Below are 72,089 nucleotides of genomic sequence, written 5' to 3'. Positions count from 1 at the left end.
CCAATCCAGCCTTCCTCGGAGGGTGCTGATCTGGGGAAAACAATATTCTGCAAAATGTGTTAGGATGCTCTGGGAATGAGTGGGGAGGGAGCAGAGCAGAGAACAGGGAAATTATATCTCTAATAAATGCACACACGCATAAACACTCTGCATGTCTTGACACCATATACGTCCAGTCCACCAGCCCCTGCAACTTTCCCCGCGCACCCTCCTCCTGCCGGCAGTGGTGGGAGTCTGAAGCAGACAAGACAGAATGATGTCATCCCTAGGACACTGTCCTTCCCCTCGCTGCCTCTCCTCGAGAGTTTTGTATAAACACAGCTGTTTGCGAGGAATGCTGGCTTGGGAAAACATAAAGCATCGGTATTAACGACCTTTCCTCCTCACCACACACCCCTTCCTACTGAACGTGGGAGACTGGAATGCTTTCAGCCCGGCAGCCCCATGGTCCTCATGTATGCAATACCAGGGCTTCCGGCTTTCTGGCTGGGGCCTGGGGTGCCTGGGCTCAGGGACCAATCATGCCTAGCCCTGCAGGCCAGACAGGAGCTCCAGTGGCAGGTGACACCTGAGATGACCTGTGGAAGACTCTGGAAGGGCGCAGAGAGAGGAGGGGGGTGGCATTCTTAGGTTGGGGGGTGCAGGGTGGAGGCTGGTGGGGAGGAAGGAATCTGTGTAGATGTAGGCTCTCATGGATCTGTGTGCTTTGCCCACACAACTGCCAGCCTCTGGGGAACTGAGAACAAAAAATAGTGATGATGGACTTTTACCCCTGGCTTCACGGCCAAACTATTGAGGAGGGGTAGCTCCATGCTCCTGACCGCAACACATCCCCGTTCCAGTGCATTCACAGTCCCAGTTTGGGACTGAAAGCCTTTTATCCTGTTAGGGAGTAGAGGAGGGAGCCGCTAAAGGGAGAAATGAAGCCTGAATTCTTGTAGTCTAGCTTCTGTTGAAATCCAGTGGTGCAGCAGTCCACTGGTGGTGATTTTCCATTTCCAGATGGCGACCTCTGGGCCTTAGGGGCTTTTCTTTTGGCTACTGAACTTGGCATCTTGATTGAGAACATGCTGGCTTCCGGGCCCTCTGCCCCATTCCAGTCTACCCTCTCAGAGCCCCCTTCTCCTGTGTGGTTTTGTGGTCACAACTGCCAAGGCAGGAGGAGAAGTATGGAGTGCTCCCTGAGACTCCCTGTCCAAGGGCTAGCTCCCCTAGAACACTATCCAGAACAGATGTCATTGTGGAATAATGGGATTCAGTGCTAGAGAGTGATCAGCCAGTGGTGAGTGGCTCAGCCAGTGGTCTTAGTTGAGTCCTTTCTTGGGTTTCCGTGGGGAGGGAAGACAAGCCTTTACCTACTTTTCAGTGTTAAGTAGAAATCTCAAAGACCGCACTCTTGGAGACACTGCGGCAACCTTCGGCGTCTCTGTTGCCTGCAACTTGCCAAGGCAAATATTGATCCACACCCTTACATTTCCTGGGTCCCCGCTATGTGTCAGGTGGGGTGCTAGATTCTTTGCATCTGTTCCAGTTTTATCCTTGCAAAACCACAATGTTATTAAACAGTGTTATTTTATAATTAGCAATAAAGAAACTGAGATAAAAGTAATTAAAGTAGCAGTATCCAATGATAGTGATGGAGCCAGGGTTCACATCCTTCAAATTTCAATGTCCATGCATTCCAGGAATTCAGAAGGAGATAGAAGGGGTAGGAATAACCAGAACCAATCTGGTCATTAGTTGAGATGGCAATTGCCCATGTGAAGTGATTTGAGGAATAAAATTATCACCCCTTACCTCCCTAAATATTCCCCTTACAGCCTGAAACTGCATTATAAAGCCATTCCTTTGAGCCAAGCAAAACTGTTTTTGAATGGAAATATTTCTGGGAGGAGAAGTCATTTAGCCATTAAAATGCTCTATTAAAGAAAAAAAAAAAAAACAAGACTCTCATTTTCTTTTGAAATGTTTTACTTTAAATTGATTGTGTTCCCTTGTAAAGTAATCCTTAGCAGAAAGTAGTTTCTATCAGAATAAATGTCTGGGAGGACACCTCTTAAGGGAATTGAAAAGCGTTAATCTTTGACATTTACTATTATAAGCACATTTTAAGTAATTCCTAGAAACTGATAAAATCTGTTTGAAGAAAAGGATTTCTCTCTCTTTTTTTAAGTAGTAGAATATTTCACCATTTTGATCTGAAAAAAAGATAGACACGGGTGTTAGCTTTCTGAGATACACCTACGGAACTGACATCTCTTGGGAGTCTGTTCAAAGAAGGAAAAAGAAGGAATGAGAAAGATAGTTTGAAAGCTTCAAATATTATAAAGTGAGAATGCATTTGTTAAAGCACTTGGAGAAACCCTAGAGTTAGATGAATAGAAGCTATTATTATTCCTCCTAGAAATTGCATACCACAAAGGAGCGAGAGGAATAATATCCCAAGGCAGTATTTCCCAAGACTTTTCAGCAGATGACTACACCTTATGTCATCACTTTAGTGCTACATGAATGCAGAGTTTTCTGATTAAATGCATTTGGAAAAACACCAGGTTAGACAAAGTTAAACATGTTTCTTGTACTGTACAACATAGAAGGTTTCTTAAACTCATTTGACCAATACATATTTTTTTTGGGTGCTGGTGGTGAAGGGGGTAACATTTAATAAGACCAGCATTCCGTGGAACACAGTTTGAGCAACACAGCTTAAAACAATAGTCAATACACAATATGCTCTGGCAGTTCAGATGATCTGAATGTAAATCCTAGTTTCACCTCTTGAAAGAGATGCAATCTTGGGCCAGTTACTTAACTTCCCTACCCTCAGTTTCTTCCATCTGTAAAATGGGAGGAGTAACATTACCTGTTTAGTCTGCCATGAGAATTAAATTGAATATCTGCTGTATAATAAGAGCTCAGTGAATGTTAGCTACTGTTGGTATTGAGCTTCCCAAGTGGCTTTAGTGGTAAAGAACCTGCCTGCCAATGCAGGAGACATAAAAGATGTGGGTTTGATCCCTGGATCACCAAGATCCCCTGGAGGGCATGGCAGCCCCCTCCAGTACTCTTGCCTGGAGAATCCCATGGATAGAGGAGTCTGGCAGGCTGCAGTTCATAGGGTCACGAAGTCAGACACTACTGAAGTGACTTAGTATGCATGCATGCTCTATTGGTATTATTACTGATATTCTGTCTAGATCTCTGTGCTTACACTGAGCTCCAGATAAAAAGGAAAATGTCAGCATGTGTTTCTCTATCTATGTTCATGTCTTTTCCTCCACTTAGAATGCCTTGACCACACCCAGCTACATCTGCACAAACAACAGTAAGGTATATCTCAGTGCTACTTGCGCCATGAGAACTTTCTGACTTCTCGCAGGTTTCCCTTCTCTAAATTCCCAGGTTTTCTCCTGTAGATTTCTTAGACTTATAACAGTTAGCTTTGTTTTTTGTGTAATTTAACCTTGGAAAGATGTCTTACTTACCTTTGATTTCCTGATACCTGGTAGGGTACCTTCATTGCTGGGATCTCCCTTAGAGGTTGGCTGAATTGTTTAATTTCAGAGTCCACTACTCAGATACAAACACCCTCTAGTGAGATCATCCCTTAAGGCCTTACCTGTATATGAATCACCAAACTTTTTATTTTTTGGCAAGTGCTGCTGAAAATGGGCCTTTGGCTAGGCCAGGTGTAGGAGTAGGGGGAGAATCCAGGAAGAAAGAAAAGAATTAGGTGTGTACTATGATTGTATATCTTAGTATTTTTGTTCCTCAGGAACATTCCAATGAGAAATGGTCTTTCTTATTCTCCCTACCTATGTTCACCATGTGTCTGGATTTTTACTTCTTTGGTTTTCTCACATAGATGGAAGTGAGAGTTGGACCATAAAGAAGGCTGAATGCCAAAGAATTGATGATTTGAACTGTGGTGCTAGAGAAGACTCTTGAGAATCCCTTGCACTGCAAAGGAGATTAAACCAGTCAATCCTAGAGGAAATCAACCCTGTATATTCATTGGAAGGACTGAAATGCTGAGATTGAAGCTCCAATACTTTGGCTGATGAGAAGAATCAACTCATTGGCAAAGACCTTGCTGCTGGAAAAGATTGAGTGCAGGAAGAGAAGGTGACAGAGGATGAGATGGTTGGATGGTATCATTGAGTTTGAGCAAGCTCAGAGATAGTGAAGGACAGGGAAGACTGGCATGCTGCAGTCCATGGGGTAACAAAGGGGTAACAAAGAATGGGACATGATGGAGCGACTGAAAAACAAATTGTATGGTTAGAAGAAAATCAGAGACAACTGCCTACTTTTTATGCTAGCAATTTTAGAAACATGGCTGCAGGTTTCTGTTGCCTCTGAGATGTATCGTAGCTGCTGTCAGCTCTCAGAGCTCTCAGCCCTTTGCACCTACCATGTACCACTGTTAGCAGTTTTGTCACCTTGGATAAGTCTGTCCCCTCGCTCTGGGCTTTGTGGAACCCATCCTGGTATCCCCTGACCCTTGACCCAGAGCCTGGAATGTAGCAGGTACTCAGCATGTAGTAACTGGGGAAGTGAGAAGGATGCTTTTAAACAGAGGCTCAGAAATAGTCTCCAACTTCTCTATGTCTCAAATGTGAACCCCCTTTCCCTGACCCTGACTTGAACTTTAGTCTGCTGAGCTGAACAGAGGCAAAAGTGTAGAATGGGAAGAGGTGCAGACTTTTTTAGCCTCATGGACCATCGTCCCCTTCTGGCCCATGCATTCCAAGGCCGATCAGGAGCCAGGTGGAAGCTGGCTGGTGTTCACCCTAATCCCTGACAGGGAGCATAAAGGCCTGCTGGAGAGTCTACACAGCCCACAGCGTGTGTGTGGGGCCTGCCGTGAACTCCAGCTGAACTGCCAAGGTCCTTTCTTAATACCTGCACAGATGCTCCAGGGGTGGGAGGCCTGGGGGAGGAGTGCCTGTGTGAAAGGCCAGACCCAGAGTGCTGGCAGAAGCTGCTCTTTGCAGGAGGAATACTTCTGGAGGACTGGGTTGTGTTTCCCAGCTGGGGAGACTTGTGGAAAGAGTTTCTGAAGTCCCTGAGAATGCTGAGACTGGAAAGAAAACATGGCGGGATGACCAGGGTGGGAAGTTAGCCACTTTGTATGCTCCCTGGAGGTAGAGAGGGGGAGCGAGAGAGAGAGAGAGAGAGACAGAGACACACACCCATACAGAAACATCAGGAAACATTTCCATAGTATTCAAATATGAAAACGAGTCAGAAATGACTATACTTCATTTTTCCCATTTGCTCATCTCTTCTGATTCTGGGTAGGCCCTGGGCAACAGGTAGAGCTCCACAGGTAGAGCCGAGGACACTGAAGCCAGAAGGAAGTTCCTTGGCTCACATCTTAAATTCCAGGAGTCTCATGAATTCCTTCTCATGAATTCCTTTCTATGAGATGTTATAACCAAGAATATGTAGTCTGAAGTGACTTCGATGATTTTCTTTTTCAACCTCCTTGTTTTTCAGATAAAGTCTCTCAATGCTGTCATATCTTGTCCTAAGGGAATGGAAAAATATTTGGGGATGGAATCCTTGCCTGGAGGGTGAGGTTGTTCAAAGAAAAGAGATTGCTTCACTCATCCTTGGTGAAGGAGGAGGTTTGTATAAGCCGTTCAGTCTCCATCATGCCATTTGTCAGCTATCTCCTTACAAGGTTGTCTTTTGTGTTCACTTAGCCCAAAGGCCCGGCTGAGATGCTTAGAGATGGGGGAGGGGGAAGCAGGAGTTGCATCAGTGCAATCTGATGTGCTCCTCCCACTTAGGGGGATCCTATTCTCAGAATCTGGCCTGGTCTGTACCTGGCAGAAGTTCTCAGGGACGTATTAGAAGTGACTTGCTGAGTTCCAGCACCATCTTGGGATGGAATGTATGGAGTTCCAAAGGCCAAAAGGACTGACAGAGGGCATGCACTAAGGATTGGAGCCCAAGGCCATTCTGCAAGGTGTCCCCAGGGAGTGGGCTGAGGCAGAAGGGTGATAGGTGATGGTTCTGGCACTACAATTTTCCATCCAAAACATATGATTCCCTCCACATATGATCTTACTCTTGGTTGAGATGATCAGGGGAACAAAGAGAGGGTGAGTAGAAGAGAAATGTTTGAAGTTTTGGAAATGGCCCATGAAGTATCAGGTGAACTCTAAAGGTCAATTTGATGAGTATCTTTGACCCTGTTTTACAGGTGGAAACTGAGGGGTACAGACTGTAATAAGTGATGCACTAGGTCAAATTTCAGCTTCTGGGGTTTGTTTCAGAGATACAAAGGAATGTGGGGTTACATGGAGAATGGTCTCTGCGGCAGCATGGTGCATGGGGCCCTGTGCTCCCATGACCATGAAGAATGGTACTGGAGCACCTCTTAACCTCATTTAGGACATACCATGATTTCCAAGGACTGCCTTCTTCTATACGCATTTTCTCTTCCCTGATAGCTCAGTTGGTAAAGAATCTGCCTGCAATTCAGGAAACCCCGGTTCAATTCCTGGGTCAGGAAGATTTGCTGGAGAAGGAATAGGCTACCCACTCCAGTATTCTTGGGCTTCCCTGGTGGCTCAGCTGGTAAAGAATCCACCTGCAATGTGGGAGATCTGGTTTCAATCCATGGGTTGGGAAGATCCCCTGGAGAAAGGAAAGGCTACACACTCTAGTATTCTGGCCTGGAGAATTCCATGGACTGAATAGTTCAAGGGGTCACAAAGAGTCAGACATCACTGAGCAACTTTCACATGTGAGTTTTAATTGCCTGCATCTATTGGTTAGAATGTTTTTAACTGCAAGGAACAGAAAGTCTCATACTTGTTTAAGAGGTAAAGACATTTAAAATTTTACAGAAAGAAAGTCTAGAGGTAGAAGGGACTATAGATAAAATATACTCATTTTGATCCATTTCTATGTGATTTGCTCAGATCCTTTCCCTTCTAAGTGTTGGTCTTGACGCAGGCCATCTTCCTTCACGGTTTCAAGATGGCTGCCAGGGTGACACGTTTTCTTATTGCACATACAATCAGACAGGGAAAGCATGGAACAAAATCCTTCTTCAGAATGCAATAAAAGCTTTTCCCTTCTATTTGATTGGTCAACTTAATTCATGTGCCCATTTCTGAATAAATCATAATTGTTAGGGTGATGCTATGTGCTGACTGGCTTAAATTGACTTGAGTTCTTGAATCAACTGTGATTGCCATGATTGGGTTGGTGTACTCAGAACCCACATCTGAAAGCAGGTAGGACAAGTGAGGGAGGATGGATGCTTCAGCAAAACTGGAGTCTCCTAGGAAGGGGAAAGGAGTGAGAGATGCTGGACGGGTGTCTAGAAGAGTTCACTATGCCTAAGAGAGCTTCCAATACCTGGGTGCTTACTGGGTAGATTCACACTGTTCCACCTCTGAGATCATTCCTACACTGAGCTTATATGTGGTTGCCTTTAACTGTTCCCCTCTTTCTGGCCAGAAGAAGTGGTAGAGTTGATTTTGATCTACACTTGAAGCATAAGCTATAGCAATTTTTGCAGGAAATGAGTGCATGAAACCATTTTCCTTCAAAGGGAGTCATATGATTGGTTGGCTTCTAAAAAGCTTTTCAATGGACCTGGATTGAAAAGGTTAAGTCCCTTGACCAAGGTCATACACTGCTGAGGGTCAGAGCCTGCGTTAGCAACAGATCTTGTGGCTAATACTCCAGTGCTCTTCACATAATACTGGGGAGATGTCATTGTGATAGAAGTGACATTAACCCTTTGGTAGCAAGGGTATGTGAAGAATGCAAATTTTGACCTTCAGCAAGTTCCTTAACTTCTCTAGGCCTCAGTTTTTTCACTGTATAATAAAGGGACCTTATTAGATGATATTGAAAGTACCTTCCAATTCTAAGAATCTGTGAATAGCTTTAGGTCATGGTTCTCTTCCAAAAACCTGACAACACTTGTTCTATTAGATCATTTAACTGTAGATTATTTGTTTAAATAGTTTCCCAGTTGAGACCCAGAACATCCTGCATAATAAGCCAGTTGTTAAATCATAAACAATATGGACAGGATTCATCATCATTACACTTCCCAACTGAACATCCCTGGGGTCTCCTAGTTACTTGGACATTCTGGCTAATGGAGTGTTGTCAGGGATTCCCTATGTGGGTGACAGTTTTTCCAAGCATTAGAAAGCAACAGACTGTAACAAATACTAGAATTCTCTTGGAAAAATGTGCTTTTTTTTGTTGTTGAAATAGAACTGTGAAAAATCAAAGAGCTTTGTGTTCTTTCAGTTTCCTTCTTATCTTGGTGCTCATGCTTACTACTTTACACTCTGTTACCATCAGCCTCTCGGCATGGACCGCTAATCCTTAACTAGATGAGGTTTAGAGTGTTATGTTTCCTGGAATATTTGTAGGAAATCTTAAAGCCTCCAGACCTAAAGGAATATATAGCTAATGGGAGAATTTGTGGTCCTATGCTAGTCCAGAATAAGAGATATTACAAGGACAAGAAAGTCTTCTTAGAGAATCTTAAAGCATAGATCCTATTTTGTATCCCAACAGTGATTACAGAATCTCAAAGTTTCAGGCTTCCTTCAGAATATTAGTTGGTGCTATAAGGAAGGTGTGCAGGAGAGGAAGAGGAAACATTACTTGAATTCCAGAGAATTTACATTCAGTGCTCTCTGTTAATTCCCTTCACAACAACTCTATGATATCCTGATGAAGAGAAGAGAAATGACTTGCATATCAAAGGTATAGTTTCTCCAGTAGTCATGTAAGGATGTCAGAGTTGTACCATAAAGAAGACCGAGCAATGCAGAACTGATGCTTTCCAATTGTGGTTCTGGAAAAGACTCTTGGGAGTCCCTTGGATTGCAAGGAGATCAAACCAGTCAATCCTAAAGGAAATCAACCCTGAATATTCATTGGAAGGACTGATGCTGAAGCTGAAGCTCTAGTACTTTGGCCACCTGATGTGAAGAGCCAACTCATTGGAAAAGACTGATGCTGGGAAAGATTGAAGGCAAAAGGAGAAGGGGGCAGCAGAGAGGGAGACGGTTAACTAGCATCACTGACTCAATGGACATGAATTTGAGGAAACTCTGGGAGATAGTGAAGGACCGGGGAGCCTGCAGTCCATGGGGTTGCAAATAGTCAGACAAGGTTTAGCGACTGAACAACAACAAAAGAAAAAAAAAGCAAAACAATAGCTAGAGTATGATTTTATTTGTATCAGGCTAGTCCAGGGCCATTCTTCAGTAACAGGTAAACATCGAATCTGAGATTTAGCATTACCAAGTTTTATTTCTTGCTCATGTCACAGCCCAGTGTGGGTCAGTTGACTCTCCGGTATGGCTCTCTTCTAAGCAGGGACCTGGCACCCATGCTGCCTCCATTCTATAATCCCATAAGATTTAGCCATGGAGATGAAAACAGGCAACAAGAAGAAACCAATCCCAATCATAACTGCCTTGGACCAGAAGTGACACGTGACTTCTGCTCACATTCCCACTGGCTGTAATTCAATCATATTCCTAACCGATTTGCAAGGGAAACTGGAAACTGTTTTATCACTGTATGGCTCAGGATTAAGTAAAGATGTGGTAAATACATATTATGATACAATTTCTGCTACACTATTTGTATAAGAAAAAATATTAATAAAACTATGTATGTGTATGTGCATGCATTTATATAAATACAAAGAAAAAAGTCTGGAAGGACAGTTACCTTCAGAGAACGAAATGGGGTTGAGATAATAAGATGACATATGACTAAAGGGGTTTTAGAGATGTATTCTTTTTTTTGTATTAAGTTAAAATTTGTATAATGATGTATTTATGAATTACCTGTATTATTAATATTAAACTAAAGCTCTCCTCCCCATGCATATAACTTGGTTTCACAGCAAAAGAAAATCGCCAAACTCCAAAATTCGTGCTGTTTCATTCTTTAAGTCCATTCACTATGTCCTCCCACAGTTTCTGTGTTTTAGGAGGATTTTTCTCTAGCTTTCTGGGGGCTAGTTTTGGTGACTCAGATAATTTCGTGATTGCCTTTGGGAAGGAAGAGGGAAGGGCTCACTTTTTTCGCACAGGGAAGCTGGAAAGGATCTTGGGAACAGTATCAGCCCTCTTTGCTTCCAGCCCAGAGATGGAAAGCTCAGAGGAAAAACCACTTAAGCTCTGGCTGGATCCAGACACTCAAATGATGACACTGAGAATCTGCCTCTCTCTGTCATTTTGCTCTCTTTTCGCACTGGCTTCATCTTCTGGGAGTTTCCTCTCTATGGTGACGGAGTGGATGAAGTTCTTAGCTTGGGTAATGGCAGCTGAGCACCCCAGTCTTTTTGCAAGTTTCACCCAGAAGCTGTTGCCCTGAGTCCCTTTGGCCTGTTTTGGGTCATGTGCTATCACCAAGGCTTTGATTGGCTAGGTCAGAGTCATGGAGGTAAGGAGGACAGCAGAGTTGGGCAAAGGTCCCAAACACAGGACTAAGCGTGTAGGGAGGGATGGTTCATCAAGTGGCCTTTACAGATTGAAAAAGTGAAAGAGTTATTCGCTCGGTCGTGTCTCTTTGCGACCCCATGGACTGTAGCCCCCCCCGCAGGCTCCTCTGTCCATGGGATTTCCCAGGCAAGAATACTGGAGTGGGTTGCCATTCCCTCCTCCAGGGGATATTCCCGACCCAAGGATCGAACCCATGTTTCCTGTACTGCAGGCAGATTCTTTATCATCTGAGCCACAAGGTAAGCCCTTACAAATTGAGAGAGGATTTTTTGTCCCACTGTGACAGCCAGTGAGGAGGACAATTCCTACCAGGAAGGCCTTTCAGAACCTGTGGCATAATCCTAGGTCTCATGTGAGACCAGCTTGCTGGTCCCCTTTCTAAGGAGGGGCCCCAGAAAAGGTGAAGGTCCCTCAGTGTACATGGCAAGGTAGGTTAGGAGTGGCTGGAAGGCTGGGGGAGTTCTGCTAGGATGGTGATATCTGTGTTGAGTTGAGTTTAGGCTGCTTAGATGAAAACTCTGGCTCAGTCTGAGTCATTTTTGCACTTCCATCTCAGGAAGGTGGAGGAGGGCCCAGCAGGAGCCGGGATCTGTAAATAAAGCTGCCATCCGGTGAAACTTGCCCTCGCGGCATTTTGATGTTAGAGCATGGTGCCATGGGCATGCTGGCCTCCGGGTCACCATGGGGCTCCGGATTTGCCAATCCCTGCTGTCTGCTTTACCATAGCATATGTTGATCCACGCAGGCTGATAATGCACCCCAGCGGGTCTCCAAGAATCCTATAGAGGCTGTCCTTCTTCTGAGCACTCCTGGTAGCTGGCTGCCTGTTCCTGCCCTCTTTTCCCAGTGCAGGGACCCTGGGATATCACCTAAGATCCAGCTTTTCTCTGAGGACACACAGAGACCTTCTTAGAGAGGTCAAAGACCACCCTGGCCCTCAGGCCTCTTCTAGATGGGATGGTGAAAATCAGACAGTCCTTAATTTCCAGGGAGAAACTCTGTGACTCTTACCTCCTCCCAGTGAGAAGGTAAGAAGATCTATCGAACACTGGGATCCTGAGTCAACACCCATGGGTGGTCACTGGGCATGAGTCACAGTACCAAGGGGGGCGTTCACTTTATGAAGGTCACATGGTTACTGAGTTCATTTGTTATTTTTGGCTGATGGAGGTGACAAGAACTCAGAACTTTGTTCTGTCTTGGTGGTTATTTCCATCTGTGACTCCATCTCCTTGATGATTTTCCCTGAATGAAGTGACAGGACAAAAACCAGACAAGGGAAGGAGGGAAGAAGAGCATGGGGCTCTTGAAGAACATGGGCATGAGGCTGTGCCCATGTTTTAGGCTAACTGTGTTCATCTCTTTGTGCTTCTTTACTGTCATAGTGTTAGAATGCCAGATGCCCGGGGCACCTTAGGGTTCCCCTTGCCTTCATAGCTTGTTGCATTTTCTCCAGCAGAGCTGCTGAGTGGAGTCACAGAGAAGGGGTGTCCCAGGTCACAAGTCATGGCCCTGCCATGGAGCTGAAGGGGGATGGATGTCGTGCTCATGCACACATTTCATTCTATAAAACTCCAGAGGGCACTTCTCAGGCTCCTTGGAGGCCGTTTTGGTTCAGTCCATGGAGGGATGTTTAGTATCCAGATGAAGCAATCTGTGTTGTGAACACCCTGCCAATGGAGGTTGTCGAGCAGACGGGACATCATGGAGGAGGTGGCTCCTGGGTGGAAGCGAGCTTTAAAGGCTCATGGAATTCCATGAGTCTGTGACTCAGCAGAATGAGATTCCCTCAGGCTCATGGCGGCTCCCTTGCTATCCTTTCTCTGGGTCTGCTCGGGCTCAAATGCCTGGGCTAGCGTCCAGGAAGTGCAGGCAGCAGGCCAGGCCAGGCGGTGCCTTGTGGAGTGCGTGAACCTGTGGGGACTTCCTCCCGGGTCCTCAGCAACAACTGCCTGGATTAGTCTCCAGGATGGGGAGCACACCAGCGCCCTCCTCCTCTGGACCCATTTGTGCCACTGCCCGCACTGCTGGCCTCCCCAGATCCACAGAGCTATTTATTTTATTTTTGTGCTCAAAGAAGACAATGGTGAAGAGGAGGCTTTGACAGTCTGATGAGGGTCCTGAAGAGGGCATGCTTTCAAGTGGTAAAGCGGAGAAGAGCATTTTCCATCTATTTTCTCTCCTCTGCCCCATTGGAGTGAACACTGGGCAGGGAGAACATGAGAGTGGGTGGCGAGGGGCAGGCAGGTTCTCGGCTTGTCTTGTGCCTGCCTATCTCACCCCCAGTTGAGAGTAGAGGCGAGAAAGGACACGGAGACAAGGCCACTAGACAAGAGAGACTGCATGCAACTGAACTCCTTGGGGCTGTACCTGGGCTGTGCTGACCCCACACTCCAGGAGGAGCTGGTGCCATTGGATGCTCGATGGTTGGGGCCAGCAGTGTACTTGGAGAGGCATGACCCTCATGATCTGGTTGGTTACAGATGAGCACTGAGGTCTGGAGAGACCCGTCCAGCTGCTGGCAGTGCCCAGGCAGGCCTCCAAGTTTCTGCCATCTTGTGCTTCTTCTGCCATGACAAGCTGGCAAGACACCCTGGCTCTCACCTGGAGGGGGTGAACTGGATCTGACATGTCTGAGCCGCAAGAGACACCCCAAATCATCTGTTCCTCCCCCTATTGTCCAGATGAGGAAACTGAGACATGGAGAAATCAAATGCTTATAAGATGCTCAGGAAGTGACTCACTAACACACTACAGCGTCAAAGGCAGGCTGGGGTCACCTGGCCTACCCCTGGGTTGTCTCCCTCATACAAGCTTAGAAGAGCCAATTCAAAGAATGCTGCAACAGCTAACCTTGCCCAGTTCCTTTTCATTTAAGTGTTTTTCACAACCTTGATCTCATTCCATTCTCCCCTCAGCTCTCCCAGTGAATGAAGACTTCCAACAGCAGGGAGTAAGGGCTTCTGTTCTTAAAGGACCCCTGCACCCAGAGTACAGGCACTGGGTGTGTTGGTTCACCTGGTGAACAGGGCTAGCGCCTCCTCATAGCCTGGGTGGCAACGTGCCGGATGTACTGGTGCCTCATTTTTGCCTCCTTTTGGAGAGAATGTGGTCATTTTTTCATCTTCTGTGTCACTCGGCAAGTTACTGGAAGAGTTTTCTACCCATCTCCCTGACTATCAGCTTCCCAGCCATGGGGTAGACAGGAGACCCTGAGGGACACAGACCAATTTACCATTGGTCTGTTCCTCTCCCTATTGTCCAGATGAGACCAATGGCAAATTCCTGGGGCTTCTGATGAAGCCCAGAAAGATCATTTTCTGCTGAGTCAGGAGGTTTCTGCTGCCAGGTGTCTGTTGGCCCCTTAGGATGTGTGCTGTGACCTTTGACAGGCATCAGGTGGGGATGAAGTGCACAGGGTGACACTGCTGTCATACTTTGTATTTCGTCACTGTGACTGCATGCTCAGTTGCTCAGTCTATGAGACCCTGTGCGCTGCAGCCCGCCAGCCTCCTCTGTCCATGGAATTTTCCAAGCAAGAATACAGGAGTGCATTGCCATTTTCCACTCCAGGGGATTTTCCTGACCCAAGGATCGAATCTGTGTCTCTTGAGTCTCCTGCATTGGCAGGTGGGTTCTTTACCACTGAGCCACCTGGGAAGCCACAATGGGATTGTAGAAGGACAATCGGGACACCAGTCTCCACAGGAGATGTCCCTCCTGAGGGCTCGGGGCTGGGAAGTGTTCAGGGCTCTGGGCAGGAGTGTTGTCAATTCCTCTCTTGCCCATGGCCCTGGCATGGTGTCTGGCACAGCTGGGCTCTCACAGTGCCCTGTGTTGATGCCTAACCACCTCTTGCAGGTGACTGGGGCCCACTGTCCCTCTCTCCTGGGCACCATCCATTGTCTGCCATCCTCACGAGCCTAATGCACCCTCTGCCCAGGTGTGCACTCAAGACCTTGCGTAAATCACCCCGACATATGGAAACTGATCCCACCCTCCAGGAAGGCGACTCCCCGGTCCTCCCTGGGCACCTGTTCCCTCTCCTCTCCCACCTCACTGTCCGGAAATTCTTTGCTGCGGCTCACATCCCACAGGCTGAAGAGATTTCCTCTCTCTAACCCCTCAGTTGGGCAGCAGCACTGAGGGGGAAAGGAGAGTGGGAGAGATCCCAGGCCTGGCAGTGTGCCTCCTGTCACCCGGCTCTATTTGGCCTCCCTGCAGGACGCTCACATTTGTTTCCACTTCAAGAGCTTCTCCACCCACTGTTGCATTTGGTCTTTACTGCTGTGATGAACGCTGAGCAGGAATTCCTAAGGTTGAGATGACAATTCGGTGAAAGAACTGATGTTCCCAGAGGTTAAGGGACAAAAATGAGAGAGCCAAGCCACAAAGCCAGTGAGTAGCAGGGTCGGGTCCTAGACTCTTAACTCCCCTTTGATGACACTTGCTGCTGAGTCTTTCTTTTCTCACTTTCCTGTGCAGCCTTTCAACTTTTCCTCAGGCCTGTACCTTTGTGGTGTTTTCCAGTATTCCGCCATGTTCCAACTCCCTCCCCTCCCTGAATTTCATGTCGCTGAGTAATACTGATGCATCAGTCCATCTCAGCTATAGTGTAGACACACACTGTCACACACACACCACATACCCTCACACACACACACTACGGCCCTCTCCCCCACACCCACACCCACCCACGCCAACACTCTCATTGGAGAGCTAATCAACACAAGGAAGAGATGGACAAAGGGAAAGACTCATAAGCAGAGAAACAAAGAGAAATAGAGGATAAAAGCGAGGCAGGTGAGAGGAAAGGAAAAGAAGACAGGGGACCATGAAGGAAGAGCAAAGAAAGATTACAGCTTTGGAGTTAGAAGCCCAGAATTCCAGCTTCATCACTTCCTGGCTGAGCCACTTGGGAAAGTCACTTAACTTCTTGGAGCCTCATTTTCTTACTATAAAATGGTCATTGTTTACTTAATTCATATTAACTACATGTCACCTTCTAGGTGCCTCAGATACATCAAAAAACAGAAGAATTTAAAAAAGCCTGCCTGCTTGTGAGTGGAGATGGAAAATAAAATAAATAGAGGATTTGACTTATTAGTAGATCAGTGTTTATAGGGTGTTAGTCTGTGTCTTCTAAAAGCAAACACCAAAGTCAGAACTGAACCTGCGAGGAGTGTTTTAGAGGCAATGCCTGGGTAAGGGGAAGTAGGGAGGCTGCCAGAGAAAGCTTGGCAGAACCACAGGACCACTGTGCCAGTGTAGGGGCCAGGGGTGAAGCCTCCTGGTTTGACCAGGTTTGACCAGGTTTGACTCAAGCCAAAGCCGGACATCAGGAGTCCTGCTGCCTCCCTGACACACTTGGTCATTGGCTGGGGACCACCTGTAGAAGGTGTGGTCTTAGCACTAGTGCAACGATGGACTTTGAGTCAGACACCTGAGGCCCTTGGCCAGCTGCTCCCCTAGAACTGGATATCTTCAGGGGGCGTTCTCATAGCTGCTGCACAGGAGAAAACAAAATGTGAAAAAATGGAAGCTGAAGGAAGAAGAGGAGTGCTAAGGATCATAGTGTTCACAGGGTGGTCAGGACAGGCTTCACCGAGAAGGTGCTGTTTGAGCAAACACTAGGGGCGTATGTGGGGGAGTCATTCAGATGCCATTGCCAACCTCATGTTGATATCATCCAGCCACTGGTCATGTGTGGGAAAGCACTTTGTAAACAGTGTAGACTTGGCCAACAGCAAGCAAACAACCAACCTGACCATTTGTCTTCACATGTCAGACTGACGTGTCCCCTAGAGAGGAGATGCTGGCCTCTGTCCCAGACCGTGCTGGACTCCTCTATTGGGAAGGAGCAGGTTGGAGGACCCTGCTCCCACTGGGAAAGCAGGGTAAGCAGGGTATTCAGTTTGCAGGACATGCCACTCCCAGGAGTCCAGAACTCTCTGAAGACACAAAACAAATAGCCCAAAGATCCCCAGAGAATGGAGTCTTATTTTAAGCCTAACAATGGGAAATAAAACAAAATCCTCTTTTCTCAGACAACTCGATGAATATGTTATTATCCCTGACAACTGCAGTTAAGGATAACTCCTGATAAGATTACACTTATGTCTCTGTGGCATCCTGGCAGACAGAGTATCATTAGCAATTTCAGGGCAAGAAGGAAAGAGCTGAGGTCACTGAAGTTCTGCTCTGTGCCAGGCTCTGTGCTGGAAAGTCATTTATTTGCTTTTCATGAGTCTTCAAGTATTCAGTTCACATTACAAAACCAGGAAACTGAGGCCCACAGGAATCCACAGTCGGTAAGTAGTGGACTGGGGATTAAAACCTAAGCCTATGTATTCCCAAAGGCCGTGCTTTTTCCCCCCTGCTATACTGCTTTCCCTAATGGTCCATCCTATTTAACCATTTCTCCTTGTGTGTGCTAGTTAGGTCTCAGTCGTGTCTGGCTCTTTGTGACCCCAGGCTCCTCTGTCCATGGGGATTCTTCAGGCAAGAACACTGGAGTGTGTTGCTGTTTTCTAGTACAGGGGATCTTCCTGACCCAAGGATTGAACCTGCATCTCTTGTGTCTCCAGAATTGGCTGGCAGGTTCTTTACTACTGTGCCACCTGGGAAGCTACTATTAAATTGTATTTTATTTACTTGTCTGAGGGCCTGTCTTCCCTCCTCTCTCATTTCTTATCCACACACTGCATGCCCCTGAGAAAAGAGTGGGCCATATTGGTTTCTGCTCGGCCCATGCGTGTATAACGGGCCATCCATTGATGGCCAAGTTCCACTCAACCAACTGTCTCTGTCTTTCCATTGAGAGAGGGATGACCATATACTTTAGTATTCTTTGGAGGGAGTTTCTTAAATAGGAGTCTTTATCAGAATTATCTAAGAGAAGTTGTTAAAAATACAGATTTCCAGGTCTTTCCATTGAACATTCTGATTTGGTAAGTTCAAAGTAGGCCTAAGAATCTACACTTAAAAAAAGATTTATTTATTTATTTATTTTTGGCTGTTACTGGGTCTCCGTTGCTATGTGTGGGATTTCTCTAGTTGTGACAAGCTGGGGCTACTCTTCATCACAGTGTGCGGGCTCCCCGTTGCGGTGGCTTCTCTTGTTGTGAAGCACAGGCTCTAGGTGTGCAGGCTTCAATAGTTGTAGCACATGGGCTCAGCTGCTCCGCAGCAGGTGGGTTCTTTCTAGACCAGAGATTGAACCCATGCCCCTGCATTGGCAGGTGGATTCTTAACTACTAGACCACCGAGGGAGCCCAAGAATATGCATTTTAATAAGCACTAGTACTGTGCAAGAACATGCAGCGATTGTAGGTCACCATTAGGTTGGGTAAAGTTCCATTTGGTGGCATTCCCAGGGGAATGCATGCTATTTGTCCTCTTGTTCTCTGGAAAAAGGTCAACAAGCAGGTGACTCTGCTGACCCCTAGAAAATGCCCAGTGACCTCTCCCTAGCTCCAATCATAGGGCAAGGACCTGGATCAAATCAGAAGGAAATCTGGAGATCTGTGGGGGGCTCATGCAGTTCCTTTCTTTGGTCAAGTTTCTGCAGCCTGTTCAGAAATGCCCCTGTAATCCCTCAGACAAAGGTAAGCAAACTTGGTGAGAAATTGGCCCTGTCCCAGACATGTACTGTGTTAGCCAGTAGAAACCAGAGAGATTTTTCATCCCATTCTCCTGACTGGCAAGTGGACAGCTGGTGCTAGAGAGTGGAACTGATGGCTTGTGGTCACATGACTAGTATTTCTGGAACCAGTATCCTGATTCCCAGGTCAGTCCTCACTCCCCGCTTCTCTTGAAGCCCATTGATGAGTGTTGCCTGCCTGTCCGGTGTCCAGCAGCCCAAGTCTTTCTGAAAATGTGCAGGGAAGATGGTGGGCTTGAATACTGAAGAACTGTGTGAGCTGACACCCCCAATTCCCAAATCCTAAGTGTGCAGCCAGAGTAATGTCCCTGTACTCCCCCTCACTCTCCATGTTTGCTTCTGTTAATGGATTAAAACTCACCCTAAGTTTATTGTTTTCAGAAGTTTTGTGGTATATGAGGTGATTTTGGATGGCAGCATATATTTTAATAGTTAACAGGTATTGCTCAGTATATGACAGGCTCTAGGGGCTCTGGATGCATTAACTTTTTAAATTTTCACAACTACATCCTGAGGTAAGTACTCCCAGTGTCTGTATTTATGATGAGAAAACCAATGCCCAGAGAGGTTAAAACTTTCCCAAGGCTATGGAGCAGGTGTGTGATGGAGGCAGGTTTCCAGTCCAGGCTCTCTGAGTCCAGGGCCTGCATACTTATCTGCTGTTCACTGCTCCAGTTCTATTTTTATTTCATTATGTCTTAGAAAATAATAAATACAATTTGATTGCTAGTTGGGAACTACAGCCCCAACTTACTGTTGGAATTCACATAAGACAAGGATATGTTTTAAAAGAAGAAGAACTTGAAAAAACTTTAAAGAGCTGGTCTTGTACTCTCCAGATGAGGAAACTGAGGCTGCAAGAGCCAAAATCACAGCCCCATATGCTGTTGTGGTGAGTTAGTGGCTGACCTGGAGCTGGGATCCATCCTCCCAATGCCAGTTCCATGTCAATTCCATTTCCCCTGAATGCTTATTTATGTAGATTTGATGGAAGTCAAGTCTTTTAAAATTTAAGGTTTTTAAACTTTATACCAATAGTTTAAGTGTGGAGCCAGGTGCACACCATGGCTTGTTTTTATGAGAAATTTCCAAAGCTGTTTGGCTAATAACACAGTTTAACATCTGATGGGACTCTGCTTAAACCATCATGAAAATGTTTCAGCCCCATCACAGCTGATTTCTTAAGCATGGTGTTGTTAAGTGTTACCAGCCTTTTATTCTCCTGCCCATCATCTCTCCTTTCTAAGGCTCTTTTTTCCAAAGAGGCTGCTCCCATTTGCCTTTGTCCTCTCCTCCCTCCCCAGTTCAAGGACACTCACACTCTGAAGCACACTCTGCCAGGCTGCCACTTATAGATCTTTTTATTCTGAAGTCATCCCCTATTCCTTAAGACCGCCCATCTCAAATTCTTATCAGAACCTCCAATAATCTCACTTCCTCATCCTCCACCCTAAATGGCAGAGCTAGGATTAATAATACCTTAGTTACTTTTGGGGGGTTCTTTATGCTCTGGAATTGCCATGATTTCCTTTCCTTTTGTTGCGCTTCAATTTCTTCATCTGTAAAATGATAATTGTATTTGATGGCCAAATTGACCAGATAGCCTATTATTGACCTGATAGTGTCAACACTGTAAAATCATTTCCCCTTGCCACTCATTTGGTTTTCTCTCCTCCCCTGACTTGGCTGTCATAAGCACACCATGCAATTTCTCATTCCCCAGGAAGTCCTCAAATAAAACTTATTTTTCAGTGAGGGTGGGAGGAGCTGTACATTATTCGCTTTTCAAAATAATGACAGAAGTAGGAAAAAAAAAAAACCCTCCAACAAAAACAAACAAAAACAGAAGCAAATCAAAACAGGAAAATCCACCCTTGCTGGAGGAGGTGAGGGAGAAAGGTCAGCACCCACCACATTCCGAGGAGTCTTCAGCCCTGACTTTGTGGCTTTATATATTATTAGAGATTTTACAACAGACACATGAAGAAGAGAAGCTGGATGGCGCTGACAAGCAGAGCCCAACAAAGGCTCTGTCTAAAAATACCCAGCCGGGACCTTGCTGCTTCCATAAACAGATGGACACCCCGGGCCTGGCGGAGGGGCAGAGGCGGTGGGAGGAAATTGTATCTGACAATGATAACAATCTGGCACCTTCCAGAGCTTCACATCCTGGACAAGTCCAGCTGGCTGTCCAGATCCCCCGCTTGTGCAAATGAAGTGGCTGGAAATAGAATTCTCCTGGCTCCCAGAATGGCCTCCCCTTCTGGAGGCCCACAGACTCTCTCTTCTGCCCACTCCATCCCCCCAGTGGTGTATGCGCACAGGAGGCAGATGAAATGTAGAAGCTGCAGGTGGGCAGAGGAGAAAGTGGGACCCTGGAGGATTCCATGGCTGCTCTCAGTCCAAGCTGTGGGCCTCAGCAGATGACATGGGTTGTGTGTCTGTCCATGGGACTTTCAGGAAGTCTTGCTTCACTTCTTTGGACCTAACCTTCCAGATCTTTAAGAAGGCTGTGTATAAGAAGAATAAATCCAGAAGCAGTGTTTCAGTTCTGAGAGATACATATTAATAATCAAATAGTAGAGTCAGCTAGAGAGGGGATCAGAGACATGAATGCTCTATGAAGACCCATCTAAAGAGAAGATGGGATTTGCTTTATATAGTTCCTGAGGGCAGGCAGAGAATCAGTAGGTGAAAATAAAAATGTATGCCATTAAGGTCCTGAGGGAGAATGTTTTCATTGTCAGAGTTGCCTGGATTGAGTGGGGAGTCCCTCATCGCAGACATAGCTACAGAGATCAAGAGACCATCTCCAGGTGTGTAAGCATTAGATGGCAGAATAGGTCAGGTGACCTTGCCTCTAAATTTCTCTACTGAACTCTGATTATGGGAATTGAACTTATTTTTCTCCTTCGTAAAAGTTACCTCTAGAATGGTTGAGGAAATATGAAGAAATTTAGCATGATTAAGAGAGAAAACATATTGGCAAGAGGTCATTGAATACTGGTTTTTGGTAGGTAAGAAATGAACTCACGTGACTTATAAAAGTGGCTATTTGGGTACAGAGGGTAGGCAATGGCAACCCACTCCAGTACTCTTGCCTGGAAAACCCCATGGACAGAGAAGCCTGGTAGACTGCAGTCCATGGGATTGCAAAGAGTCGGACACGACTGAGCGACATCACTTTCACTTTCAAGATAATGATGAGCTTCCCTGATGGCTCAGTGGATAAAGACTTCACCTGCACTGCAGGAGACACAGGAAATGTGGGTTCAATCTTTGGGTTGGAAAGATCCCCTTTGGGGGTGGGGGGAAATGGCAACCCACTCTATTATTTTTGCCTGAAAAATCTCATGGACAGAGGAAGCTGACAGGCTATAGTCTAAAGGGTCGCAAAGAGTCAGACGTAACTGAATGACTAAACACATGTACACACAGGATAATGAGGGTGGTGGTTCACTGTTGGGGGCTCAAGGTGTTAACTGCCGCTTTCTGGGAGCTCATCAAGCAAAATAGAGATGGAGTAGTAGTTAAAGATATAGACTTTGAAGTAAGGCTTCTTGGCCTTGAACCCTGCCCCACTCATGCAGTAGCTATGCATTCCTAAGCAAATTACCTAATTTCTCTGAGCCATTGTTTCTTCATCTAAAATGGGAATAATGAAAGTTTCTAGTTTATAAATTTATTGTGAAGATTAGGTGACATAGTTCATATCAAGTTGGGCTGAATAACATCTGTTTGCACCTCCAGATTCATGAGCTCTCCTTCTCTGCTCTGGAGGCTAAGGAACCATACAAGGGGTTCTCGTTTCCTCTGGTTTCCCATTGACCTGGCTAAGGGGGACTCCCACCAGAAGATCAGAGTGAAAGGAGAGTGAACTGGGTATTTATTGCCCCGATTTTCTCTCTGAGGGTCCATGAGGGGCCAATTCTGACTGAAGGTCACAGCTCCTGTCAGATGGTCCTTTCCACACATTCTCTGTGGGGTCTGATAACTGCTAACTTTCCATGACCCTTCAAATTTAGGGGTAATAATGGTGCTTACACTCAGCCCACATCTTCATCAATAGTGTTTTTACTAAACCCGTCTCAAATGATCCCAGTTTGATTGTGCCTTTTGTTTCCCATTGGGAACTGGACTGATATACTGTGACTCCCACACAGTGAACATTCCATTTATTAATTCAACAAATACCAACAGGTGCCCAGTGTGTTCCAGGGACTGTTCTACTTGCTGGAAGTTTGATGGAAAACAAATTAGAGATTTCTGTCCTCCTAGAGTATTCATTCTAGTGGTGACTTGATTGATATTTACTGAGCACTTACTATGTGGCAGGTACTGTTCAAAATGCTTTATGTGCATTAACTTACATGGTCTTTACACCTACTCTGTGAGGCAGAGACTATGAGGGTATGTTCACATGAGGCAGATTGGCCATAGAGGGGATGCTGCTTCCCTAGGAAGCAGAGAGAGAAAGAAGGAGCAAGACCTGGAGTCTCACTTCTACCTTCTGTCTAATCTCAAACTGCTTCATATTGAGATATGTTCACTGGAAGCTAGTGAACCTAGGACTCTGGAAACAGCCTGCAAAATCAACCTGTGTGACCCAGTCAGATAGGGAATGGTGGGGAATGGATCTGAGCGCCAATGGGGCCAAGAGTGGCCCAGGGATCATATGTGGGGTCTCTGCCAGCAGGACTGGAGAACTGTGTGTGTCCAATTTCAAGGCAGGGACTGAGAGTTGAGTTCCTCTACTGAGCAGCATGGGGCACCAGGGTCTGAACACCAAAGCTGAGTTTTGGGAGCCTCGGGGAAAGACCCCTATGTCCCTGTTATGAATGCAGGGTCCTGCCTTTGAATGAATCTTAGCTGAGGTTGCATCCTTAGCCTGTTTCCTCAGCACCATCTGGGGAGCTCCTTCAAACGTGATGGGGATGGAATAAAATGTGAAATGTGGCAACATGTTGCACTCACCTTGTAGAATAAAAGTGATCTCTGCTACAAGAGTTACCAAGGTTTCCCACACCCTGTCTTCACAGGCCAATCTTCTGGCCTGATTGAACCCATATTTCTTCATGGGGGAAGTAGAGATCTCGAGTCAAAAATGGGTGACCTTGGGGAATTTACTTCACCTGGGAAGCCTATAAATTTTGTGCTGCTATTTGACATGGTGCAAAGAAGACAATAGGGGAATAAAACTGCACCAGTTTTCATTCCAATGACCAAGGAGACCTTCAGTTCAGTTCAGTTCGGTCGCTCAGTCGTGTCTGACTCTTTGTGACCCCATGAATTGCAGCATGCCAGGCCTCCCTGTCCATCACCAACTCCCAGAGTCCACCCAAACCCACGTCCATTGAGTCGATGATGCCATCCAACCATCTCATCCTCTGTCCTCTTCTCCTCCCACCTTCAATCTTTCCCAGCATTAGGGTCTTTTCCAATGAGTCAACTCTTCGTGTGAGGTGGCCAAGTATTGGAGTTTCAGCCTCAACATCAGTCCTTCCAATGAACACCCAGGACTGATCTCCTTTAGGATGGACTTCTTGGACCTCCTTGCAGTTCAAGGGTCTCTCAAGAGTCTTCTCCGACACCACAGTTCAAAAGCATCAATTCTTCAGCACTCAGCTTTCTTTATAGTCCAACTCTCATATCCATACATGACCACTGGAAAAACCATAGCCTTGACTAGATGGACCTTTGTTGGCAAAGTAATGTCTCTGCTTTTCAATATGCTATCTAGTTGATCATAACTTTCCTTCCAAGGAGTAAGCGTCTTTTAATTTCATGGCTGCAGTCACCATCTACAGTGATTTTGGAGCCCAGAAAAATAAAGTCAGCCACTGTTTCCACTGTTTTCCCATCTCTCTGCCATGAAGTGATGGGACCGGATGCCATGATCTTCGTTTTCTGAATGTTGAGCTTTAAGCCAACTTTTTCACTCTTCTCTTTCACTTTCATCAAGAGCTCTTCAGTTCTTCACTTTCAGCCGTTCACATCTGCCCATTCACAAGGAGGTGCATTAGTAACCAGTTTCCCTGAGGCTTGTCCTTAGGGAATGTCTTTGTGTTGGAAGTTCATTTCTACTCCTTACAGAGATGGACAACTCATATGATTAGAGGATTTAAATTCAATTTTATTGAAATCATTATTTATTGAATATTCATTAGGTGCCAGGTAGCATGGGAGACTCCCTGATGGGTACAAGTTGAAAAACGGAAGGTTCACTGGATGGCCATCAGAGAACATCTAAGGAAAATCTCAATTCTTCCTTGGCAAAAGAGTAGTTATCTTCCTGAAGGCACTGTATGGATCTACAGTTGTTTCCTTGCCTCTTTGCAGTGGACTTAGAGAGGCCTCCCTCACCCACAAAATTTCACAGATGCCTTAATCTGTCTGAGTGCTGTGGGGGAAAGCTAGGTTAGATACATGCATGGAGTGCCTCACCATCAGAGACTCAGAAAGGCATTTGCTTGTGCTGTAGTGTCTCCTTAATGAAAAGGGGAAGCTGTTTACCAGCAGTGACTTTAGATGCAGCGTGGAGGCAGGGTTTGCACAAGATGACCTCCAGAGTCTCTCAGCCTTCAGAACCTTTGGTCCTTTGAGAGCATGTGTTCACCATTCCCTTTCTAATCTGGCTTGTCAGTTTCCAGACTGCTGCTTCTTCTGTTAATTTATATGGTGGCTGAATGGAGGAGAGAAGGAGGAGGCGTTCCTTTCCTGTTCTCACACAGCTATACTCCATGGAGACACATCTGTACTTACTAGAGGGCAAAGTCTGCCAAAATCCCTGTCCCCAGCAATGTTTCCAGCAGCTTCCACATGGGAGTCCAATCTGTGGTCTCAGAAGTCTGACAAAGCAGCAATGGTGGCAAAAGAAGAGAGAAGCAGAGGGAGTTAAGAGGACCTGAGTGAAGTGGGTCTTCTGCCTGCCCTTCTCTCATCCCATTTGTTCTGTCTCTTACAGGGATATTTTCAGAAACTTGCAAGTTTAGCACCTACTTGTGGAGAAAGAAGGTTATGTACATAGTGGCCAAATGAGTTGTGTGAAGGATTTTATGGGAAGGACCATCGTAATATGAGCAAGGTAGCATGATGGTAGTAAGTCAGGATCTAAAAGTTTTGCTAAGGACTGTTGGGATTGCACATCCCTTCCTATAAGCTTCTATGACCACCATGTTTCCTAGACCTCATTTCATTTTGCATTCAACCCTTCTGTTGAATTAGACTCCGATGGAAGAAGGATATCAGGTGTCTCTTCCTGCACTTAATTGCTAATGCTGGCCTCCTATCCCACCTCTGCCACCTAATTGCTATTGAGTGACTTTGGGCAACTTAACCTCTTGGAGATTCAGTTTTATTACTTACAAGATATAGTTACCAAAAGTATCTTTCAAATATTATTTCCATGAAGATTAGTTAAGAAAACATGTTGAGTGATCAACACAATCCTATCCTGTAGTAGTTAATAAAATTTGATCTTGTATCAGTCATACTTCCAGAAAGAAAAATGTGGTATGTTAGGTTAGGCCTTTCTAGAAACTGATCCAGAAGCCAGGTTTTGAGTGAAAGTAGTTTTATTTATTTATTTTTTTGTGAGGGGGAAGGTGATCCCAGGTGAGATCATCTGGGGAAAGTGAGATAGGGAAGGGGAGGAAGCCAATATTTTGAATGTGTTGATGAGCAGATTATCATTATGGGAAGTGGAGCTCAACCCTACTGGGAATGTCTGGGGCATGGTGTAGAACACATTTCAGAGTTGTCTTGAAGGTCTAGGAAGCTGGGCCATTTGCTTATTAACCAACAGTCATTTATCATTTATTGAAGACTGCTCTTGGGGGATATGAACCATTGTGCAGGCCAAGCATAGTCTTGTGGCACAGAGAGCATATAGACTTTGCTGCAAGAAGACACCAGTGCGAATAGTGTGTGCCTAGTATATGTCATCTCACACGCTAGTAAAATAATGTTCAAAATTTTCCAAGCCAGGCTTCAGGAATACGTGAACTGTGAACTTCCAGATGTTCAAGCTGGGTTTAGAAAAGGAGGAACCAGAGATCAAATTGCCAACATCTGCTGGATCATGGAAAAAGCAAGAGAGTTCCAGAAAAACATCTATTTCTGTTTTATTGACTATGCCAAAGCCTTTGACTGTGTGGATCACAAGAAACTGTGGAAAATTCTGAAAGAGACGGGAATACCAGACCACCTGACCTGACTATTGAGAAACCTATATGCAGGTCAGGAAGCAACAGAACTGGACATGGAAGAACAGACTGGTTCCAAATAGCAAAAGGAGTACGTCAAGGCTATATATTGTCACCCTGCTTATTTAACTTCTATGCAGAGTACATCATGAGAAATGCTGGGCTTGAAGAAACACAAGCTGGAATCAAGATTGCCAGGAGAAATCTCAATAACATCAGATACACAGATGACACCACCATCATGGCAGAAAGTGAAGAGGAACTAAAAAGCCTCTTGATGAAAGTGGAAGAGGAGAGTGAAAAAGTTGTCTTAAAGCTCAGCATTCAGAAAACTAAGATCATGGCATCTGGTCCCATCGCTTTGTGGGAAATAGATGGGGAAACAGTGGAAACTGTCAGACTTAATTTTTGGGGGCTCCAAATCATTGCAGATGGTGATTGCAGCCATGAAATTAAAAGACGCTTACTCCTTGGAAGGAAAGTTATGACCAACCTAGACGGCATATTGAAAAGCAGAGACATTACTTTGCCAACAAAGGTCCATCTAGTCAAGGCTATGGTTTTTCTAGTAGTCATGTATGGCTGTGAGAGTTGGACTGTGAAGAAAGCTGAGTGCAGAAGAATTGATGCTTTTGAACTGTGGTGTTGGAGAAGACTCTTGAGAGTCCCTTGGACTGCAAGGAGATCCATCCAGTCCATCCTAAAGGAGACCAGTCCTGGGTGTTCACTGGAAGGACTGATGCTAAAGCTGAAACTCCAATACTTTGGCCACCTCACACGAAGAGTTGACTCATTGGAAAAGACCCTAATGCTGGGAAAGATTGAAGGTGGGAGGAGAAGGGGACAACAGAGGGTGAGATGGTTGGATGGCATTACTGACTCGATGGACATGAGTTTGAGTGAACTCCGGGAGTTGGTGATGGACAGGGAGGCTTGGCATGCTGCAATTCATGGGATCCCAAAGAGTCAGACACGACTGAGCGACTGAACTGAACTGAGTATATGTGAGCAGAAAACCAGCAGTATCTGCTACAGATGATAAATTCCAAAAGAGGAGCCCAAGTGAGTTTAATGACAAGTCTACTGACATTGCTGCAGATAAGTGAAGTGAAACCAGTAAGGGATGCTGAAGCACTGGCACTACAGTGTAAGAAGTGGCTGATCCACAAGGTAAGGCCTACCTTGGAGATATTGTGGGTTCGGTTCCAGACTGAAAGTTAAGGCAAATATCACTATAGAGTCACATGAATTTTTGAGTTCCTAGTGCATATAAAAGTTATGATTACACTATGCTGTAGTCTATTAAGTGTGTAGTAAGAAAACCAATGTTCAGGTTTAATTAAAAATTACTCTGTTGGTAAAAAATCTATCATTTGAGCCTTCAGTGAGTTGTAAGGTTCTTGATGCTGTGGGAGTTCTTGCCTTGATATTGATGGCTGCTCATTGATCAGGATGGTGGCTGCTGGAAGTTGGAGTGGCTGTGGCAATTTCTTAAAATAAGACAACAGTGAAGTTTGCCACATCCATTGACTCTTCCTATTATGAATGATTTCTTTGTAGCATGCAATGCTGTTTGATAGCATTTTATGCACAGTAGAAACTTTTTCACAATTGGAGTTAACCCTCACAAACTCTATGCTATGCTATGCTAAGCTTAGTTGCTCAGTCATGTCTGACTTTTTGTGGCTCCATGGACTATAGCCCTCCAGGATCCTCTGTCCATGGGATTCTCCAGGCAAGAATACAAGTGTGTTTCCATGCCCCCCTCCAGGGAATCTTCCCAACCCAGGGATTAAACCCAGGTCTCCCACACTGCAGGCAGATTCTTTACCATCTGGGCCACCAAGGAAGCCCTCACAAACCCTACCACTGCTTTATTAACTAAGTTACTTCCTCCACTGCAGTCTTGAATCCCTCAAGGTCATCAGTGAGGGTTGAAATCAACTTATTCCAAATTCCTATTAATATTGATATTTTGACCCCTTCCCATGAACCATGAGGGCTTCCCTTGTGGCTCAGTTGGTAAAGAACCCACCTACAATGTGGTAGACCTGGGTTTGATCCCTGGGTTGGGAAGATCCCTTGGAGAAGGGAAAGGCTGCCCACTCCAATATTCTGGCCTGGAGAATTCCATGGACTGTATAGTTCATTGGGTTGCAAAGAGTTGACATTCACTTTATTTCACTTCCGGAGAAGGTGATGGCACCCCACTCCAGTACTTCACTTCGTGAATTATGAGAGTTCTTAATGGCCTTTAGTGGTGAATCCTTTCCTTTCAATTTACTTTGCTCAGCTCCATCAGAGGAATCACTATCTATGGCAGCTATAGCTTTGTGTATTAATATTTCATTTTTCAAACTGTCCCATATGGCTCACAGGCTCTTAGTTCCCTGACCAAGGGTCAAACCCAGGCCCTGATAGTGAAACCACCAAGTCTTAACCACTGGACAGCCAGGGAATTCCTTGAAATATATTTCCTAAAGGCTAAGACTTGAAAGTCGAGATTACTCCTTGATCCATGGGCTACATAAGGGATATTGTGTTAACAGGCATGAAGAGTGGCACATCTCCACCAAAGCTCTTGGGTGACCAAGTGCATTGTCCGTGAACTGTAGTATTTTGAAAGGAATTTTTTTCCAAGCAGTAGCTTTCAACAGTGGGCTTAAAATATTTCATAAACCATGTTGTAAACAGATGTGCTGTTATCCTGGCTTTGTTGTCCCATTGATAGATTACTGATAGAGTAGATTTAACATAATTCTTAAGGGCCCTAAGATTTTGCGAATGGTAAATTTGCACTGGATTCAAATTAAAATCGCCAGCACATTAGCCTTTAACAAGAGAGTCAGTCTGTCCTTTGAAGCTTTGAAACCAGGCGCTGACTTCTCCTCTCTAGCTATGAAAGTCCTAGGTGGCATCTTCCAGTAATATAAGGCTGTTTCATCTACACTGAAATCTGTGGTTTAGTGTGGCCACTTTGATGAATTATCTTCTGCAGCTTCTGTATCCCTTCCTGCTGCTTCACCTTGTGCTTTTATGTTATAGAGATAGTTTCTTTCCTTAAACCTCAGGAGCCAAACTCTGCTATCTTCAAGCTATTCTTCTGCAGCTTCCTCACCTCTCACCTTTTGTAGAATTGAAGAGAGTTAGCAACTTGCTCCGGATTAGGCTTTGGCTTAAGGGAATGTTGTGGCTGGTTTGTTCTTGTATATACACACTAAAATCTTCTCCATATCATCAATAAGGGTATTTCACTTTCTTGTTATTCATGTGTTCACTGGAGAAGCAGTTTTAATTTCCTTTAGGAATTTTTTTTTTTGTCTTCACAACTTGGCTAATTGGTGCAATGGGCCTCACTTTTGGTCTGTCTTGGCTTTTGACATACTTTCCTCACTAAGCTTAATAATTTCTAGCTTTTGACTTAAAGTGAGAGATGTATGACTCTAATGACTTCCCAGGTGGTGCAGTGGTAAATTATACACCTGCCAATGTAAGAGACACAAGAGACATGGGTTTGATCCCTGGTTTGGGAAGATCTCCTAGAGTAGGGAATGGCAACCCACTTCAGTATTTTTGCCAGGAAAATTCTATGGACAGAGAAGCCTGGCAGGCAACAGTCCATGTGGCTGAAAAGAGTCAGTGGACATAGCTGAGCATGCATGCTCCTGCTGCTGCCAAATGTATGCCTCTTTCCTTTCACTTAAACACTTACAAGTCATGATAAGGTTATTAATTGGCCTAATTTCAATAGTGTTCAGTCTCAGGGGATAGAGAGGGAGGAAGATGAGAGAATGTTAGTTGGTGGAGCAATCGGGACACAGAGCATTTATCAGTTAAGTTTTCTGTTTTAGATGGGGGCAGTCAGTAATTACAGTTACATCAGAGATTGATGACTACCATAACAAATATAATAATGACAAAGATAGTTTGAAATATTGATAAAATTATCAAAATTTGATATGTAAATTAAGAAAATGCTGTTGCAAAAATGGCCCTACTAGACTTGCTTGATGCAGGGTTGCTACAAACCTTCAATTTGTAAAAACTGTGATTATCTTCAAAGAGCAAGGAAGTGAAACATAAAGCAATGAGGTCTGCCTGTACTGGAAGAGGGTAATTGCTGGGACCTGGTGAGATGGTGGCTGTGAGAGAAGGCCTCCAAAGGGCAGCTCTGTCTCTAGGTAGGAAAATGCAGCCACTGCCAATCCCCTGGACAGGAAGGGAGACCTGGGGGACAAATATCTAGGCTTGCACTGCCTGCCCTCCAGTCTCCTACTGTCAACTTCCAATAGTTGAACTCAAGGAAGCCAGAGGGACTGGGGTTCTTGCAATCTTGAGACATCATCCTCTGGAGTACGGAGCAGGGTACAGGTGGAGACTGGATCTAGGGAACTAGAGGAGAAGAAGCCAGGATAGACACCATTTCTTCTTTTCCTTTGCTTGATTTCAGGAATCATGTCTTTACATTCCACGAAGAGATTTTAAGTCTACAGAAGATACAGCTTTGTCTCATTCTATGATCTTTCTCTTTCTAGCCCAGTACCTTGCACATATCGGACACTTAAATAATAGCTGACTGAATGGGAGTAAGGGGAGCTGTTGGAGAGAAGTGAGCGACTTCTGGGTTGTCAGCAGTCTTCAATGCCTGAATAAGGGCGTGGGCGTGAAGTAGTCCTGGGAGAACCAGTCCTGCCCAAGTCCAGTGAGGTCACCCAAGGAGTCACGAGTGTCACATGGGGGTAGTGCTATGTGGCTCCTGCTGCGTCCCCATCACCATCAAGAGGACTGCTTGCTGTCAGTCCTGGGGTTGGTGGGGGGTTGAGGCCTCTGTAGAGGTCTCTTCTAAAGGAGACTCTCCTAAAGGAGAGTCAGGACTTCCCTCCCCCAGGTCATTATACCCCCTCACATTCCAGCTGTGGCTCTGCTTCTCCTGTGTTTAATTTCGGTCCACTTATTCCAGCTATTATTATCTTGGTGATTATTTATGGAGTGCTGACAGAAGGCTTAGCAACACTGCTGATAAAGAGATGCTTCAATACGTGCCTTCCAGCTGTTGGGGCTGCTCCCACCTCCTGCTTTTGTTCTGGAAGATTCTGAAAGACTGCTCATTCCCCTGCTTGGTTTTGGATAGGGGTTGTTAGCAGGGCAGTATTTCCCAGGAGGAAGAGCATGTGCCATTTATAAGACAATCAGTTTTGGAGCTGTAAAAATTGATGCTGGGGCTCTATTCTACATCTACTGAGTCAGAATCTGAGTGTACCTTGGGGTTCTGTTGTTTAACATGTTCCCCAGGAGGTTCTTAGGTCCACGGAGAAGTCTTGCTATGAGAAACCCATAGAGTGGAAAGGACACTGAGTAAACAGGCAGGGTATAAACATAGTATCTGTCTCCTGGAACTGACAGGCAAGTCACACAGAAAAACTAGCAATAAAGGTCTTGTGAAGAAGTCCTTTTTACCTTTGTTTTAAAACAATGACAAATGGAATATATTATAAATGAGAAAGCTGTGTGCTTGATTTCCCCAGTTTTAGATTCCAAACCATTTAAAGCAAAGGACTACATGTGAGAGAGGTCTCAGTAATGATATCTTGTTCAGTTCAGTTCGTTTCAGTTCAGTTGCTCACTTGTGTCCGACTCTTTGGGACCCCATGAGTTGCAGCATGTCAGGCCTCCCTGTCCATCACCAACGCCCGGAGTTCACCCAAACTCATATGCATCGAGTTGGTGATGCCATCCAGCCATCTCATCCTCTGTCGTCTCCTTCTCTTCCTGCCCCCAATCCCTTGCAGCATCAGGGTCTTTTCCAATGAGTCAACACTTTGCATGAGGTGGCCAAAGTATTGGAGTTTCAGCTTTAGCATCATTCCTTCCAAAGAAATCCCAGGGCTGATCTCCTTCAGAATGGACTGGTTGGATCACCTTGCAGTCCAAGGGACTCTCAAGAGTCTTCTCCAACATCACAGTTCAAAAGCACCAATTCTTCGGCGCTCAGCCTTCTTCACAGTCCAACTCTCACATGACCACTGGAAAAACCATAGCCTTGACTAGATGGACCTTTGTTGGCAAAGTAATATCTCTGCTTTTCAATATGCCATCTAGGTTGGTCATAACTTTCTTTCCAAGGAGTAAGCGTCTTTTAATTTCATGGCTGCAGTCACCATCTGCAGTGATTTTGGAGCCCCCCCAAATTAACAATCTGATACTGTTTCCACTGTTTCCCCATCTATTTCGCATAAAGTGATGGGACCAGATGCCATGATCTTAGTTTTCTGAATGCTGAGCTTTAAGCCAACTTTTTCACTCTCCTCTTTCACTTTCATCAAGAGGCTTTTTAGTTCCTCTTCACTTTCTGCTATAAGGGTGGTGTCATCTGCATATCTGAGGTGATTGAGATTTCTCCTGGCAATCTTGATTCCAGCTTGTGCTTCTTCCAGCCCAGCATTTCTCATGATGTACTCTGCATATAAGTTAAATAAGCAGGGTAACAATATACAGCCTTGACATACTCTTTTTCTTATTTGGAACAAGTCTGTTGTTCCATGTCCAGTTCTAACTGCTGCTTTCTGACCTGCATATAGGTTTCTCAAGAAGCAAGTCAGATGGTCTGGTATTCCCATCTCTTTCAGAATTTTCCACAGTTTATTGTGATCCACACAGTCAAAGGCTTTGGCATAGTCAATAAAACAGAAATAGATGTTTTTCTGGAACTCTCTTGCTTTTTCCATGATCCAGTTGATGTTGGTAATTTGATCTCTGGTTCCTCTGCCTTTTCTAAACCCAGCTTGAACATCTGGACGTTCACGTATTGCTGAAGCCTGGCTTGGAGAATTTTGAGCATTACTTTACTAGTGTGGGAGATGAGTGCAACTGTGTGGTAGTTTGAGCATTCTTTGGCATTGCCTTTCTTTGGGATTGGAATGAAAACGGACTTTTTCCAGTTCTGTGGCCACTGCTGAGTTTTCCAAATGTGCTGGCATATTGAGTGCAGCACTTTCACAGCATCATCTTTCAGGATTTGAAACAGCTCAACTGGAATTCCATCACTTTCCACTAGCTTTGTTCGTAGTGATGCTTCCTAAGGCCACTTGACTTCACATTCCAGGATGTCTGGCTCTAGGTGAGTGATCACACCATCGTGATTATCTGGGACATGAAGCTCTTTTTTGTATAGTTCCCCTGTGTATTCTTGCCACCTCTTCTTAACATCTTCTGCTTCTGTCAGGTCCAGACCATTTCTGTCCTTTATTGAGCCCATCTTTGCATGAAATGTTCCCTTGGTATCTCTAATTTTCTTGAAGAGATCTCTGGTCTTTCCCATTCTGTTGTTTTCCTCTATTTCTTTTCACTGATCATTGAAGAAGGCTTTCTTATCTCTCCTTTCTATTCTTTGGAACTCTGCATTCAGATGCTTATATCTTTCTTTTCTCCTTTGCTTTTCGCTTCCCTTCTTTTCACAGCTATTTGTAAGGCCTCCTCAGACAGCCATTTTGCTTTTTTGCATTTCTTTTCCATAGGGATGGCCTTGATCCCTGTCTCCTGTACAATGCCACGAACCTCAGTCCATAGTTCATCAGGCACTGTCTATCAGATCTAGTCCTTTAAATCTATTTCTCACTTTCACTGTATAATCATAAAGGATTTGATTTAGGCCATACCTAAATGATCTAGTGGTTTTCCCTACTTTCTTCAAATTTAAGTCTAAATTTGGCAATAAGGAGTTCATGATCTGAGCCACAGTCAGCTACCAGCCTTGTTTTTGCTGACTGTATAGAGAGAGCTTCTCCATCTTTGGCTGCAAAGAATATAATCAATCTGATTTTGGTGTTGACCATCTGGTGATGTCCATGTGTAGAGTCTTCTCTTGTATTGGTGGAAGAGGATGTTTGCTATGACCAGTGAGTTCTCTTGGCAAAAGTCTATTAGTCTTTGCCCTGCTTCATTCTGTACTCCAAGGCCAAATTTGCCTGTTACTCCAGGTGTTTCTTGACTTCCTACTTTTGCATTCCAGTCCCCTGTGATGAAAAGGACATCTTTTTTGGGTGTTAGTTCTAAAAGGTCTTGTAGGTCTTCCTAGAACCGTTCAACTTCAGCTTCTTCAGCGTTACTGGTTGAGGTGTAGGCTTGGATTACCGTGATATTGAATGGTTTGCCTAGGAAATGAAGAGAGATCATTCTGTCATTTTTGAGATTGCATCCAAGTACTGCATTTCAGACTCTTTTGTTGACCATGATGGCTACACAATTTCTTCTAAGGGATTCCTGCCCACAGTAGTAGATATAATGGTCATCTGAGTTAAATTATAATTTTTATAAAGTAATAAAGTAATCATATTTTGAGAATAGAAATCATAGTTTTGAGTCCTATTTGCTGGACATTATTTTAAGTGCCTTCCACACATAGAACTCATTTAATGGTCTGTACAACCCCTAGATGTCTGAGCTAATAGTATCCCATTTTGCAGATAAGGAAGCTGAGGCATAGAGAGTTTAAGTAAATTGCTCAAGGTAAGAAAGCAGGCAAGTAGAGCTGAGATTCAATGCTAGATGTTCTGCCCTCCTGAGCATAGTCTATGCTGACTTCTAATGCGATAAAATGAGACTATGTTTAATAAAAATACTTTGTACTATTACACCCACTATTCACTGAAGAAAGTTGGAATTTTCTTTGTGTGCTAGGCAAATTTATATTACTAGGGATGTAGAGGAACTCATACTCTGGCGTCAGAATACATCCAACTTGATTGTATTTATTTCTTTGTGTTTAAACACAACTTTTGGGATTATATACCAGATGCTAAAGTTGCTTAGGCAAGTTGGGGAGGTGTCATCACAGAGGTGACATGGCAAGTGATTCTTTTTAAAAAATTTATTTATTTTTAGTTGAAGGATAATTGCAATATTGTGTTGGTTTTTGCCATATATGAACGTGGATCAGCCATAGGTATACATATACCCCTCCCTCTTAAGCCTCTCTTCCACCTCCCACCTCATCCCACCCCCCTCTAGGTTCCTGGTTTGAGTTTTCTGTGTTATACAGCAAATTCCCAATGGCTATCTATTTTACATGTGTTAGTATACATGTTTCCATGATTCTTGAAAGCCATGTAGAAGTGCTTTGGGCAGAGGAAAGGGAGGAATGAACCCAGAGGAGGAAATGGCACATGCAAAAACCCATAACAGAACAGGGAAAAAAAAAAAAAGGGATATTTTGCATGAACTGTGGCTGTCTGGTGGGTTGCAATAGAGGGTCTGTGGTGTTCAGGAGAAGGAAGTGAAGTTAGTAAGATGGGCTTGGGACCAAATTGTGCCAACCTTGAAAACCAATGAGGACACCTGAGCTTCTACTATAGGTTTTTGGAAACCATGGGAGAAAGAGCATAGTCATAAGATGATGGTAGCAGTGAAAAAGAGTTGGGATTAGAGGAAGAAGAGAAAGGAGTCCAGGAGACTAGTCTGAGTTGGTAGAGAAACACCTAGGTAAGAGTAAAGGGGACCTGAACTCACTACAGTAGAAGGGATGGAAAAGAAATGAAATTGAAAGATATCTGGGAAGAAGGGTCAGTAGTTTTCAAAAAACGACTGGTACTAGAGGCTGAGGGGCTTTTCTAGTGGCTCAGATGGTAAAGAATTTTGAACTCTGTGGGATAGGGAGAGGGTGGGATGATTTGGGAGAATGGCATTGAAACATGTATAGTATCATGTAAGAAACAAATCACCAATCTAGGTTCAATGCAGGATACAGGATGCTTGGGGCTGGTGCACTGGGATGACCCAGAGAGATGGTATGGGGAGCGAGGTGGGAGGAGGGTTCAGGATTGGGAACTCATGTAGACCGGTGGCGGGTTCATGTTGATGTATGGCAAAACCAATACAGTATTGTTAAGTAAAATAAGCAAAATAAAATTAAAAAAAATCCACCTGTAATGCGGGAGACCTGGGTTTGATCCCTGGGCTGAGAAGATCCCCTGGAGGAGGGCATGTCAACCCATCCCAGTATTCTTTCCTGGAGAATCCCCATGGTCAGAGGAGCCTGGTGGGCTAGAGTCCATGGGCTCACAAAGAGTTGGGCACCACTGAGCAATGATGGAGAAAGGAAGAAAAATACAGTCTGACTCTTGGGTTTCAGGCTTGGGAGACTGAAAAGACAGTAATACACTCAGGTTGAGGATATGGGAGTAGAGGTAGCTTTGGAAGAAGAATAAAGACTGGGGTTGTGCCATGTTGCCTTCAAATGACTAAGAACTTTGAGCAGAGAACAGAAGAGAGATCAAGGATGGTGATGTAGAAACATGATTTACTTTTTATGATGGAAAATATGTTGCCATCTGATAGTTCTGTTTGAAAATTTTGGGTCCTCTCTCCTTATCCCCAACTGTAGAAGTTCCTGAAAACAAAAACCACTTCTGCTCTACTAGCTGATAGGGAACATATGCGCCAGGTAAAAACATCACTCAACTCAGATTTTTAGAAATGTAACTTTATTTATATATTCTTTTGAAATTGAACTCAGTCACCATTTTGCTGTTGTTGAAACTTTTTACCATTCTCCTCAATGCAAAATAGTTACTTCTGGTTTAATATTTGGTCTATTCCAGGTTAATCTTTTTGAGGCAGAATTTGTTTTTCCATTATTTAGAAGAAGTCTTCCCTTTCCCATTTCTTTGCTGGTGGCATTTGAGCATAGGTACGCTTATAAGGGCTTCCCTGGTGGCTCAGCTGGTAAAGAATCTGCCTGCAATGCGAGAGACCTGGCTTTGATCCCTGGGTTGGGAAGATCCCCTGCAGAAGGGAAAGGCTACTCACTCCAGTATTCTGGCCTGGAGAATTCCATGGACTAGTCCATGGGGTTGCAAAGGGTCGAACACAACTTAGCGACTTTCACTTTCACTTTCGTTTTTCAAGTGTATATAGTGGGCATCCCCAGTAGCTCAGCTGTAAAGAATCTGCCTGCAATGCAGGAGATGCAGGTTCGATCCCTGGGTCAGGCAGATCCCCTGGAGGAGGGCATGACAATCCACTCCAGTGTTCTTGCCCAGAGAATCCCATGGACAAGAGCCTGTTGGGCTACAATCCATAGAGTTACAAAGTTGGACTTAACATGAATGCACGCAAGTTTATTTAGTATCTCAGAGGTACTGGGTGAGTATATAAGCCATGTCTAGGAAACTTACTCACTTACCTCCTAGTAAGGGAAAATAATTTTGAAATGTTAATTTGCATGTGTTTTAATCTGTATTTCTACCTTTTCTAGTTTCAAAGAGGTGAATTTTGTGAAGCGAAGTTTATAATATGGATCAGAGACTATAGAGACAGACTGGGTTTCAAACCCCAGTTCTGCCACTGCCCACCTGTGAGCCTTTGAATAACGAGTTATATGTATGCATTTTATATGTATAAAATAAATATGATTTAGTTTTCTGTACAGTAGAAACAAGCATAACATTGTAAAGCAACTATACTCCAATAAAAATTAATTTTAAAAAAGTTAGCCTCTTTGTGCCTCACTTTCCTTGTCTGTAAAATTGGATGACCCTAGGATTCACTTCATGTTATTTTGTGAGAATTAAATGAGTGAACATATATGATGTGCTTAAAACAGTGCTTAGCACATAAAAAGTCTATGTTAAGTTTTATGTTTTATTAATTCCTTTCCTTGCAGAATGGATCATAGTAGTCACATTGAAATCAAAGTCTCTATCTTTTGTAAATGGATAAAGCCACCAGGAGATTTTCTTAGTGGAAGTGAGAGGGGAAAAGGAGGGAGGCAAATGTCTTAGACAGTGGCAGACAGAGTGTAGACATCCACAGGTAATCTGGGATCCCTCCTGGGTGCTGGTGGTGTTCTGAGAAGAGGCTGTCTTGGAGGGAATGGTGATGCGGGGACCTAGGGAGGCTGGAGTTGGGGCGCAGTGCACTTTGGATCTATAGGGACTATCCAGGCTGGAACAAGGGACATCCCAGCAGGTATCAGCTGAATCCATTATCTACAATCATATGGGCCTTTTCAAAGTTGGTACAATTCTGGGGAGAAAACCCTTATGAGAATGGAAGCTGATTTTTTTTCCCTCACCTGGTAGATTAGAGACTTGGAATATAATACAAATAGATTTAAAAAAGAAAACTGAGGCTACTTCTTGCCCATGTGAGAGTTGGTGGGCTCTTTGAACCCATAGCCATTTTCAGGTCAGAATATGAAATGGTGGCGCATGCTGATATGGTCTGTATGACCCTTGGTTTTTAATGAAAGAAAAATGTTCTTTCCCCTTCCTCCTTATACCTCCCCTAGGAGAGCTGGAAGTGAGAGTCCTCGGTGTCTGAGTTTAACCAGGCCCTTCGCAGAGCAGCCTCAGGCAGGAAGATTTAGCCCCGTTCCCCTCCACTTCCCTCCAACCTCTCCCTGAGACTGACTGCCCTTCTGCATTTCACTTCCTGTCCCGGTCTTAAATGCTCCCCTGTGCAGCTGTTCCACAGCTGGTGGCCCTCCAGTCACCTCCTGCCCCCCCATCACTTCCCCGTTGAAGGGGGCTTGGGGAGCATCAGAAGGTGCTACATCAATGTAAGACATTTCCTCCCCTGTCCCCTCAGCTGTGCAGCTCAGCTGTGTGTCCTCTGGCACCTACAAAATCAAACAGCTGCCTTCCAGATGTTTGCACCTACAGGCTGCAAAGCTGACTGCAGCAAGTCCCTGAGCTCGGAGACAGATATTTAGTAGAGGGCAACATTTAATGGAATTCTTGGCCCCCGAAAAGACTTGGAGGGGTCATCTTTTTTGTTTCTCTGCCTTCAGGAAGGATGAAGCTTAATTGAGTTCTTTATGCTTTAAAAACATTTAGTGGAAGACTCCACGTCTTCCCCTGGGCTCATTGTCAGGGGTTTTTCTTTATGAGCAAACATATTTCTTTCTAATTTTAAGGGAGGTAGGTTAATACCAAGCAGAACTTATATGTAATAATGAGTCTTCTTTTTCCCCAAAGTCATTACTGGGAGGAGAGGAAGCGTGGAGTGAGTACCGTCTTTGGATTCACATAAGCCTGTGCTCATATCTAGGCGTAGCCAAGTACCACCTGTGATGTAAATTTGCCCATAAGTTTCCATTTTGTCTTCTTTAAAATGTGGACAGTAGTATCTGTCCAGACAAGGTTTGAGAATTAAACAGATAATGTGTGCTAGCATTGTTAATCCTCAGGCAAGCCATAGCTATTGTTACTATTACTATTACTGATATTCTGTTTCTTAATTTAGGCAAAAACACTTATGTCTAGAATGAACCACCCTCAGCCCACTTATGCTGAGAGCTTGTTGAGCTAACAGTGGTTCTGTGCTCAGTTGTGTTTGACTCTTTGCGACTCCATGGACAATAGTCTGCCAGGCTCCTCTGTCCATGGGATTTTCCCGGCAAGAATTGGAGCTGGTTGCCATTTCCTCCTCCAGGGGATCTTTCCACACCAGGGATTGAAACTGTATCTGCTGATCTAAGTGTTGTGTAAAACAAGGCAAACCTACTAACACTTTTCCTTTAGGTCAAGATTTCTTAAGGTGTGCTATGATCCACCTGTATCAGAATTACCTGTGAGCACTTGTTAAAACTGCAGAATCCTGATGGGATGAATAGAGAGAGTAGGACTGAGACATATACATTACTATATATGAAATAGATAGGCAGTGGGGATTTGCTGCATGACACAGGGAGCTCAAACCCGGTGCTCTGAGATTACCTTCAGGAGTGGGATGCGGCGAGAAGTGGGAAGCGGGTTCAAGAGGGAGGTGACGTATATATACCTATGGCTGAGTCATGTTGATGTATGGCAGAAATCAGCACAGTATTGTAAAACAATTTCCCTCCAATTAAAAATAAATAAACAAATAGCCCCAGGAAAAAACAAACCCTGCAGAATCTTGCGCCCTAGCACACCTATGGATTCAGCACCTGTTAGCTAAGCCAGGGAATCAGCATTTTGTCAAGCACACACATAATTCTTATCACCTTAAAGTTTGAGAGTTACTTCTTAGTATGGTCAGTGGCTCATAGGTCAAAGAAAGCACGTTGCTTGATGTTTCCTCATTCACAAAGCAGAAGCTTGGTCACATGTCTCTTTGCTCTTCCCAATAGGTGGCTATCAGCTGATGCTACTTTCCTAGAATCATTGGGCACAGAAGTATTTGAAACAGCCTCAAAGGTCACAACATCCAGTATCTCATCAGATACAAGAATCCCCTTTATAGAAACTCAGAGAGTTACCATAGGGTCTTTAGAGGTGTGGGGAAAGTGAGATAAAAGAACAGGTGCCCGGGAGCCTAGAAACAGGTAGCATGGATGGGCCAAGTCCTGTACCACCTGGCAGTATTTATGAGATGCTGGTTGTATGCAGATCCCAGCACTGGCTGTGGTGGGAAGGCACAGGGGAAGGATTAGACAGGGTTTGTAGTGTCTCCACCATGCTCAGCATCTGGACGGAAACTGAAAAATCTAGCCAGTCATTCCAATGTTTCTAACTGACCAGATGTTGGATGTCAGATTTCTGAGAAATTCAGGGTCCCTTTGGAGGACACACTGGGGAGAAAGGAAAATGACAGGAAGAAAAGGAGAAAAAAAACCCCAACAAGACATAGGCTAGTGTTCATTATTAAAGTAATGGATCCATTTATGGCATCTACTGGGTGTAAAATCTTAGCTGTACAAAGAGTAATCAGATGTGAATACTTCCCCCAAGGGGCAACATAATGTGTGAGAGGGGTAAAGACGCTGGAGCCAGACTCAAACTGGGTCTCACTTCTCAGTAGCTCTGGGAACTTGCGGAGTGCCTTACACTTACTCAGATTTCTCAACTGTAAGTGGTGCAAGTAATACCAACCTTCTGGTTGTGGTGAGGACCCTAGATTAAATAATGTGTGAAGAGTATCTGGTAAAGTGCTTGTACACAGAAGTACTCAACCATTGTTACAACTCTTTTCTGGAAGAGGGAATGTCAGTCCTACCTAACCGCCCAGGTGCAGTGGCACCATTCATATCCAGTTAAGGTTGGTTTTGCTGTTCCAAGGGCAGGGTGTACTTGACTCTTGAAAATAGGAACCCAGATGAATAACTCCCAAGCTTTAATCAACCAATAAATAACTCAGACTGCCCAGAAGTGACTGAATTCTTTGTTAGTTCCATGAAGTATTTCTTAGAATTTATTTAGAGCCCTTATCAAATAATCTTGAGTCATGCCGCATGGAGATATACAGAAAAATGATCTCATTCTTCTGAAGGACAAATCTAGGTTAGGTAAATGTTTTGGCTGCTTTGTCTTATTATTTTTAGTTAGAAAAATATGGGAAAAATTAAAATATATTTTTTTCCCCATTTGAAAACATTTCATAAGAATGTTCTTATTTTGGGTAAGATGGAGTAAGCACACTTTAGTCTGTGTCTCCCATTGAAAGCAAAGCCTGGACAATATATATATACCTATGGCTGATTCATGCTGATATATGGCAGAAACCAACACAATATTGTAAAGCAATTATCCTCCAACTAAAAATAAATACATTGTAATTAAAAAAATAAATAAAATTAAGAAATTCTAAAAAACCCCCTGCATGGGGCAGCTATTTGAGACAAAGTAGGTCTCATAGAAAAATTAATTGCTGGGGATAAAGAGGCACATCACATTCATTATCACATAATGGAAAAAAAAAGGATCAGTTCATAAAGAAGGCATACCAATCCCGAGTGTTTTGCCTCTAACAACAGAGCTCAAAAATATATGAAGGAACAAACTGACAGAACTGAGAAGAGAAATAGACAGCTTTACATATATAGCTGGAGACTTCACAAGTCCTTTCTCCATAATAGATGGAGCTAGTAGACAGAAAATCAGCAGGTATATAGAAAAACTGAACAACATCATCAACCAACTGGACATAATTGCCATTTATACACACTCCACCTAGTAACAACAGAATACACATTCTTTTCAAGAACACATGGAACATTCATCAAGACAGACCACATCCTGGATGATAAAACAAATCTTAACGGATTTAAAAGAACTGAAATCATACAGAGTATGTCCTCTGATCACAGTGGAATTATCTAGATAACAGAAAAATTTCCAAAACACAGGAGGAAAAGGAAAACTTTTGTGACTTTGGGTTCAGTGATGGTTTCTTAGATATGATAGCAAAGTATGGTCCATAAAAGAACAAACTGATAAATTATACTTCATCAAAATGTAAAACCTTGGCTCTTTGAAAGACACTAGTCAGAAAATAAAAATTTAAGCTACAGACTGGGAGAAAATATTTGCAAATCACTTCTCTGATAAAGGACTTGTATACAGAATATAAAGATCTCAAAACTTAATAATAATGAAATTAAAAATGGGCAATTAACTTGGACAATTCACCAACAAAGATATATAGATGAAAAATAAGTGTGTGAAAATATGCTGAAATGGCAACCCACTCCAGTGATCTTGCCTGGAGAATCCCATGGACAGAGGAACCTGGTGGGCTATAGTCCATGGGGTCGCAAGAGTTGGACATGACTTAGCGACTAAACTACCAACCACTACCATTAGTTGTTAGAGAAATGCAAAATCATAATGAGATATCCCTGCACTCCTATAGAATGGCTAAAATTAGTAAAGACCAAGGGTGGTCAGGGATCCAGCATGGCTCTAGGTGGGAAGGGGCAGGGAGTCTGTAGAGTTTTATGGTGTGTGTGTGGGCAGGTCATGGTGAGCCCAAGATTCCAGGTCTTACAACCTCTAAGTTACTTCTCAGTGTTTGCTAGAGAAGGGTCAGAATGAATGAAGGAAAATGAAATCTTACATTTCCCTCAGGACAAACACGGCTTCATTTTGAGATGATCACTTTCTCCTCTTAGAAGTTCCCTAGACTCTTGTGAAGGAGGAGGTACAAGTTCCCAAGGCTCCTTATTCAGAAGATGAAAGGCTTGTGGTAAGGTGTTGCCTAAGCAACACGAGGGAGGTTGGAATTTCTCTTAAAAAAGGATGCTCAATATGAGAAGAAATGTCCTTTCTTCTGCAGGGACAAAAATCTTTGGCCATACCACACAGCTTATTCCCTTAAGCACTTACCCTTTCCTCCTTCTTTCTGGCCCAGTCCCACCCATCCCTGATCTGTCTCTTAAAGGCATATATTCCTTCTTTGGCTGTATAGACCACTCCTGTACCTTCCTCCCAGTTTTGGAGGCTTATCTCGATTCTAAATCCTGGTAGCTGTTGGAATTTGGGAATTATTTTTCTCTATGCTTTGATTTCTCTTAATGCTGCATCCAGAGTCTCTGAGTACAGATGCAAGTACATGTGAAATACTCAGTAATTATTCTCTAAGTTGGTGTAGAGGGAGTTCTGGAAAAAATTTGCACACAGAGTTTAAAGCCTGAAGTTATGAAAGAAAGAGTTAAGCAGCACCTACACAATGCATTTATTAATTAAAAAAATGTGTATGGAATACCTATCACCTTTCTGGTACTGTTTAAGTTTAGCAGTGAACTATAAAGGAGGTTCCATTCTGGCTTGGGAAGAGAGACAAAAAAACCCAAATCAATAACTATGTGTGCATGCCTGCTAAGTCATTTCAGTCATGTCTGACAGTTTGCGACCCTATGGCCTATAGCCCACTAGACTCCTCTGTCCATGGGATTCTCCAAGAAAGAATCCTTGAATGGGTTGCTGTGCCCTCCTCCAGGGCATCTTCCCAACCCAGGGATTGAACTGTGGCATCTCTTACGTATCCTGCATTAGCAGGTGGATTCTTTACTGCTAGCACCACCTGGGAAGCCCCATCAATAACTATATGGTATGTCAAATGATAAAATGGATTATGAAGACAATCAGAACAGGGAAAGAGAAATGAAGAGTGACAAGTGCCATTTTACGGGGGTAGTCAGGAAGTGCATCTCTGATTGGGTAACATTTGAAAAGAGACCTGAAGGAGAAAAGGAGGTGAGGTGAGCAATCTGGGAGATGAGCATTCCAGGGAAATGGAAAAGGAGATGGAAGGACCCTGAGACAGGGTCCTGCTTAGAGTATCTGAGTCACAGCCAGGAGCCGAGTGTGCCTGAAGCAGGCAGGGTCCGAGCAGGAAACAGACTTGTCTTAGATGGCTCAGTGCAGAGATGCTATAGAAGGTGCTGCTTCAGAAGGTGAGGACAGGATTCCCTTCCTTAAAGGGAAAGACAAGGAATGTTGAGCACACAACATAGGAACATCTGTGGGGCAGCTGCTTCCACCCCCAGAGCTGAGGACAAGGTATGGGGCATGGGGTCCTTGGAGCCCTCTAGGAAGTGGGTGGGGAAATAAGGCTTCTTGGCAAGAGCCATGGGAGGATATGGTTCCAGTCAGGTCCCCAGGAGCAGGCTGAAGCAGAGAGGTGGTAGGACAAGAATATTCCCGATCTTTTGATCTCCTACCAGTGTCCTCAGTGTGGCTAAACCCAGCCACACACCCAGTGTAAATGCTGTCTTTAGGGCCCAGCCTCCGAGGGCCCAGAGCAGGGCAGAAAGGCAGAGGATAGCTCTGGGTGGGGATAGGGGTGGGGCAGAGATTGTCTAACACTGAGAACAAGAAAAAGAGTGGCTACAAGGTAAAAGAATAAGAACTAGTAACTTTTAGCTCAGAGGCATCCAGTGAAGCTGTCAAACCAGACCATACTGCTGAAAGCAAGTCTTCTTTGGTGTTTCCTTGAACCATCTGGGCATGTGGTCTCTGCAGGGGACGCTGAGTGGCCTGTTTTGCAGTGGTGAGCTGACCATTGTTATGGTCTACAAAACAGTTTCCTGTCCCAGTTGGCTCTGTACAATGAGTAGAACATTAAGTTCTGGTATGCCATTTTAAATTAATTTATTATTCTGTTCCTTTTTTTTTTTAATTGGAAGATAATTGCTCTACAATGTTGTGTTAGTTCCTGTCGTACAACAACATGCATCAGCTTTGTGTATACATATGTCCTCTGCCTCTTGAACCTCCCTCCTATCCTACCTCCCCAATCCCACCCCTCTAGGTCATCACAGAGCACCAAGCTGAGCTCCTTGTGCTATAGAGCAGCTTCCCACTGGCTCTCTGTTTTACACATGTCACACTACTCTTCCGATTCATCTCACCCTCCCCTTCCCCCCACCACATGCCCGCACGTCTGTTCTCTATGTCTGCATCTCTATTCCTGCATTTCAGTTCTTATTTTCTCACTTAAGAATTTGACATAGTTTTTCTTCTGCCCAGGTTGCTTTTCTGACTAAAGCTCTTGGAGAAGAATATCATTCCATTCAGTTCAAGAGATAGCCTAGGATCGATTCTCAAATTTAGACAAGCTTGATCATGAGGACAGGAGCTTTTAAAAATAATGAGAGTTTAGAAATAATAGGTGGTCCTGCTCCCGGCCAGAAGCACTTAGGAGGGATGCCATGTAGAAGTCCCCACCCACCCAGAAAGCTAGTGAAACCAATTCCCAACCAAGGTCTCACCCAACACTTGCTCCAAATGTAGCTTCTCCTCCAAAGGTGGTGCTGCAGATTGAGGAGAGACTTTCTGGAGCGGCTGATGCTTGGGCCATCCGGAGAGTCCCTCTGGCAGGTCTCCCGGGATCCTCTGACTCCAAAGCTCACCCTGGGAGTGCCAGCATCTCCTGCAGACCTCAGGTATTCTCCCCTTGCTCTTGGTCTGGTGCCTAGCAGGCTGAATTGGTCGTGGAGGGAAGGAAGTTCCAGTGGCTCATCAGGTTTGCACTCTTGGGTTGTAGGGGAGGGACTGAAGCTAAATAGGAAAGGAGGAAGGGCAGGGAAAGCGAAATGGAATACAACACACCCTCCAAGGCTTCTACCTCAAGAAAGCAAGCAAACGATAGCCTTCTGGTAAGGGAAAGTGAGTCACAGTTATCATGGATAGCTCATTGGGAAATTTGGGTCCTGTGTAAGAAGTTTGGCACTCAGCACAGTAATACACACGGAGACTACTATCCCTTTTCTAATTTGTCTGACTCTTTGCAATCTCATAGACTGTAGCCTGCCAGGCTTCTCTGACCATGGAATTCTCTAGGCAAGAATACTGGAGTGGGTAGGCATTCCCTTCTCCAGGGGACCTTCCTGATCCAAGGATTGAACCAGAGTCTCCTGCACTGCAGGCAGATTCTTTACCATCTGAGCCACCAGGAAAGCCAGGGATGTTGGACTAGTGGATGTGTTAAGAATGAGTGGAAAGATGTACTCTTCATTTATGTTTGCAACTTACTATAAGGGGAATCAGAGGTACAGGAATGTAAGATGCTGTTGGTCCACCTAAGAAGTCCCATATTCAGAATGCAAGTTGGTTTAGCCACAATGGAAAACAGCATAGAGGTTCCTTAGAAATCTAAAAATGGAATTACCATATGATCCAGAAATCCCACTCCTAAGCATATACCTGAACAAAATTGCAATTCAAGACAATACATGCACCACTATATTCATAGCAGCACTGTTCACAATAGCCAAAACGTGGAAACAACCTAAATGTCTACTGACAGACGAAAGGTTAAATAAGATGTGGTACATGTATACAATGGAAGACTGCTGCTGCTGCCAAGTCGCTTCAGTCGTGTCCGACTCTGTGCGACCCCATAGACGGCAGCCCACCAGGCTCCCCGGTCCCTGGGATTCTCCAGGCAAGAACACTGGAGTGGGTTGCCATTTCCTTCTCCAATGCATGAACATGAAAAGTGAAAGTGAAGCCGCTCAGTCGTGTCTGACTCTTCGCGACCCCATGGACTGTAGCCTACCAGGCTCCTTCATCCATGGGATTTTCCAGGCAAGAGTACTGGAGTGGGGTGCCATTGCCTTCTCCGCAATGGAATACTATTCAGCCATAAAAGAATGGGATAATGCCATTTGCAGCATAGATGCAATTAGAGATTATCATACTAAGTGGAGAAGTCAGAAAGAGAAAGACATATACCATATGACATCACTTGTATGGGGGATCTAAAATGTGGCACAAATGAACTTATCTACAAAACTGAAACAAACTCATGACTTCAAAAACAGATTTGTTGTTGCCAAGGGGGAAGAGGTAGGAGAGGGGAGGATTGGGAGTTTGGGATCAGCAGATGTAAACTATTATATATAGGATGGATAAACAAAAGGTCTAGCACAGGGAACTATATTCAATGCCCTGTCATAACCCATGATGGGAAAAAATATAAAAAGGGACGCCTGTTTGTGTATAACTGAATCACTTTGCTGTACGGTAGAGATTGGCATGGTATAGTAAATCAAGTATACTTCAATAAAAAAATGAAATTAAAGAAAATAACATGGAACCCTACTCAATGTTATGTGGCAGCCTGGATGGGAGGGGAGTTTGCAGGAGAATGGATGCATGTACACATATGGCTGAGTCCCTTTGCTGTTCATCTGAAACTGTCACAACATTGTTAATAGGCTATTGTTTACTGGGTAAGTTGTGTCCAACTGTTTGTGACCCCACAGACTGGAGCCTGCCAGGTTCCTCTGTCCATGGGATTTCCCAGGCAAGAATACTGGAGTGGGTGGCCATTCTCCAGGGGACCTTCCTGACCCAGGGATCCAACCTGATTCTCCTGAATTGGCAGGTGGATTTTTTGGATTCTTTACCATTGAGCCACCAAGGAAGCCTGTTATAGTCTATACCTCAATACAGAATAAAAAGTTAAAAAAAATTAAAAATAGATGGGCTACAACTAATTTACTTTACAAAAGAAAAATCTTTTGCATAGCACTCCCTATGGCCTGGAGAAGGAAATGGCAGCCCACTCCAGTGTTCTTGCCTGGAGAATCCCAGGGACGGAGGAGCCTGGTAGGCTGCAGTCTATGGGGTTGCAGAGAGCTGGACATGACTGAAGCGACTTAGCAGCAGCAGGAGCAGCAGCAGCCATATGGCCTAATATTGTTGTAACACATTTTTATCATTTATTAAAGAGAGACAAAAGAAGAAAAATAGAAACCCTACATTCAGTCACGGGTCCCTGTTTGATCCCTGGGTTGGGAAGGAAATGGCAACCTTCTCCTCTTGAGGAGGAAATGGCAACCCACTCCAGTATCTTACCTGGAGAACCCCATGGACAGAGGATCCTGGTAGGCTATAGTCCATGGGGTCACAAAGAGTTGGATAAAACTGAGTGACTTCACTTTCTTTCTCTTAAATGATGGTTTAGGACTCTCAAAATGAATTTTAGAGCTATCCAATGAAGAAAAGTCAGTGCTGAGTCAGTTTATTCTTCAACAAAATATTTGTCTTTCAACTTTATCCAGTACAAGGTTTGTAGCTCTCAGTGGAAATCTTTAAATTTCAGATTGCTTATTGTAAAATGGGGTCAATATTATTACCACACTGGATGGCTGTTGGGAATAAAAAGAAAATGGAAAGAGAGGGTCCTCAACCAGAATTTACAAAATAAGAATACATAGCCACCAGATCCCATGTCAAGATCTCTCTAGGGAGGAGGACATGGGAAAATATTAGGAAGGAAATAAGCAAGATTCTTGGAATAAACATGCCTGAATTTTAATTTTTTTCTTTTCCAAAACAGTGAATTAGAGGTCAAGGCTAAAGTGAAAGGGAATAATAATGACCGGAAAGGCTGATAAAGGAAGATATACTAGAAAAAAAATCAGACACCAAATTCACTGCTGTTAAGGGGGAAAGAGTGATAAGCAAGTTAGCTGTGGCTTTTACAGCTCCCCACTCACTCCGATCAAGAAAGAGTCTTTATGTCAAATTTGTGCCTTTATGCCTTTGTATTGTGGAGAAGGAAATGTCACCCCACTCCAGTGTTCTTGCCTGGAGAATCCCAGGGACAGGGGAGCCTGGTGGGCTGCCGTCTATGGGGTTGCACAGAGTCGGACACGACTGAAGCGACTTAGCAGCAGCAGCAGCAGCCTTTGTATTGAGTTGGCCAAAAAGTTAGTTTGGGTTTTGCCATAATATTGTATGGATAAACCCAAATGAACTTTTTGGCTAACCCAATATTTATGACTATGTTTTTCATGACCAGTTGTGGAGAAGCTGCTTGGATTTGCCAAATGTGATACAGGATGCATTGTGGTTTAGTTGCTCAGTCATGTCCAACTCTTCGTGACCACATGGAATGTAACCTGCAAGTTTCCTCTGTCCATCGGATTTTCCAGGCAAAAATATGGGAGTGGGTTGTCATTTTCTCCTTCTGGGGATCTTCCTGACCCAGTAAGCGAACGTGTGTCTCCTGTTTGGCAGGTGGATTCTTTACCACTGAGCCAACTGGGAAGCCCCATGGGTTGCACACCCACATGCATATTTATTCCTAACATATTTCCATGTTAGGAAGCTGCTAGTAAGTAACAAATGGAGAAGCTGATAAGAGTTCTCAAGTAGGGGGGTCTCTGTATTTGTTTTTTTCGATTAAAATTTTATTATTTTAAAATTCTTTGGAATTTTTCAAACATATGCAAAAGTGGAAGAAATAGTACAAAGAGCCTTCATACGCTAGTTCCAACAATGATCAATTCATGGCCTTTCTGGTTTCTTCAGTGTCACTTTGCCTCCCTCTCTATTTTATGTGAAACAATTTCAGATGCATAACTTTAAATACTTTGCTTGTATCTAAATAGGGGCTTCCCTGGTAGCTCAGATGGTAAAGAATCTGAGCTCCTGCAATGCAGGAGACTCCAGTTCAATTCTTGGGTCGGGAAGATGTGCTGGAGAAGGGATAGGCTACCCATGCCAGTATTCTTAACTGGAGAATTTCATGGACAGAGGAGCCTGGTGGGCTACAGTCTGTGGGGTTGCAAAGAGTCAGGCATGGATAAGGACTTTTAAAAGACTCTCAGTATCATTATTAAATAAAAATTAAAATTAAGACCTTTTGTCATCAAATATATGACCGATGTTCAAATTTTTAATTTTACAAGTTAATCTTCATTGTTTAATCAAGAAATTTATATCAACACAATATAATTAACTAGACATAAAATTTTTACTGGCTTTTGTATACATTCACTTTTCTTGTATGTCTTTATGGGTAATGCTATGATGTTTTAGGGCTTCCCTGATAGCTCAGTTGGTAAAGAATCTGCCTGCAATGCAGGAGACTCCAGTTCAATTCCTGGGTCGGGAAGATGCTCTGGAGAAGGGATAGGCTACCCACTCCAGTATTCTTGGGCTTCCCTTGTGGCTCAGCTGGTAAAGAATCCACCTGCAATGTGGGAGACCTGAGTTTGATCCCTGGGCTGGGAAGGTCCCATGGAGAAGGGAAAGGCTACCCATTCCAATATTCTGGCCTGGAGAATTCCATGGACTATATAGTTCATGAGACTACATAGTTCGGAGAAGGCGATGGCACCCCACTCCAGTACTCTTGCCTGGAAAATCCCATGGACGGAGAAGCCTGGTAGGCTGCAGTCCATGGGGTCTCGAAGAGTCAGACATGACTGAGCGACTTCCCTTTCACTTTTCACTTTCATACATTTCTAGAAGGAAATGGCAACCCACTCCAGTGTTCTTGCCTGGAGAATCCCAGGGACAGGGGAGCCTGGTGGGCTGCCATCTATGGGGTCACACAGAGTCGGACATGACTGAAGTGACTTAGCAGCAGCATATAGTTCATGGGGTCACAAAGAGTCGGACACGATTGAGCAAATTTCACTTTCACTATAACATTTTATCCTACTAACAGTGCATGTTGTCAAGACACAGAACTCCTGTCACCACGAAGTGATTCTCTCATGCTAGTCATGTCCCTTGAAAGTCACACCCTCCCTTGCCTTCTCTAACTTCTGGTCTCTAACTTCTGATCTGTCCTGTATCTTCACAGTTTTGATTTTTTAAAAATGCCATATAAATAGAATCATATAGTATGTAGCTTTTTGATTTCTCTGTATTTTCATTGCTTTTAAAGAAATTTTTCATGTGAGCAGAGACTCACATGGAAATAATCATCTAAGAAAAAAAATGCCTACCTGCCAATTTTAAACAAATGGAGGTGTATACATTCAACACATATTTATTGAGGCTCTATGATGTGATTATAATGCAGTGATAGATTGAAAACAAACTGCTTCCTTACAATAGTGTGTCATGTGTGTTTTTTGGTGTGGTTGTCAAAGCAGTGTCTGCAGATCATACAAACATTCATTCTCTCAGGAAGAAAGGTTTTGCTGGGGTCAGAAAATCTTTGTGTTTCCTTCTGGTATTATATCTGGGACTCTCTAACTCCACACAAAGGATCAGTCCTAGCCCAGGCTTTTGAACCCTTTTTCCTTGAAACAGAAATGATGTCAAGAGATCTGAGCCAGAATCCTGGTATTTGGAAGACTGTCCCTTATTCTGCTCACTTTGCTTGGACTCTGTGCCCTGGTTCTGATAATCAGTCTATGTGTTGAGTCCAAGCTGATACTCTCTTTGTCTACCATTCTTGATAAGTAGATTTCTAGCACCTGGTCACAGCTTTAGTCATTTTCTTTGTGTCCAATTGCCTCTAGGGCTGTATTCGTGCTTTTCTGTGCCAGTTTAGAGTCCTGATTCTCATCCCAGCCTTGAGGGATGCAGAGACCGCACACGCCCCTTGTCAGGCTGCCTGCTGGTCTATAGGTCTTAATCTGCCCTGCTCCTAAATTCCTGGTTCCTATTACCCAGCCTGCCAATTGTCCCTCAACTTGCTTCCCTCATACTTCCCTGAACTACCACCTCTCTCAAAGCTGGTTCCTCTGCAAGCCAAATTCTTCTTGCCATTTTGGATACCACTTATACATCTTTGGCTAGCTATCTTCCTATCCATGGAAGGATCTAGTTTCCAGATCTTGGTCCTCTGACCAGCTCTGTACCACATGACTGGATCATAATCTGCTGTGTCCCAAGATATGGCATGATTCTTTTTTCTTTACAAATATCTGTCTATGAGCTGAAATGACAACAGCAGGGAAACCAGGCTAGATTAATTCCTTCCTGAATAGCAGTGATGTGATGCAGAAAAAGAGGCACTTTTCATTGGAGGAATGAAAAGTATCAGTTCAGTTCATTTCAGTCACTCAGTCGTGTCCAACTCTTTGCAACCCCATGAATCACAGCACGCCAGGCCTCCCTGTCCATCACCATCTCCTGAAGTTCACTCAAACTCACATCCATCGAATAGGTGATGTCATCCAGCCATCTCATCCTTGGTCGTCCCCTTTTCCTCCTGCCCCCAATCCCTCCCAGCATCAGAGTCTTTTCCAATGAGTCAACTCTTCGCATGAGGTGGCCAAAGTATTGGAGTTTCAACTTTACCATCATTCCTTCCAAAGAACACCCAGGGCTGATCTCCTTCAGAACGGACTGGTTGAATCTCCTTGCAATCCAAGGGACTCTCAAGAGTCTTCTCTAACACCACAGTTCAAAAGCATCAATTCTTCGGCGCTCAGCCTTCTTCACAGTCCAACTCTCGCATCTATACATGACCACAGGAAAAACCATAGCCTTGACTAGACTGACTTTTGCTGGCAAAGTAATGTCTCTGCTTTTGAATATGCTATCTAGGTTGGTCATAACTTTCCTTCCAAGGAGTAAGCGTCTTTTAATTTCTTTTAATTGGCTGCAGTCACCATCTGCAGTGATTTTGGAGCCCCCCAAAATAAAGTCTGAGACTGTTTCCACTGTTTCCCCATCTATTTCCCATGAAGTGATGGGACCAGATGCCATGATCTTCGTTTTCTGAATGTTGAGCTTTAAGCCATATGGAAGGTCAAAAGCCCCAGATTATAGTCTTAACCTGTCACCAAGTAGCTGGTGATTTTGGAATGACACCCCCTTTCTGGAGCTTAGAAGCATGTATGTGTAGAGTAAGGGGACACTCTTTAGATCTACATCTGTTTATTGATCTAGTCTGGATCTATAGTCATTATGTCTCCTCAGGCTCCTCTTGGCTGTAACAGGTTCTCAGACTTTCCTTGTTTTTGGTGAACTTAATAATGTTGAAGCGTGCTAGTCAGAAATTTTGTAGAATGACCCTCAATTTGAGTTTGGCTTCCACACTTGTCATAGTTGGAATGGGGTTATGGGTTTTTGAGGGGAAGATTACGAAAGTGAAGAATCAGTCTTAACACATCATATCAAGAGGACATGCCATCAGCTTATTGCTGATGTTGTTGACCTTGACCATCTGGCTTAAATAGTGTTAGCCAGGCTTTTCCACTGTAAAACTACTTTTTCATTTTCCCCTTTCCATACTATAATCTTTCTAAGCTAGCCACTAAGTATACCCTATACTTAAGGGGCAGGGAATTCATTCCACTCCTTGAGAGGGTACTATTTACATAAATTATTTAGTATTCCTTTGTATGAGAAATTTATCTACACATATATACATATGTATATAGGCTTCCCTAGTATCTTAGCTGGTCAAGAATCCACCTACAAAGCAGGAGACCCTGGTTCAATTCTTGCGTCAGGAAGATCCACTGGAGAAGAGATAGGCTACCCACTCCAGTATTCTTGGGCTTCCCTGGTGGCTCAGTTGGTAAAGAATCTGCCTACAATGCAGGAGACCTGGGTTCAATCCCTGGGTTGGGAAGATACCCTGGAGAAGGGAACAGCTACCCACTCCAGTACTCTTGCCTGGAAAATCCCATAAATGGAGGAGCCTGGTAGGCTGTAGTCCAGGGGGTCACTAAAAGTCAGACACGACTGAGCGACTTTACTTTCACTTTTCACTTTCATGCATTGAAGAAGGAAATGGCAACCCACTCCAGTGTTCTTGCCTGGAGAATCCCAGAGATGGAGGAGCCTGGCAGGCTGCCGTCTCTGGGGTCACACAGAGAAGCACACGAGTGAAGCGACTTAGCAGCAGCAGCAGCATATATATATATATCTCGAGCAAAGGTAGCTCAGTCACGTCAGACTCTTTGTGACCTCACGGACAGTAGCCTGCCAGGCTCCTCTGTCCATGGATTTCCCAGGCAAGAATACTGAAGTGGGTAGCTGTTTTATTCTCCAGGGAATCTTCCCAACTCAGGGATTGAACCCAGGTCTCCCGCATTGTGGGCAGATATTCTTTACCATCTGTGCCACCAAGGAAGCCCAAGAATACTGGAGTGGGTAGCCTATCTCTTCTCCAGGGGAGCTTCCCAACTCAGGAATTGAACTGGGGTCTCCTGCATTGCAGGCAGATTCTTTACCATCTGAGCTACCAGGGAAGCCATATATATATGTATGTATATATACATATATATACACACATGCACACACATAAATATACCCTTTTGTATCTATATTAAGTCAAACATGAGTTCATACTGGTGTCTCTGACTAGGCTAGTACTACTTGGTTCATTCTAGATTTACTCCCTTCCTTATATTTAATCTCTTACTCCAACAGTGAAAAATTTGGCTCCTACTATCTGAAATACATTTCATTTGTTTAGTCTGGTACACACATATGGTGGTTTAAGAATTGTTAATTCGTACCACCATGAACAACTTTACTAACCACGGTATAGTCCAGGGCTTATGTATAGTTCTCTTTTTAAAATTAAAAAAAAATTTATTAAAAATTTTTTTTTGGCTGTGCTGGGTCTTCATTGCAGTGTGGGCTCTAGAATGTAGGCTCTCTAGTTGAAGCACGTGGGCTTAGTTGCTCCATGCCATGTAGGATCTTAGTTCCCTGACCAGGAATGGAACCCAGTATAAGAAGGTAGAGTCTTAACCATTGAACCACCATGGTAGTCCCTAGTTCTCTTATACATATTTTAATGTCAGATTATTTTTTCAAAGAACTTTTCCAATCAATGGTAGGCATCTAAAGGCTCCTTCTTGAAAACATTGTGAATGTACTCAATGCTACTGAATCATTCACTTAAAAATGAGTTAAAAAAGTCATTTTTATGTTATGTATATTTTACCCAATAAAAAACATTGCTTCTTTTTCCTCTAGGAAGCCCAATGAATTCATTTCCAAACCTAGGCTGATAATTGAAATCAAGATCTTTATAGTGCTAGTCAATAATCTGTATTTTTAACAAGTTTCCCAGGTGACTGGCAGCCACTGTATTAACGGACTTTTTCTTTTCCTGAATCCCCCCTGAGATCCTGGCCTCCAGCTGCATTTCCAGCCTCATGGCAGATGCAGGGGTCCTGTGGGACCTGTCAGCAGTGTCATTTGTCGTGCTGAATGATGATGAAGGCTGTGGTCTTCACCACAGGATGGCAGGAGGACCTCAACCAAGACTGGCTCACCACCAGTCCAGCGCTCCTGCAGTCCTGACTTGGCTGCTGCAGTTTTGAGCTGCCTGGGCATCTCCCACAAAGGTTGTGCTGAGTTGCAAAATATTCAGAACTCTGCCTCCCCCACCTTCGGCATGATTTAAGCATGTCAGAGTTGCCACATGAAAGAGAACAGCATGTTTCTCAGAGCAGTTTGCCAATCGGATAACCAAGTGTCACCTCCCAGTCCATAATAAAACCTGCATTAAAACCTTTATTACATTTCCCAGTCTGTAGAGTAGGGTTGCCTTGGACCAAAGACTGCTGAACGAGGTTCCAAAGTGGGTAACCAGCCCCTTCCTCGTGGCTGTCTGCTCTGACCCCTTGGAGGTTAGCAGCCTGGCACTGGGTGGGGCTTTGATTCCAGAGCCTGAACTGGCCTGAATAATTAGGTGCTCTGGCTAGACCCTATCTCATGTTTGAGTCAGCCAGGGGAGGGTGTGGTCATCAGGTCCTGGGAAGTCTTGTGGTGAGAGCTTATGTCCACTGGGAAAGCACATAGAGACCCATGCAACCATCTGGGTAATTTTAGGCCAAAGCATTTTCACCTGCACAATCCAAACCTTGAAGTAAGAGAACTTCATTTTTGCCTGTATGATTCAATGAACTATCTTTCTTTTATAGGCTACTTCATGTGTTGAGTGTTGGGCAGGTAAAGAAAAAGCTGTAATCTAAAGAGCTAACCCTTCACAGATGAGATGATGTTAGGGCAACTGGGGACAAACTTGTGTGTTCTCACCCGTCAAAGGTTGAGATAGCCACCGTAGGACTCTTAGGAGAGAACTCAGGGTCAGAAGACAGGTTGGCCTTTCATTTGGCACAAAGATCTTGGGAAAGTCTTTGATATTCTCTTTCTTTAAAAAAAAAATGGAGTTCAAAATATTGATGCAAAATGAAATTGGGTAGACTGGATTAGATAGATAGTATCAATCCACTTTCTCTAACGGGCTCTGTGCTTGCCCCTGGTCCTTCTCTTTCCTGTGCAATTACGCTGAGTGGTCTTCATTCACTCCTTGTGGCACAAAGCACTCTCGTGCTCTTCCCTTTCCATAATCTTTATAACAATCTCCCTCTCTAAAAATATGCTTCCAACTTAATCTCCTTCTTAATTTTAGCCTATTAGTTACTTCTTCCCCAAAGTCACTCATATGCTCCTTATCAACTTCATTCAGATTTTCCTGCACCACTGTCCACCCCCCAGAATGCCCTGTGCCCTCTGCTTTCCCCCAGAAGAGCTTGTTTCAGAGCCATGACCCCCTTTGACCATACCTTGACCATTTCAGCTCTCAATGAGTCTCTCCCCTCTGAAAACAACCCTTACACCACACTGTCATTTGCTGCTGTTCATATGTCTTAGAATAGTCTCACCATCAAAACTGTATGGTCCAGCTTCCCAGAGCAGTGTGAGAGCTATAGCACTTGTTCAATAAAAAAGTATATTGATTGGGTTGCAATACCATTCCTATAAGGCTCTTCTTCCAGACTTCAGGGTACAGATTCTTTATCCAATGTCATCTCTGTTTCTCAGCTCTGATTGGTAATTCCACACCATTTTGTAGACAGTGAACATTCTTCAGGTAGGTATCCTAGCTAACTCCTCTTGTCTCTTCCAGCACCTCAGCTCATTTCCCCCTTCTTCTTTCTGCCTATTTTGGCCTTCTTTCTGCTGTGGGTTCAGATGTCTGGGGGCTGAGTTTCCACATAGTTCCTAGGGTTCAGTGTAGTAGAGAGACATAAGGATATAGTAACTTGGGCATCCTAGAAAATTCTCAGTGGTGTCTGAGCAGAAGGATTTGAGAGATGTTGACTGGTGAGTAAATCAGGTAGATTATCACTATAATTCTACATAGATGTAATGTATGACACCCCAGAAATGAGTGAAAGCAGTGTTTTAAATCCTGGAAATGAATGGGACAGACTATTGAAAGGTTATGAGCTAAGCCCAGTGCTTTCCCTCTTCTCTGAGATGTGACATCTGGAACCTTCCTCTACTCTCAGCAGGAGAGTGAGTGGGCCCCACAGTCAAATTTATGATTTTCCAATCCTTTCTCTGCCACTTAGCAGCTGCGGGATTAGGGGATATTTTCTTGACCTAGTTAACCCTCAGTTTCTTCTGATGGATGATAGTTATATTTATCTCAAGGGGTTAACTAAGCTTAACTCTGTTAGTGCACATAGGAAATGCTCAGTAACTGCAAACTATTATCACTATTACTGAGTAACTGGGGCCATTTCTTACATTGCAAATGAGCCTGTGTCCTTAAAAGTATTTTGTTATCCTTTCTTATAACTCTGATCGTCCCTCAATTTTTCTCCTTTCCTCCATGGCCAAATTTTTCAAAAAACATACCTCAATGTGAGATGATACCTCATTGAGTTTTGATGTGCATTTCTCTAGTAATGAGTGATATTGAACATCTTTTCATGTGTTAATTAGCCATCTATATGTCTTCTTTGGAGAAATATTTGTTTAGGTCTTCTTCCTATTATTTTTTAATTGAGTTGTTTGCTTTTTTGGTATTGAGTTGCATGAACTGTTCGTATATTTTGGAGACTAATTCTTTGCCAGATGTTTCATTTGCTGTTATTTCCTCCCATTCTGAGGATTGTCTTTTCACCTTGCTTATAGTTTCCTTTTTTGTGCAAAGGGTTTAAGTTTAATTAGGTCTCATTTGTTTACTTTTGCTTTTATTTCCATTACTCTAGGAGGTGAGTCATAGAGGATCTTGCTGTGATTTATGTCAGAGAGTGTTCTGCTTATGTTTTCTTCTCTGAGTTCTATAGTTTCTGGTCTTACATTTAGGTCTTTAATCCATTTTGAGTTTGCTTTTGTGTATGGTGTCCAGAGGTATTCTGATTTCATTCTTTTACATGTAGTTGACCAGTTTTCCCAGCACCACTTGTTGAAAAGACTGTTTTTTCTCCATTGTATATTATTGTCATATAGATAAGGTGACCATTAGGGTATGGATTTATCTCCAGGCTTTCTATCTTGTTCCATTAGTCTATATATCTGTTTTAGTGCCAGGACCATACTGTCTTCATGACTGTAGCTTTGTAGTATAGGACTTTGTGAAGTCAAGAAGATTGATTCCTCCAGTTTCATTCTTCTTTCTCAAGACTTCTTTGGCTATTTGGGGTCTTTTGTGTTTCCATACAAATTGTGAAATTATTTGTTCTAGTTCTGTGACAAATATTGTTGGTAGTTCGATAGGGATTGCATTGAATCTATAGATTGCTTTGGATAGTATAGTCATTTTCACTATATTGATTCTTCCAATCCAAGAACATGGTATATCTCTCTATCTTTTTGTGTCATCTTTCATTTTTTTCATCAATGTCTTACAGGTTTCTGCATACAGGGCTTCTTTCTCTTAAGGTAAATTTATTCCTAAGCATTTTATTCTTTTTGTTGCAATGGTGAATGGGATTGTTTCCTTAATTTCTGTTTCTGATTTTTCATTGTTAGTGTATAGGAATGCAAGGGATTTCTGTGTATTAATTTTATATCCTGGGGCTTTACTAAATTAATTGATTCAGTTCAGTTCAGTTCAGGTGCTCAGTAGCGTATGACTGTTTGCGACCCCATGGACTGCAGCATGCCAGGTTTCTCTGTCTTTCACCAACTCCCGGGGCTTACTCAAATTCATGACCATAAGGCCAGTGATGCCATTCAACCATCTCATCCTTTGTTGTCTCCTTCTCCTCCTGCCTTCAATCTTCACCAGCATTAGGGTCTTTTTCCAATGAGTCAGTTCTTCACATCAGGTGGCCAAAGTATTGGTTTCAGCTTCAGCATCAGTTCTTCCAATGAATATTCAGGACTGATTTCCTTTAGGATTGACTGGTTGGATCTCCTTGTAGTCCAAGGGCTTCTCGAGTCTTCTCCAACACCACAGTTCAAAAGCACAAATTCTTTGGTGCTAAGCTTTCTTTATAGTCCAACTCTCACATCCATACATGATGGCTGGAAAAACCATAGCTTGACTAGATGGACCTTTGTTGGCAAAGTAATGTCTCTGCTTTTTAATATGTTGTCTAGTTTGATCATAGCTTTTATTCCCATGTGTCTTTTAATCACATGGCTGCAGTCACCATCTGCAGTGATTTTGGAGCCCTCCAAAATAAAGTCTCTCATTGTTTCCCCATCAATTTGCCATGAAGTGATGGGACCAGATTCCATGATCTTAGTTTTCTGAATATTGAGTTTTAAGCCAACTTTTTCATTCTCTTTCACTTTCATTAAGAGACTCTTTAGTTCTTCTTCATTTTCTGCCATAAGGATGGTGTTATCTTCATATCTGAGGTTATTGATTTCTCCCAACTGTCTTGAGTCCAGCTGTGGTTCATCCAGCCAGCCATTTTGCATGATGTACTCTACATATAAGTTAAATAAGCCAGGTGACAATATACAGCCTTGATGTACTCCTTTCCCAATTTGGAACCAGTCTGTTGTTCCATGTTCAGTTCTAACAGTTGCTTTGTGACCTGCATACAGGTTTCTCAAGAGGCAGGTCAGGTGGTCTGCTACTCCCATCTCTTTAAGAATTTTTCACACTTTGTTGTGATTCACACAGTCAAAGGCTTTGGCGTAGTCAATAAAGCAGACGCAGTTGTTTTTGGAACTCCCTTGCTTTTTCTATAATGCAGCAGATGTTCCTCTGCCTTTTCTAAAACTAGCCTCAACATCTGGAAGTTCACAGATTCGTAGAATTTTGAGCATTACTTTGCTAGTGTGTGAGATGAGTGTAATTGTGTGGTAGTTTGAGCATTGTTTGGCATTGCCTTTCTTTGGGATTGGAATGAAAACTGACCTTTTACAGTTCTGTGGCCACTGCTGAGTTTTCCAAATGCTGACATATTGAGTGCAGCATTTTCACAGCATCATCTTATTTGAAATAGCTCAATTGGAACTCCATCACCTCCACTAGCTTTGTTGGTAGCGATGCTTCCTAAGGCCCACTTGACTTCTCTCTCTCTCTTTTTTTGTATTGGTATTGTATCCTTTTATATATTTTTATTTTTAATATAAATTTATTTATTTTAATTGGAAGCTAATTATTTTACAATTTTGTAGTGGTTTTGCCATACATCAACATGAATCTGCCACGAGTGTATATGTGTTCCCCATCCTGAACCCACCTCCCACCTCCCTCTCCATCCCATCCCTCTGGGTCATCCCAGTGCACCAGCCTTGAGCACCCTGTCTCATACATAGAACCTGGACTGGTGATCCATTTCACATATGATAATATACATGTTTCAATGCCATTCTCCCAAATCATTCCACCTTCGCCCTCTCACACAGAGTCCAAAAGTCTGTTCTATACATCTGTGTCTCTTTTGCTGTCTCTCATACAGGGTTATCATTACCATCTTTCTAAATTCCATATATATGTGTTAGTATACCGTTTTGGTGTTTTTCTTTCTGACTTACTTCACTCTGTATAATAGGCTCCAGTTTCATCCACCTCATTAGAACTGATTCAAATGTATTCTTTTAATGGCTGAGTAATATTCCACTGTATATATGTACCACAGCTTTCTTATCCTTCATCTGCTGATGGATATTTCGGTTGCTTTCATGTCCTGGCTATTATAAACAGTGCTGTGATGAAGATTAAGGTACACACATCTCTTTCAGTTCTGGTTTCCTCAGTGTGTATGCCCAGCAGTGGGATTGCTGGGTCATATGGCAGTTCTATTTCCAGTTTTTTAAGGAATCACCACACTATTCTCCATAGTGGTTGTACTAGTTTGCACTCCAACCAACAGTGTAAGAGAGTTCCCTTTTCTCCACACCCTCTCCAGCATTTATTGCTTGTAGACTTTTGAATAGCAGCCATTCTGACTGGTGTGAAATGGTTTTGATTTGCGTTTCTCTGATAATGAGTGATGTTGAGCATCTTTTCACGTGTTTTTTAGCCATCTGTATGTCTTCTTTGGAGAAATGTCTGTTTAGTTTTTTGGCTCATTTTTTGATTGGGTGGTTTATTTTTCTGGAATTGAGCTGCAGGAGTTGCTTGTATATTTTTGAGATTAATTATTTGTTAGTTTCTTCATTTGCTATTATTTTCTCCCATTCAGAAGGCTGTCTTTTCACCTTGTTTATAGTTTCCTTTGTTGTGCAAAAGCTTTTAAGTTTAATTAGGTCCCATTTGTTTATTTTTTCTTTTATTTCCAATATTCTATGAGGTGAGTCATAGAGGATCCTGCTGTGATTTATGTCGGAGAGTGTTTTGCATATGTTTTCCTCTAAAAATTTTATAGTTTCTGGTCTTACATTTAGATCTTTAATCCATTTTGAGTTTATTTTTGTGTATGGTGTTAGAAAATGTTCTAGTTTCATTCTTGAGGAGAGTGAAAAAGGAGAGTGAAAGAGGAGAGTGAAAGAGGAGAATGAAAGAGGAGAGTGAAAACGTTGGCCTAAAGCTCAACATTCAGAAAACGTGGATCATGGCATCTGGTCCCATCACTTCATGGGAAATAGATGGGGAAACAGTGGAAACAGTCTCAGACTTTATTTTTGGGGGGCTCCAAAATCACTGCAGATGGTGACTGCAGCCATGAAATTAAAAGATGCTTACTCCTTGGAAGAAAAGTTATGACCAACCTAGATAGCATATTGAAAAGCAGAGACATTACTTTGCCAACAAAGGTCCGTCTAGTCAAGGCTATGGTTTTTCCAGTGGTCATGTATGGATGCAAGAGTTGGACTGTGAAGAAGGCTGAGCGCCAAAGAATTGTTGCTTTTGAACTGTGGTGTTGGAGAAGACTCTTGAGAGTCCCTTGGACTGCAAGGAGATCCAACCAGTCCATTCTGAAGGAGATAAGCCCTGGGTGTTCTTTGAAAGGAATGATGCTAAAGCTGAAACTCCAATACTTTGGCCACCTCATGCAAAGAGCTGACTTATTGGAAAAGACTCTGATGCTGGGAGGGATTGGGGGCAGGAGGAAAAGGGGACGACCAAGGATGAGATGGCTGGATGGCATCATCGACTCGATGGATGTGAGTTTGAGTGAACTGCAGGAGATGGTGAGGGACAGGGAGACCTGGCGTGCTGATTCATGGGGTCACAAAGAATCGGACATGACTGAGTGACTGATTTGATCTGATCTGACCAGTTTTCCCATCACCACTTGTTAAAGAGATTGTCTTTTCTCCATTGTATATTCTTGCCTCCTTTGTCAAAGATAAGGTATCCATAGATACGTGGGTTTATCTCTGGGCTTTCTATTTTGTTCCATTGATCTATATTTCTATCTTTATGCAAGTACCATACTGTCTTGATGACTGTAGCTTTGTAGTAGAGCCTGAAGTCAGTCAGGTTGATTCCTCCAGTTCCATTCTTCTTTCTCAAGATTGCTTTAGCTATTCGAGATTTTTTGTATTTCCATACAAATTGTGAAATTTTTTGTTCTAGTTCTGTGAAAAATACCATTGGTAGCTTGATAGAGATTGCATTGAATTTATAGGTTGCTTTGGGTAGTATACTCATTTTCACTATATTGATTCTTCCAATCCAAGAACATGGTATATTTCTCCATCTATTGATGTCCTCTTTGATTTCTTTCATCAATGTTTTATAGTTTTCTATATATAGGTCTTTTGTTTCTTTAGGTAGATATATTCCTAAGTATTTAATTCTTTTCATTGCTATGGTGGATGCAATTGTTTCCTTAATTTCTCTTTCAGTTTTCTCACTGTTAGTGTATAGGAATGCAAGGCATTTCTGTGTGTTAATTTTATATCCTGCAACTTTACTGTATTCATTGATTAGCTCTAGTAATTTTCTGGTGGAGTCTTTAGGGTTTTCTATGTAGAGGATCATGTCATCTGCAAACAGTGAGAGTTTTATTTCTTCTTTTCCAATATGAATTCCTTTTATTTCTTTTTCTGCTCTGATTGCTGTGGCCAAAACTTCCAAAACTATGTTGAATAGTAGTGGTGAGAGTGGGCACTCTTGTCTTGTTCCTGACTTTAGGGGAAGTGCTTTCAATTTTTCACCATTGAGGATAATGTTTGCTGTGGGTTTGTCATATATAGCTTTTATTATGTTGAGGTATGTTCCTTCTATTCCTGCTTTCTGGAGGGTTTTTATCATAAATGGATGTTGAATCTTGATAAAGGCTTTCTCTGCATCTACTGAGATAATCATATGGTTTTTATCTTTCAATTTGTTAATGTGGTGTATTACATTGATTTGTGGATATTGAAGAATCCTTGCATCCCTGGGATAAAGGCCACTTGGTCATGATATATGATCTTTTTAATATGTTGTTGGATTCTGTTTGCTAGAATTTTGTTAAGGATTTTTGCATCTATGTTCATCAGTGATATTGGCCTGTAGTTTTCTTTTTTTGTGGCGTCTTTGTCTGGTTTTGGTATTAGGGTGCTGGTGGTCTCATAGAATGAGTTTGGAAGTTTACCTTCCTCTGCAATTTTCTGGAAGAGTTTGAGTAGGATAGATGTTGACTCTTCTCTAAATTTTTGGTAGAATTCAGCTGTGAAGCCGTCTGGACCTGGGCTTTTGTTTGCTGGAAGATTTCTGATTACAGTTTCAATACCTGTGCTTGTGATGGGTCTGTTAAGATTTCTATTTCTTCCTTGTTCAGTTTTGTAAAGTTGTACTTTTTTAAGAATTTGTCCATTTCTTCCAAGTTTTCCATTTTATTGGCATATAGTTGCTGATAGTAGTCTCTTATGATCCTTTGTATTTCTATGTTGTCTGGTGTGATTTATCCATTTTAATTTCTTATTTTGTTGATCCACTTGACTTCTCATTTCAGGATGTCTGGCTTTAGGTGGGCAATCACACCATCATTGTTATCTGGGTCATGAAGATATTTTTTGTATAGTTCTTCTGTGTATTCTTGCCACCTCTTCTTAATATCTTCTGCTTTTGTTAGGTCCATACCATTTCTGTCCTTTATTGTGACCGTCTTTGTTTGAAATGTTCCCTTGGTATCTCTAATTTTCTTGAAGAGATCTCTAGTCTTTCCCATCCTATTGTTTTCCTCTATGTCTTTGCATTGATCACTGAGGAAGGCTTTGTTATCTCTCCTTGCTCTTCGGAACTCTGTATTCAAATGGGTATATCTTTCCTTTTCTCCTTTTGCCTTAGCTTCTCTTCTCAGCTATTTGTAAGGCCTCCTCAGACAACCATTTTGCCTTTTTGCATTTCTTTTTCTTGGGCATGGTCTTGATAACTGCCTCCTGTACAATGTCACGAGCCTCCCTCCATAGTTCTTCAGGGACTCTGTCTATCAGATCTAATCCCTTGAATCTATTTCTCACTTCCACTGTATAATCATAAGGGATTTGACTTAGGTCATACCTGAATGGTCTAGTGGTTTTTCCTAGTTCAATTTAAGTCTGAATTTTGCAATAAGGAGTTCATGATCTGAGCCACAGTCAGCTCTTCATCTTGTTTTTGTTTTTCATTGATTAGCTAATATTCATCAATTAGTTCTAGTAATTTCTGATGGAGTCTTTAGGGTTTTGTATGTAGAGAATCATGTCATTGCAATGAGAGTTTCACTTTTTCTTTTCCAATCTGGATTCCTTTTATTTCTTTATCCTCTCTGATTGTTGTGGCTAGGACTTCCAAAACTATTTTGAATAATAGTGGTGAGATGGGCACCCTTGTCTTGTTCCTGATTTTAAAGGAAATGCTTTCAGTTTTTCACCATTGAGGATAATCTTTGCTATGAGTTTGTTGCATATGGCCTTTATTATGTTGAGGTGTGTTCCTTCTAGTCCTACTTTCTGGAGATTTTTTTTTTTTCTACCATAAATGGGTGTTGAATTTTGTCAAAGGCTTTCTCTCCATCTATTGAGATGATCATATTGTTTTTATCTTTCAATTTGTTAATATAGTGTATCACATTGGTTGATTTGTATATATTGAAGAATCCTTGCATCCCTATAATAAAGCCCACTTGATCATGATGTATGATCTTTGTAATATGTTGTTGGATTCTGTTCTCTAGAATTTTTTTGGAGATTTTTGCGTCTATGTTCAACAGTGATACTGGCCTGTAATTGTGTGTGTGTGTGTGTGTGGCATCTTTATCACACCTGTTTTTGGTATCAGGGTGATAGTGGCCTCATAGAATGAGTTTGGAAGTTTTCCTTCCTGTGCAATTTTTCTGGAAGAGTTTGAGCAGGATAAGTGTTAACTCTTCTCCAAACTTTTGGTAGAATCCACCTCTGAAGCCATCTGGTCCTGGGGTTTTGTTTGTTGGAAGATTTTTGATTACAGTTTCAATTTCTGTAGTTGTGATTGGTCTGTTCAGATATTCTATGTCTTCCTGGTTTGGGCTTTCCTGGTGGCTCTGATGATAAAGATCTGCTTGCAATGCGGGAGACCTGGGCTCAATGTTTGGGTTGGGAAGATCCCCTGGAGGAGGAAATGGCCACCCACACCAATATTCTGGCCTGGAGAATTCCATGGACAGAGGAGCCTGGCAGCCCTACAGTGCATGGGGTCACAAAGAGTTGGACATGACTGAGTGATTTTCACTTCACTTAGTTTTAGAAGGTTATACTTTTCTAAGAATTTGTCCGTTTCTTCCAAGTTGTCCATGTTATCAGCATATAGTTGCTCATAGTAGTCTCATGACCCTTTGTATTTCTGTGTCATCTGGTGTAACTTCTCCTTTTTTTGTCTCTACACTCTTATTGCCCAAATCTGCACTTTCATAACTTGGTTTACCTTTTTATCATTCTTGGGGTTTCATGTTTTAACATGTTTAATAGTGTTCCAGTTTCAGATTCAAAAGATGACTTTGAGGTCTCTTTCTCTTTATAGAGTTTGACATTGTTGAAGGTCCTCTCTTTCTTGATGTTCTTCAATTCCTTGTCATTCCATGTTCTACACAATGCCTTAACCATCTCTTAATTCTCCTTCTTTGATTCTTCTTTGGCTCCTCCTCCTTTGATCAAATTCCTTTAGTTTGCTTCTGGCACTTTCCAGCCCTCAGCACTTCTTGACCACTTGTCTCTCCATAAGCATTTCACACCAAGGGCTTGAGGTCATTTCACTACACAGAGGGGCCCATGGAGTCTAGCTCTGTATAGCATCAATTGCATGTTGAACTGGAAACATAATATAGTTCATGCAGATGGTTCTGGCCACCATTCCACTCCATCTACAGGTAATGGGAAATAGGCGTCTAGTGTTTCCCTTTTAACAGATCCCCAAGCCCGCACCTACTACTTCATTTGGTGTCCTGATGGCACTTATCTCTGTAAGAATCACTAGCCCTACTGGACTTATGGCACAAGTGGATCTCAGTCCTCCTAGGGGACTGGGGCATTTTGTCTCTGTTCAACATTGACCTTAAGTGCTAACCTCAGAATCTGACCCCCAGACAAGTGGCATTGCACTGCTCCCCAACACAGATTTCTGCCTTGCCTCTTGATGAGTAACTTTTCCTGGCCTCTAGACCCTTACATCAAACTGCAGATTCCACTTCTGTAAAAATAGTTTTGTCTCCATTTCACTCTCCCAGTTTTATGCCTTCTGTGTTCTTTATTGGCACATTCTGGAAAGCCTTAAAATAATCTTTGATCTTTTTAATTTCACTGCTTCTTTTCTCTTTAATTTCACTGCTTCTTTACTTTTTAGGATGCTGTTGATTTCTCTTCTGGACTCTGATAAGAATGTTCTAAGAAGTCTCCTCTACTTTCTCTTTCACCCTCTCCAGCTTTGCCATTTATCTTGGCCCAAAAACTCTGTTTAAAGAAAAGAACCAGTTCTATTGCACCCTTGTTCAAAAACACTTTTTTGACTCTACACTGAGTACAGAATGAAGTCCCAAACCAACAACTTATTCCTCAAACAAAATGCCACTTCTCTGTTGCCAAAGCTTTGTTCATGATGTTCACTCATTAAAGCTGAATGTTCCTTCCCTGAATGCTAAAATTCATCTTAGTGTGAGGACACTAATTCAGATGGCACTTTATCTGTAAAGGCTTCTTGGATCCCTTTGATGCAGAATTAATGACTATCACTTGGGTTCTTGTTGCATTTTGTTTGTAATTTTGTCATGACACTTAGCACAGTCTCCAGTGGCTCCCTTCTAAGCGTCCGTCTTCCCCACTAGGTGGAGAGCAGGGCATGATGTCACGGCGCATTTGTCATCTTTGAGTCCTGTCTTCTATCTCTTCCAAAACAGCTCAATGATTTGCACGTGAAGATTCTTCACAAATATTTGCTGTTGGAGTGAATTTATTTTGGGTGTTATTGGATTAAGATATTTTCAAATGGCCAGTGTGTTTCCTTTGAGAAAGAACTCTAAGATCCTCATCCTGTTTTAAGGCAGAGGATCTTAAAGGCTTTGAGGAGAGAAGACCCTCAATCTGTTTGATTATGGTGTGCTTCACTCCCTCTCCAGGCTCACATTTCCCTTTGGGGTCATTTGCCTAGGAGTAACTGGATGCACAGCCCACACTCTCTGAACCCAAGCTACTAAGGGATCTAGATAAATACTAGCTAATAGCCAAAACAGAGAAGTTGTGTGAAATGCCCAGTGTCATGCAGCAATCTACCAGGGAGTTATAGACTAACTCTATAGTTCTCTCTGAGCTTATAACTAATGTTATGTATGTTTCCAGATCACAAATATCCTCTCCTCTGATATCATTTTTTTCTGCTCTGTTTGACCCCTGTTGTGCTTTGGGGGATACATAAGAGATAAGAATGAAACCCCTGGTGGCTCAGATGGTAAAGAAATGCCTGCAATACAGGAAACCCAGTTTTATCCTTGGGTCGGGAAGATTCCCTGGAGAAGGGAATGGCTACCCATGCCAGTATTCGTGCCTGGAGAATTCCATGGACAGAGGAGCCTTGTGGGCTACAGTCCACGGGGTCACAAAGAATTGAACATGACTGAGGGACTAACACTTTCACTTTCTTTCAAGAAGAATGAAACCTAAATTCTTAAGAAATCTGCTTGATACAAATGATGGTTTTCTCAGACTAACTCTGTTTAGCTTTTTATAGCTCCATTCCTTCTCAGTATTTCCTTCTTGGTTCTCCCTTGTGGCTCTCATCCTCTGCCTACCACTCAAACATTGGTGTTCCCGGGACTCACTTGTCAAGCTCTTCCGCACTCCCATGGCTTGAGTTTGCATCTGTTGGCTAAGGACTCCCACACCTCTGACCCTGGTCCAGACACAATTCCTGATTTCCCAGATCCACAAAATCCACTCAGTTATATCATTTCTTGAGTCTTAACTCCACTAAGGTGAGCTGAGTCAGAGGATTCTTATTTCCATTTTATAGGTAAATAATGCTGAGATTCAGACTCAAAGACAGGCTTGAAGTCCCACAGTGTGCCTGCCACCTGGTGATACCAGGACTTGGCCTCTTGCTCTGTGTGCAGAGCTCTGGGTTTGTAGACATGACACAGGACTCTCACTCTCTCAGGGCCAGGCACAGAGCTTTTCAGACCCAGCAGGCTGCATCTTAGAGCAGCTGTCCCTTCTGATCAGATGGAAGACTCTCCAAACCTATTCCCTTCTCTTTGGTCCTATATAAATAGCTTTCTCTTTGACCTCTCTATTGCCATGTGGAATCTGTTTACTCATAAGAAACTCAGCTAGACTGTCTCATCTGTTTTCTTGCTTTCTACTCCAGGATTCCCCACTGAGTGTGCAGGCAGGTGGGAGCTGAATGATCTGTACAATTGTCATTGTATTTGGTGGTAGTGGTGGGGTATGTGTGTGAGAAAGAGAGGGAGGGAGAGAAAATGAAAAGGTTGAGGGTTGCTTACTATTTCTACCAGGACCTTGATCACTCTAAGGCTTTTCTAGATGTGGGAGCCAGAGGGGTGGGTAGTAGCCTCAGCTTCCAGGCATCTCAGGACTCACTCCAAAAGTCCCCTTGTTCCTTGCCCCATCCTCCATTCATTCCCTCTTCTACTAGGAGGAGGTCTGAGTGGCTTGCTCTCTTGGTCAGCTTCTCTGAAGTGGAAGCACTTCATCCCTATCTGTTCCCAGCTCCTATTGGGCCAGGTTTTGGAGCCAAACCTGAACGGGGGATCTCTGCCTTTCTAGAGCCTCTCCCCCATTCCTCAGAGCTCTCTTGGAACAGGTACCCTGTCTCAGCACTGCCTTAGTTCTCTGAACTAATTTCTGTCCTCAGCCTGGGTAAACCAACAGCATATTCCTGCCTGAAGCTCTTGTTTCCTTCAGCTTCTCCTTTCCCTCCTCCAGGGCCTGTGAATACTGATGCTGTGTGAGTCCTGGTTGTACCCGGGGAGGAACTCAGAAGATCACACAAGAGGCAGGACTTGGACATTCTGACCCCAGCATGGTGCTTTTTTTTGCCCCCACCCCCAACCCCCCTGCCAGAAGAACAAGGAGAAAAGGATGAAATGATAGGAAGTAAATGTAAGAGAACCAAACATGGGGTGGAACTTTTGGTGCTTTTATTCCTTTCCCAGAAGATTGAAATCAGAGGTTCCAATCCAGAAGTTCCAACACCACTCATGGATTTGCTGACACATGTGTGGTCAGTGCCTACATACGATGGAAGCTTCTGGAAGAAAGACAGCCCAGGAGAAAAATGGGCTTTCTCTTGGGTTCTGCTCACTTGTCCAGGGCCATTTCCTGTGTGGGTCAGCTGGCATGCCCCACCTAAGATGCTGCAGTGGGTAGATCAAGCATAAAATGTACACCATCTACGCTGAGATAACTCATTATTTTGTTGGGGAGATGGAAAGCATAAAGTGGTTAAAGTATACAAGCCAGCATTAACAACTAGTTGAAGAGCCAGTTGTCTCAAAGATGTACTCCTAAGAGGGTGAGGTATCCTTTGGGGGCCAAGCTTCCCTTGAAAAGAATCTATCTGCCCTCATGCCAATCACTGCCTTTGATGAATCTCCTCTCTATACAGCAGTGTGCTTTGTCAGGAAGCAAAACATTTGGGGGAGAAAGTAAGAAGGGATGGATGAGAAGAGAAGAGACGAGATGGGAAGAAAAGGGATGGATGCCTGATGGGAGGAAGGCTCAGCCCAAAGGAAAAGGGACTGAACTTGGGGTGGACAGGGTGCCAGAGACAGCTGGTGCAACAGATGTGAGGGGCTCTACACTACTCAGGGGATGGAATTGTATCTAAGACCCTTCAAGCTCTATAAATGGAAGAGAAGCCCCAAAGAGAGGGGATGTATGTACAGGTATAACTGACTCACTTTGCTGCACAGTAGAAACTAATACAACATTGTAAAGCAGCTACACTCCAATAAAATAATGTAAGAAAATCCACTAAATCATTGACAAAATATTAATAAAAGTCCAAATACCACAGGCTGAGTAGGTTATCAACAACAGAAATTTCTTTTTTCCCAATTCTGAAGGCTGGAAGTCCAAGATCAGGGTATCCATATGACTAAGTGTGGACCTTCGTCATATATGGATGTGAGCTTTGGACCATAAAGAAGGCTAAGTGCTGAAGAATTAATGCTTTCAAACTGTGGTGCTGGAGAAGGCTCTTGAGAGTCAGTTGGATGACAAGGTGACAAACCAGTCAATCTTAAAGGAAATCAATCCTGAATATTCATTGGAAGGACTGATGCTGAAGCTGAAGCTCCAGTATTTTGGCCACCTAATGCAAAGACTGTACTCATTAGAAAATACCCTGATGCTAGGAAAGGCTGAGGGCAGGAGGAGAAGGGGATGACAGAGGATAAGACGGTTGGATGGCATCACCAACTCAATGGACATGAGTTTAAGCAAACTCTAGGATATAGTGAAGGACAGGGAAGCCTGATGTGCTGCAGTCCATGGGGTCACAAAGAGTCAGACACAACTGAACAACTTTTCTCGGTCACAGGCTTCTCACTTATTTTTACCTGATGAAAGAGGTGAGGGAGCTCTCTGGGGTCTCTTTTATAAGGACACTTATCTCATTCATGACCTGATCACCTCCCAAAGGCCCTACCTTCTAATACCATTACCTTGGGCATTAAGTTTTCAATGAATGAATTTTGGGGGTGACACAAACATTCACACCATAGCAAATGGGAATTGCCTTTCCTTATAATAAATTAACTCTAGTAATAACATTCTTGTATGTCCAAGAAAATCCATGTCTAAGCCCCAACTTGCAGGAAGAGCAAAAAAAATCCATTTTTGTGCCTCCCTTACTTTTTTTTTTGGTATTTTATCTTATGCCAGGAAATAATGAATAAGCCTCTGGTCAGTAATCTTTCAGGATTTATTCTGAAGATGCCCATTGGACAGGCCTCCACAGCCACTTAAATTCAGTTTTCTGGCTGCCAGTTCAGCCATAGGACCTTGGACCAGCTCCTAGGTGTCAATTTCCAATGCTTAGTCAGTAGCTAACTGTGCAGGAGCCCTAACAGTTTCATTCGGGATGTAGTCTTTGAAGAAAGGCGCAGCTTCCATCATGCTCTCCTGGAACTTGTCGTTCCCTTATCTTTCCATTATGAGACTCCAACTCCTTCCTCTC

Source organism: Capricornis sumatraensis, chromosome 3, assembly GCF_032405125.1.
Source record: "Capricornis sumatraensis isolate serow.1 chromosome 3, serow.2, whole genome shotgun sequence".
Lineage (NCBI taxonomy): Eukaryota > Metazoa > Chordata > Mammalia > Artiodactyla > Bovidae > Capricornis > Capricornis sumatraensis.
Note: the sequence above shows the minus strand (reverse complement) of the source record.